Consider the following 72,089-nt stretch of genomic DNA (forward strand, 5'->3'; position numbering starts at 1 on the left):
GCGTGGAATTCACGTCGAAATTTCTTACTTTCAAGTGCTCTTACTCTAAATACTAACTCCACTTCTATTATGATATTTTACAGCCGGAAGAGTATTCATGGCGTGGCTTCTGGACCAAGTTCAAGTCAGCAATGAAAAAGGCAGCAACGAAGGCCAAGACCGCTTTTAAATTCGTCGGAAAGCATGCTAAGGAGTCGGTCAAGATCGTCGCCAAAGCCGCTGCCACCGTGGCCATTCAGAAAGCACAAGAAAAACTGAAAGAGAAGGCCGTGTCACTTGTTGCAAAAATTTTCGACAAAGCGATTGCTAGCTACGCAGTTGAAGATGGTGCAAGTGAGGCAGACTTCGTCCAATACTTCTGTGCGCGCTTGGACCAAGCCGGACAGCGACTTATCCGTCAAGGAGAAACGCTGAAAACGCTGTAAAATATGCTCCGTCCATAAATTAGGACACATTTTTTTCCCAATGCAGAATGTTACGAATACTACGGGCCTTTGGTCTTTCTTAGCTTTCTTGTGTATTTCCCTCGCCTCCTTGCATATCATTTTTAGTGACCCAAATGAGCGTTCATTTTGTTGGGCGAAATACCTATTATAGGTGGTCGTCTAACTGATCGTAAATTTATTATTACACTCGAAAACTGTATGGCACAGTTCAATGTCAATACTTTGCCATACATTTGCCCATTTAATTTTGCAGTTCCTATCCGTCTGGTAAAGTCATATCTTGCTTGCGCTTTAGAGCAGTAATGTTAACGAATGCGTTTTCCCCGGGCGATAACTGTTTAGGCTGCTCTCAAATCCCTGCGTATAATTTTCGCACACGCAACACAATAATAACGTTATCGCAGTGACTTTCATATAGTTTCATATTTATTATATGCGTCATCAGCTTCGGGTATTTGTCGCCAACCATGAACTGCACTCTCGTGTAAAAAGCAACGATAAGCGGCTCTAGTACGAAGCGGTGTGTGAGCGCCTGCTGCTCACGCAGGAGAAGCCCACACACATGCTGTTTCGTTGGCATTTTGTAAAGGGTCAGTTGATTTGGATAGCCCAGCCATGTTCTGGAAGGCGGCTGACGTTTCTGAATGGCTATTTTGGGCTTTCGTGATAAGCATCAGAATGCTGAACTTTCCTTCATCGTTTTGCGTCTCTCGTGCATGTCATCATCATCCTTCATTCAGCTATTGGGTCACTGTGCAGAGAAGCAGGCTACGGCACTACGGCTCAGGCAGAGCTCTATGCCTTCCTTCGAATAAACTATCTCTCCTGCCACTCTCTTGAGCCTCGTACATTACTTCTTAGTGTCCATTACAAATATTTTAGGTTGAGATCAATTGACAATTCACAGTTTTTATCAGCTATTCACGTCATGAATAATGCACCTTCCGGTACACAACATGGATGCTAATACGATCGTTCCATACGCTATAAAAAGTTAGCTTCCTTAGGATTGCTTCTACGCTGTCTGCTGGCGCAGCACTTGGACTTTCTACGCTCTTCAATTGCGATAAAATGGAGACCCGTTATTGATGCACTGTGTGAGCAGCAGAATGCCACGCCGCGATCCTTGATGTTCATGTTATTCTGAACAGGACTTGCCTACGCTCCGTGCAAGGTTTCTGAGCCCTGCCACCGAGGCATGGAAAAAAAGCTTCACGTTTATTGTGCTTTTTTTAGCAGCAACAATTCGCTAAGTCAGTCATGACATTCGTACCTGACACAACAACATGCCAACATGCGTTTAGAGGTTAGCTATATATAGCTAACCTCTAAACGCATGTTGTCATTGCAGCAGCTGTAGTCCTTACCTGTAACATACCCACTTCTTGCGCTGGACTCCGCAGCTGTTGCTAAGCATGTCGTGCATGTAGCAGAGGCGCAGATTTACAACCACACTGTAGTTTTTTTTTTTTATTTTTTTCGCGTCGTCACGATCTGAATTGGTGAAGATAGACCTATGTCGCGGATGCTGCGTGCATCCGCAACAGCGCGTGTGTAACGTTTAAAGGTTTTCTCGTCAAGGCCTGACTTCCGCTTGCTCGAACAGTTGTAGTTTGCGGATGGCAAACCCGCTATTTGATATATTTGTTTCATAAAGAAAAGAACGAAACGAATAGCATGCAGAGAGAACTGAAGGGCTCCCTGGTATAGAACGATCAGCTTGACTTGGGGTGGCTTCTAGCCGAGGTTTTTAAAGAAGGTGGGTGCGTTGGTTTTCGCACGCTTCACGTAATAAAATATTAACATTTCGTACGTTATCATATGCATTTATGGCTATGCTTTTTATTAACTGTGGAAGTTCAGTCTCTGTTATACGCTAAATAACGAAAGGCACATTTCAGAGCCATGTCGGAGCATTAAAAAAAGGATAAGCAATGAAAAACATCTTTTCTTTGAGCTCCGCGATAAATAAAATTTGATCGCACGCTAATCAAGGAAGTCTCATTTCGAACTAGAATGGTTTGCTGGCCTCTGGTCATCGTTCCCCTGTTCACAGAATATTTGCGAGCAGCTTGTCGAGCTCGTAAAACCTAGTTATTTTGAAAATGTTTTGACAAAGACAGGAAAGTTATTATGACGCTTTCGCAAATTAAAGTGTCACAAATTCTTATTATCGAAGTAGAAAAAGCCATTTGAAGTGAAAATAGGATATTTTAGAAATATTTTGCCGCAAAAAGTACTTCAATGAATTCAGCAGAAGCGGAGTTATTGGCAATCAAACACGGCATCCGCTGTGCTCCTGTTCCTTCTTCAATGCCTTGCACTGCGAAGGCTACGGCGGAGTGGGGCGTGGCCCCAACGCTCCGCCTTCGAAATGTCACCATGGCGTGCAGTTGAAATTTTATTTTGTGTAGTAACGTAGACGCCACGACTGATTCTGGTCAACGACAAGGTAACTTAAGCCAAAATCGAGCCGCAGTGCCGCAAAAGCGAGCCGCAGTGCGCTTAGCCAGTGAACTCGTGGGGGCACACCGTGGCAGCTGCGGTGGAGCCGACCGCAGCAACAAATACCAGCCGCGTATATGAGTCCACTTAATTACAAAATAAAGCGTCCAGAAAAGAGTGAGGAGAGCTAGTTTCCCTCATATCGAGCAGGTTCTTGAAATGAGACGACTGCGGTCTGTGCTTCGGGGTGTCGGATCAGTAGTGCTAACCGCTTTGGTGCTCGAAGAGGCGGGGACAGAGACAACTGGGACAGTGCTCGACGAAGACGGAGACAGTGAAAATATTCCGCACGTATCTGCCGCAACCAGAATCTTGCAGTTGTGATCGTCAGCATTGTGCTCACCACGGTAGTGCAGGAAACCGAGGCGACAGTAGTGGTCCTGATGCAGATTAGGCAAGCGTCGTGGCCTATAGACACGACGTTGGATTCTTCCGGCTTTGGAAACAATCGTCCGCGCGCTGGCCGATGCACAAGAGCTCGCTCATAATTGTTGTCAGTGCTTGTAGGGCAGTCAAAGGAGAATAATCCCGCGATAATCGACTCACCGTGGCATTTGAGAGCCGCTAAGGTGATGAGAGCCATTGTGGTACCTCCCATCATATGGGTGGCCAGAATGCCACTTTCGCAATCCCAGATGCTTGCCATCAAACTTTGAGACGCTGTGTGCGGTGTGATTTTCTGTATGCTGCCCCGACATGTGGTTGCTCAGGTAGCTTCATACGCGTAAGCTGGAAGAATGCCTACCGTGACGAAAAAAGTTCCTAGTTGAAGAAGCTTGTAAATGACAGAGGCGGCGTTGCTCGTGTAGAAGGCGGCGCGAAGAGGTAGCCGCCGCGATTATGGTTTATTTATGCCGGCCAGCCATGGTTTCCATGCTTCTCGGGAGCAGCAGTCTGACGCGGCCGCTCAAGCCGAGCACGCTAGCTTGTTGTGCCTTAAGGACCTGGCGCAATCAACCCTGGTGGATCGGTCATGAATTGGGCAGTGCATGGGTGAAAAATAAACATGACTTCATCGAAAACTGGTAATTTGAACATGTGTTATTTAAGTTTTATGTGATGATATGTATATATATATATATACATATATACATATATAAGCCCTATTCTATCTACATATTACACGAGAGAAATTTTTAGTTACCAAAGAAAAATGATACAGAAATCTGTAGCATTGCATTATTTTCATTTCACGCAGAAAATTTCAGAGGGCATGATAGATGTTCTTGAGGCTAAAACCCAACTCAGTAGCACCAAAGGAGTGGACCACCAGGAGAGTCAACGCCAAGTGTAGTTAACGAAGTGGTTCTTCCAATGGATGGATGGATGGATGGATGGATACAACTTTATTGAACGTACGGCAAGGTTTAACACGACCCGGGCATAGGTCTACCACGGGGGGACGTCAAGGCCCTGCCTACGCCGCCTCACGGGCTTGCTGGACTGTCCACGTCTGGATGCCGATGTCTGAGGTGCGCAGAGCGGCGGCCCACCTCGATGACAGGGTCTCCGGAGTAACTGCCATCCTTCTAATAATTACATTGCACTCCCATAATATGTGTTTGAGTGTTGCTGGCCCTTCCTGGCACAATTTGCAAGTCTCGTCCTGATGCTTATCTGGGAAAATGCGTTTCAGATGGAATGGGCTAGGGAAGCTGTTCGTCTGTATAGCTGTCTCCAGGGGACAGCGTGCCTCCTGTCTAATTTGGGACTTCTCTGTGGGTAAATCCTTCTGGGCGTTTAGATAGGCTTTTGTTATTGCAGTGTATCTAGTGAACCTGTCCCGTTCTGCGCGAGAAGTGTTCGCGATCGTGCGAGAGGCATTGCCCTGTGCGGCGGGTAACAGAGAGGTTTAGCTCGTCCGGTAATGGGGTAAACGCAGGCGGACTGGCCGTTGCGGCGGAGGTGACAACGTGAGTGGTTGTATTGTGTTGCCACCTGGTGGCACAGACATCCGACAAAAACAGCTAATATTTCAGTAACCAAGTGTATTCTACTTCGCTGCTGGTGTAAATTTTTGGCAGCAACAGGATTACGCCACTGCCGAAAATTTACATCAGCAGCGAAGGCGAAGTAAAATACACTTGGGAACTGTAATATTACCTATTTTTGTCTGCTTGATCTCTGCGCCACCAGGTGGCCGCATCATACAGGCCGCTCACGTTTACGCCTCCACCCCAATGCCAAGTCCGTCTGCGTTTACCGATTACTGGGCATGCTAAACCTCTCTATTGTCTCGCGCCGACCAGTGTGCCGTCTTGTTCAGATTCGGAAGCGCGTCGCCTTCCGTGGTGACGTGCGCGGGGAACCATACGATCGGCGAACTTGCGGTTTCGGGTCTGCCCGCTTTGGTCAGAATGTCCAGGGCTTCCTTGGAAAATCTACATTTGGCATAGTTCATTACTGCCGTTTCTGAGTCGCTTAGAACGACTTCCCATTCCTCACCTGTGAGGTCTAGCGCGATCACTACTTCCTCCGCTATTTCCGAGTGTTTGGCGTATAGCTGCATTGAATTGTGATTTTGGAGTCTGTGTCTATGATTACGGCGATGTATTTATGGCCGTCGGGATATTCGGCTGCATCGACAACGCGCGCGTTTCTCTCCCTGCCGACTGAACGGAGCAGAGCCTCGGCTGTAGCCTTTCTTCTGCCGCGGTTGTAATCGGGTTGCACGTTTTTTGGGATGTTTGCCACCGTAACATTGTCTGAGTTCATTGGGGATTTGCATTTCCTGGCCGTTCTGGTTGTGGTACGTTACGCCGAGTTTCTTCATAATGTGTCTTTACCTCGTGGTGGTCAACAGGCGTTCGAGCTACGAGATGCGTTGCGCTTGGGCTATTTCTTCCAGGGATTTGTATATACAAAGCGAAGGGCGCTTTGCGTTGGTGCCCTTGCAGATTCATGCTGCGTTGCTGTTTTCGGCAGGCCAGGCATCTATGGGAGCTACAAGCACAGCGCGTTGCAAGGCGTCCTGCTGCTTACAGTAAAATCTCGTATGACAGGAACATTATGGCTGTGGTGATGGCTGTAGCCATCGCAGACGTTGTGCCTGTGGCGTTGCTGTTTCTGCGACAATGGAAGTGGCGCCTAGTGGAGCCGGTAGGTGAGCCTATTATTCACTTATGGGTCAGGTACCACAGAACAGAAGGCGGAGCTTGCGGTAACGTACAAGGAAGGAGAGCTACGGACCGTACAGGTACGACGAGTGCTCGTGTTTGGTCCAGCGACTTAATTGGTGAGAGTTGAGCTGCCTTTGAGATGGGTGAACATTCACGGACCGAGTAGAGGTTCGATTGTGGGGCCGGCGCGTGCGCTGACAACTATACAGGCTGACGCAGGCGATGGGCGACGAGAAGTCTTACAATGAGGCAACAGTTTATATGCATGGCGAGAGCTTTTGTACCGGTCAGCCATGTTGCCGACGATTCTCGGGACTAGTAGGAAGATGCGGCTGGTATGGCCGAGCGGGCTACCGCGTTCTCTCGCGCTACATGTACGTGAGCCGTCATCTTCACTGGCTCTGGACGAGAAACTCACACTACCACGCGCGTAATGTACAGTCGACCGATTCGTTAACAGCAACGCGCGAGCGTTCACTGGCTGGTCAGTGAGCGCCTTCTAACGGTGCGAAGTCACGAGATCCGCAAGAGCTAGAGAAATCAGGAAGAGATCAGCAAGATCTTCCTGATATGGTCGCCTGGAGCTGTTAGAAAGCAGTGACCAACCGGCCAGTCGACGCTCGCGCAGTACTGGTAAAGAATAGCCCCCCTGTAGTGAGGTGACTCTTTGTGAGAATAGTTATGCTAATGATGTGCAAATCGGCAGAGGTCTGGATGGAGGTAAGCCCGAGTTCAGCATGGAGCTGCTCTGGCGGTGTGTCGGCGAGACGAAGTGATGCCGCAAGGCAATAGAAGAGCACCCGGCTTCAGAGTACGAAACGTTCTCGGTAGGGTGGCCGCTTGGCGTGCGTCTGTTCATCGCTCTTCATCTATGGTATACTTGGGAGCCATAAGTGGGATGAAACGGCGGCCTAGGACGTTCATGCGCGCAGCTTTGCAGCTAAACCTAGGCGTGGTTAGGCTTAGCACGGCACTAGCACTGGAGTGGCAAGAAGTGGTGACTGGTTACCCTGAATTTTACTGATAGTGGCAGAAACGGGCACGTACTAAGTTGAAATGATGAGGAAAACAGCTGGCAATCCATTAATGGTGCCGCAGAGCCTATAAATAGGCATTGGACAGAATCCTGAGCGGAGGGGTGCGAAAGTGCATCCGATCCTGGCGGTGACTGAAGCACCAGCTTAAAAACTTGGAGGACGCTTAAGCTTCTCTTTTACTAGTGGAACACGACAGCATTCAAAGTTCCCTGACTGCTTCTCACGCTTCCCGACACTTGCAGCTTAAGCAACCGTAATGGTTACTGGAGGCGAACACTATGTACGAAGGCGAGCTTTCTGGTACAAACGCGGCCTCTTGCGTGGGGTGATCCCTGAGATATTGCACAGCGGCACCAAAAAATTGCACAATTTTCAGGTTTTCCTTTTCGTTTCGTACTTTTAATATTTCAGTCTGAGAAGATTTAACATAAAAGGCATGCGCTTTGGGTGTTTTGTTTCATGATTCTGAGGAATAGCTTTGCCAAGAATGCAAGACAAGGTATGAGAAACATTAATGTTAGATTGGTGTGGCAATATAGCCCGCATATAGTGGACGTCATATAAGAAGGCGTGGAATGTACATGTACCTAAATAAATTAGGAGGGCCTGCGTGGTTGGGGATGATTTTCTCCGCCACCCGACGACATCGCACGCCCACGCCGGTTTCCGACGCCTGATGTTCTGCGGCACATCTGAGCGAGCACCTTTTGGCTGACGATGAAGATGGAAGTTACGGGCCGCGTTCGTCGTCTAAACTCGTTGTGCGTCTGTCATCGTATACTATGATGTTAAAGCGTCTCGTATCTTCTGAATCAGCACAATTTAAGGTACATTGAAGGTTTCGCGTTTGTCGCTGAAATCTGCGGCGCGGCTCTTGTCACAAAGTTCCGTTTGGCCTTTCAGGCTCATGAAAACTTCACGTACACAGATTTCCACAGTGCATGGGATCTGCATAAACTTTTCAATGAAATATTCCGAGTCGTTGCTCTTTGGTATCAGATATACGCCACTCAATTTTGCAAAGCCCTTTTTAACGAAGGAGAAATGTAAATGAGCGCGTCGTATATGAAGCGCGATTACAGAAACTTTCCGAAAAAAAGTTTAAAAGTTAGACAGAGCCCATGCGCTGCAGGAATCGATATTCTGCGAAGGCATTTCAGTCAGTTGGCTATCTAGCATCGCTCCGAGTTCTGCAAAGCATTATCATTTATAACTTTTTTCTGTAGGTGAGCAATTGCGTGTGCAACGCGACTGTTTATGTCACGGCAGGAGCAATGCGACGACGATAATAATATTAGAGCGACGGCCTTAAGACCCATTTTATTAGCTGTCGCAACAGATTTCGAACCTGCTTCGTTATGACCTGGACCGGTTTAGTCTAACACAGTATCTGTAAGCACCAGCTGCCGCGAGGGAATATTAGAAAAAATAGACACTGACTCTCTATTTTAAGCAACTTGTTGTTATTTGACGTGTCCCAAAAGGCAAAGGCGAGTCAGTGGCCGAGTGGCAACTGCAGCACGTGCCGTCGTTCGCGCTGTGATAAGTGACGCAGACATCGGTCACAACAGCTATTTACTGTTGTGAACGAGTCCTCAGTCTTTGTGAGCGTGTCATCGTCATGCTGTCGTCGCCGCGCTGGCCTTGGACCATCGTCATCCATTCAGAAGCGTCGACCAATTTTCATCATAACGTCGTCAGTATACTGCTAAGTCGTCCTACTGAAGTCATTCCGTCTTCGAAATTCTATCGCAATCAAGTTGTCCTTAATTTATCAAGATTAGGGCGCCGTTGTCATGACATGCTCGTCGTTGCGTCGTCGTCAGATAGTTGCTCTCACGATCCCGTTGTCGTACCGTCCTCATCACTCCGTCGTCGTTTTGCAAGGCGTCGCCGTTACACATGTGTCATCCGGTTGTCATCACATTGTCTTCATGCCGGCGTCGTCACGTTCACCTCGTTGTACCACCGTCATCATTTCAGAAGCGTCAACCTGTTATCGCGACGCGGTGGTCGTCATACCGCCTTTGCCATTCCATCGACATCATTCTCTCTTCGTCATTCCTCGTAGGCACTGCGTTATCGACGTTCAATAGTGGTCACGCCCCCATTCTCAGTGGCGACTTTGGCAAGTGAGTGCCAAAGTATTGTGGCCTGATATACCGGAGACAGTGTATATCGTATATAGTCGAGCAAGGAAACAGATATTGAATAAGCGTGACTTTAGCAATACGGTGTACATCTACATTGCCTGAATGCTAATCGCATTACCGACGGAAGTCATGGTGCGATGGGTTCTGTCATAATTTTTTGTTTTTAGCCTGAGCTGTTCGGCATAGCATCAGCAGCATCCGTCAGCCACGATCAAGACAGTCGGGGAGGGCCCATAGCAAAAGCTTCGCGTTAAAAAGATTGTATCTTAGCCTAGTAATGAGAGCATTAGTTAGTTGTGCTGGCGAACCGAGATCCGATCCCGCCATGGGAAAATGAGGTTAGTTATTTACTGAAGATAGTTCGTAACACTGTGAGAGAGCAACTGGCCTACCTACCACAAAGTGCCTGTTATGGGCCAAGGATTGTTTCGCATTAAAACGAGAAGTATAGTGCCATCCGTGTGCATGGTGGTTACATTGCGCTCTGTATGCTTGTCACAGATCTTTCAACCACACTCTTCTCCTATTGCATTAATTAGTTATTATTAATACTTCAACGGTCTCTAGAAATGGGACATCACAAAGCTCCGCAAAGGTTGCACCCTTGTGCGCTCTTGCGCTCACTACAAAGTACCTTGCGTCGTTCGTCGGCATCAGGATTTCTACTGAAAATGTTCATGTTAAACGCTAACATACCGTGTACCATGATATCTAAGAAGCCAAAGGGGATAAATGCCTAGACATTTCGTAGCCTGCCTCCTGGCCCAAATCTTGAGGCAAGTGAAAAACAACAACGGTGTATTCCTTTAACTGTAGTTACAAAACTTCTCATGTAGATGGTATCGTTATGGTATAAAGATTTTAAGATTGAGCTTTTTTATTAAACTTATTGGACACATTGGTATCTCACTGACCCAAGGATATAATTTGTTATTTGCGTGTTCACCAATGCATGGCGTTTTCAAGAAAATTTGCTGATCTCACGCATTGTGGGAATCGACGTCAGCGAAATGTTCCGCGCTGTTTGCGTTGATGACGATATTCGGCGCTTGTCTACGTAGTGCAGAGAACACAGAGCGAGAAGCGTTTGTTCGATGCGTTGTGCGCTATTTTTCATAGCCCGCGAGAAGGTTGGCAGTATTATTGCCTCACAGGGCACATTGAATCGTGACTGAAGTGTTGGAGTTGCTTGCGTATTATTGTCCTGATGCGGCGGTATTATAATGCGACTTAGCGTCTGCACGCCCTTTGTCAGTTGTCCGGAAACGCATACTTGCAAGGTGTTTTTTTTTCAGATATAGCAGAAACGCGCCTTACCGTACTTTGGACTATCATTTTTGGAGTTTCACCACAACTATAGATATGTCTAGTAGTACCGTTTAATTTATTATTGGGCCCCAAACTTGCCAGGCGTTCTAAAACCGCCTCCTTCACTGTCGATATCATCCTCTGTATACAATCTGCCACAAGCGATGAATGGCAACATTGTTATTCATCCGTTTCAAGAAGGCGTTGGCTTTACCTATTCTCTCAATCTCTCTCCTCTTTACGATTCTATCTTTTCTATGGAATGTTGTGCGTGAGTACAAAGATAAGCGCTGCAGTTTCTGCAAAGCTTTAGGGAGAAGCTCCGGGGTAACTACAGCGGTCCAGAGGGTATTTTGGCAACAGTTAGGACGCTCTTGTTGGACAGGTCTCATACACCCCTATCCCCCGCTCTTTCCGTGTACAGTATACGCGTTCGCAGCCACCACCTTCTCGAGGCGGCGTGCCAGACACCAGCAGCAGCAGTGTAAAAGTCGAAACAAGGGGCAAAGAAAGCTTCACTTTAAAAGATTCACTTTAAAAGCTTCACTTCAGAATCACACCAACAATGCGCCTTATACTCTGCCTGCCCTAGTTCCTGGTCAATAATTGTTGCTTTAGAAGAACTTCTTGCTGGGCGAGTTGGTGCATAGCTGTATCTGGAAGCGTTGCGCGTACAAACGGACAAACACAGGAAAAAGACGTGAACGGATAGAGCGCAAACTTTCAACTGGTTTTTTATTTGTGTAGAAGCCACATTATCTAGACTGCTTGGACACGTGCCCGAAAAAGGAAGGGGGGGGGAAGGAGGGGGAGGGTTGCAAATCACGCCCACCTCAATTCAACAGCAGCTGCGCAGAACGCCCGCCTCTAGTGGTAGAACTAGTGGTAGAACGCCCCCCTCGGCTGCGGGAGGCTGTGGGTTCGATTCCCACCGCCGCCGGGCACCCACTGGTTCAAACGTGTACAAGCGTACTCCGGCCTGGCGTTCGGCTTCCTTCAGGGGTGATACGCTTGGGAAAGGAGCCTGCGCCCTGAATTCCCGTCGAAACCAACGTGAGCACGGAAAAAAAAAGTGGTGTCTGGGCCGCTCCCACGGCGGTCATTTCCCATGTGGCGCCCCAAGCACCTATTGAGGTGGGGGCGCCTTCGGGTTGAGGTCAAACACCCCTTTCCAAGCGTTGAGGTCTCATAATGGCCGAGTACCAGGCCGGGAGCGCGCTTGTACCTATTGTGCCGGTAGGTACCCGGCGGCAGCACTTGCCTCCCACAGCCGCGGCGGATGCTCGTCTACAAGGCCGTCTGTGGTTGGACAAGAGGCGCCCAGAGACAACAGCTGAAATCTCTATTGGGCCCTCTTTCGAGATGTCGACCCCCACGACAGCCGAGCACCACGCCAGGGGACATCTCTACCCATTAGAAAAACCGGTGGGTTCCCGGCGGCACCGGGATTTGAACTCGGTACCTCCCGCATACGAGGCGGATGCTCTACCGCTAGGCCATCGCTGCGCTTGGCCATCTCTGCGCTTGGCCATCGCTGCGGTCTTCTTTCTGAGCACGTGCTCAGAAAGAAGACCACGGTCGTGCCATATATGCACAAAGTCGCCCACAACATAAAAAAGGTGGCCAACAGACATGGCGTCCTGGTGGTTTTTTCCGCTCCAAAAAAGCTATCTGGGTTATGCCCGAGGATCAATGGAGGACTTCGGGGAAGCGGTTGTGGAGTGAAGCATGCCGAACCGTACGTGAAGTGTGCCACGGGCGTTGTTTACCAAATCCCGCTCAAATGTGGACGGGTATATGTGGGCCAAACAGGGCGCTGCGTGAATGAACGCGCGGGGGAGCATGCCTTGTCAATCAAAAAAAGAGAAGGAGCGCACTTGCCCGCTCATTGCATTGCATGCAAAGGTTGTGTGCCTATGTTTCATAGCATTAAGGTTTTAGGCAGGAGTAACGACAAAACTTCCCGAGAACTTTTAGAAGTCTTCTATATCAAGAAAAAAGGCGATACTTGCATAAGTGACACTTCTGTTACCCTGTATCGAGCGGAAAATAATTTTCTGCGCAGCTGCTGTTGAATTGAGGTGGGCGTGATTTGCAACCCTCCCCCTCCTTCTCCCTTCCCCCCCTTCCTTTTTCGGGCACGTGTCCAAGCAGTCTACATAATGTGGCTTCTACACAAATAAAAAACCAGTTGAAAGTTTGCGCTCTATCCGTTCACGTCTTTTTCCTGTGTTTGTCCGTTTGTACGCGCAACGCTTCCCGATACAATTGTTGGTTTCCATATGTGCAACCACTAGTCACTTCTTCATATAGCTTTTCATAGCAAAGCGGAACTTACAAATAAGGAATTTCATGCTTATTTGTGACACCAAAAACGCCAATGTTATTGCTGTAACACGCACTACAATCGCCGTTTCCTGACATTTGGCAGATAAGTTATAGAGCAGTTGACTTCGTAAAGTTTTGCATTGCGTTGACAGCTTGAGATAAAGTCTACACCCCAGCTGTATGGTAAGCCTCTCGGCTAGATATTATCGCCGTCTACGTAGGCGGCGTGCAGCTGTTTTTATAGACAAAGGACAACATCGCATGACGGTTGATCCTTCCACTACAGGCGATATGAAGGCATTGGTCGCTGCTTTCTGCACACTTCTGGTGGTCGCAGTAGCAGGTAAGTAGAACGGCTGTTGATGTGCCTGCTTGATAAAAGCTGGAAAGTAGAAATGTGGCTATCTTTGTATGTCATATTCATACTTTGTAGCAACGTTGTCTTTCAGGATTTTTAGGACACTTAAGACGACCCTAAGTGAGCCTGAAAGGATAGATAAATGTTCGAGTATGTCCAAGCGTAGTACTAGCCTTCAAATTATTGTCGCAAGTTCAAAACATTGTCCACATTAGGCAAGATTGACGCAGTCACAAAATATACGCTAACAGACTAAGAGAACGTCTCTCCAGCTAAGGAAGCTTAACATATCGACTTACTGTAAAACGAAACTCATGAACACATCGTATAAAACAAATTATCATTCCGGGGGAAAAGAAGTATGGACAATGACTGCAAGAAATATAAAAATAGTGCTGCTTCACTCTTGTCATTTCTGAATTCGTAGTCCTTTTTCTTCAGCTGCTTCAAAATAATACTAAACTCATCAAATAGTTCATGCCAATGTTGTTGCATAAATATAAAATAAGAAGTATAGAAGGTCTCCTCCTCCCACTGCCATCGTGTTCGCGAAGGGAGACAGGTGGGACATTGTGAGCCCAAGGGAAACAAGTTTCAAATATATTCTTGTTAGGGTGACTGCTCCCTTACTAAACCAGCAATAAGGCATAACACTAACACATACAAAATAGGAGTGTTTTATTTTTATTTATTTGGCACGGTTCCCGATACCTATACAAAATACATTGCTATAAGAAGTCCTGCAGGAAGCCGAATTAGGCTTTAGCTATCACTTAGTTATAGCGGTTGTCGGACCTCATACGGAAATTGTAAGCCAGTAGTGGGGAGACGGGAAGTAGTTTGTAGCCGGAATAATATTGCACTGTGCCGCCACGTTCACAACAGGCTGATAGGTGGGGGGATAGCCGAGTACAATTGGATGGCCCATATTTCGTAATGTTGGAATTTATTGACGGCGATGTCTTGCTTAGCGAGGTCGCAAGCCATTCTACGCAAGCTTACGAAATGCCGATTGTAGGTTTCTACATCGGCACTGGAAGAGAATAAGCGTCAGAAGCACGGTCTTGGACGTATTCGTTGACTTCTTGTTATACAGTTTTACGTATCTGTGACTAGGTCCTAAGGTGTATGCTTAAACGGCAATGGCATTTGCACTCCGGCGATGAAACGTTTGACCTACGCAGCTCACGAGGGCGGTATACAGCGTCGCACATTTTCTATGTAGCGTTAGCTGCTACCAGGAAAGTGATAGATAATGTGAGATAATCCCGGAGATAGTACAGTAACAGATTAACAGTATGAATGTCCAACGGGACAGAATATCCAACGGGTACATAGCCAGCGAGACGAAATATCTAACGAGAGTGAATGCCCACGAGAAGGGAATGTATAGCTAACAAAGTATTCGAGGATATTGAATGGTTGGACGTTTTGAGCAGTACACATTGTCAACATTTGTTCGCACGCCAATGGAGATGTCAGTACAAGCAACAGTGTTATATCTATGCCGCTAGGAAAGCGAGAACTGGCTCCATTACCAACTAGGAAAAAACGTATATTATTTCGTATTATTCACTGCGCCTCCAGGACACCAAAATGTCAACAAAGGGGCACTAAAGGGGCGTGCCACGGGTTTAAAAGATCGCGGGCAGTCAATTTTGCGTACGAACACCCCCTGGCACGATCCGGCCTCGGCCACTCCATCCCACGGACCTGGCTGCTTCCATCTTTGATCCCTGCGCTGCCTCTTGGGTAGCCCAGAGATCCTGCGTCGCCTGTTTTATTATAACCTCATGTGCTTTCCTGGGGCACGCGTTTGCCAGTTACATGTGCAGTCCCCTAGAGCAGTACATGTAAAAACAATCTCTCTGGGCCCAGTGACAGCGGCGCCAAATGTTAATCGGGTTATGGTGAGGTGAAATGTACAACGAAACGGTATGTCCAACGAGATTGAATGTCCAACCAGTCTAAATATCCACTGATGGATATTGTCCCTCATTGGTCGTTCAAGTGTGTTGGAAATCAAGGCCCCACGGTATATCAAAGCGCGAGCAGCACCCGCCATGCTGTCCTAGTCGCTATGACATTGCGCTGCTAAACACGCGGTAGCGGGTATAACGGCACGTATTTATTGCACCTTTCCGGCAGCATCGGCTGCCAACTACTTCCCGTAAAAAATAGAGACGTCAGTAATTGCATTCCGCAGCACAGTAATAAAGAGTCGTTATATTTACGGCAATTTTCCGTAAAAATAAAGAAGTATGTAATTTCATTCACGCCGCGCCGCAAACGTTCGCGCTTATATTTATATAAATTTCGCGTAAAAAACACAGACATCTGTAATTTTATTTCACTGAACCTCAACAACATGCCGTGCTATTATCGTCAATCTTTGAAGTTTTTGTGTGGTTACTCCGTACTGCGTGTTTTGATAAAAAGGAACCTGCAATTCTTGCTGGAACTGCGAAGTGAACTTTAAATAACGTAATTGTTTTGGAACACTATATTATGAACAACCATGAAGTAAATAATTTGCTAGACGTTCCGTGTTTATCCAAACAATCCCAATCAAGTAATGATTGGGATAGTTTCCACGTTCTGTCGGCGTTTGCACCCGTTGTTATTTCCCTGAGCAGCAAACAAATATAAGCGAACAATTCTATTTGAATAGGTTCGATGTTTACGCTGGTAATGTTATTAATAGACATTAAAATAACAAAGACCCTAAAACGTTACCCTGAGGGACGCCTGAAGCAACTGGGAGTTCGAATGGCAAGTGTCGATACTGACAACCTCTTTTTGGTTAGTAAAGTACGCTGAAACCAGACCAACATTGAAACATGGAAGGCAAATAATTGAAGACTGCGAGACGAAGAAATAATTGCAGGGAGGTTAAATAACAAAATTTTTCCGAACGTGCTTGGCTTCATCTTGCTAACATGGCGATGTACTTTACCTGAACTTTGTACAGGTCAAATACTACGCTTCCGCCCTTGGTCTAACTGAAAGTCGCCGTGTCGAATTGCTTGGTCTGAAAGCGGTGATAACCAAAAACGATTTGTTCAGATTCGCGTGAACGAGCTGAGCTGCTCCGATATCTACGCCTTTTTTGGTAGTTGATCTGTCTTATTCACCAGTTGTGTTCTAAATCTGACAGACAGTTTATTCCAAATGGTGTTAAAAATTAAGTTTGCTGCTACGCTTGTGGACGTTCATGAATCGAAGGTATTTTAAAACCCATTACATCAGTTTTGTAAACACTGAAAAAAGGTAAACTCTGTGAGCACAATGTGGGGTCTGTGATGACCACATTTCTGTTAACACAATGCCAGTAAAGACTACCAATGTGAAGCGTAGTACAGCGGGCCTTGTACAGGGAGCTTCAGTCTTCCTAATGTAGCTTTTGATTAACAAGCTGCGTCCTAGAAGGCCATTTTTGAAGCAACTTTCACCAACTTCGAAATCGCCAAAATGTACTTTCTCTTTGAAATCGCTAAAAAAATGTTGCTTGTCGCTAAATATCGTGACTAGATTGCCATAATGGCAACACAGATTACAGAGCGGTAGATTATACTCACCAATGCCGATTTTCTGTTTTTTAACGTACCTTGGTTAGACGGCCCTAACAAACACGGGATGATGCGAGCGGCGGTAGGTGAAACTTGTTTTTAAATTACCTACTCCCTCCGCCCCCTTCCCCACACACTTTTGAAAGTAAGGGGGGTGGGTGGAAAATCCTCCCCTAGGTGCCTCCCGTAGATACGCGAATATATATATATATATATATATATATATATATATATGTGTGTGTGTGTGTACTTAGTTGTAGAATTCATCCAAAGCAAGACAGCCTGACAAAAATGGTTCTCAATAAACCCAAAGAAACAGCTGATATCCACATAGAAATATATTAGCCCTTATTTGAAGCACATTAGAAGTAAGTGTAGCACAAGAAACAAATCAGGATAGGTCCAAGCATATGAACTATGTAAATCGATAGCAAAATGTATGAACAAATGTGCTTCGCAAGTGTTAGGATAATATATATATATATATATATATATATATATATATATATATATATATATACATATATATATAAAAAGAAGTGCACCTTAGGTACTACTGCTATCAAACAAGAACAAGCATATTTTTCTGGCAGACAGGTGAGCAAAGGCGCTCATCAGTCTTGTCGTAATTAAGGGACTTTTTTTTGCACAAACATGTTTGCATTCACAGCTGAAGAATTACTTAAGCCATTTGATGCTATATTATTATTTCTAAAATCCGCGCTTAACAATGACAGGTTGCTGGTTACTGGTCACTGCAAAAGAGCTGTGGGGCAAAGAATAAAGAAAGAGTCTAACTTCTTCAGCATAAAAAAAACCATTTGTGCAGAGCCCTATCACTACGCCACAGTTCTCTCTACTTTTGGCACTCCAGGATAGTTGGCGCAAGATGGAAAAGTATATCATACCAAAGTGTACCAGCCTGCTTCAAGGTGTTTTATGATCCGATATTCAAGGTTTACCGCATCTTCGTTACCCGGAGAACTTGCCGATTACTTTGTGCCGTAACCTGCTTCAATCGAACAAAATCTTCAAGTAGGGAGAAAACCAAATGGAAAAAAATTTAAGGGCACCTATGTACTTCCTAAGAGTTTTGAATGCGAAAGGATTAATGCCCAATCGAACGCCGCTGAGTGGTCCTTCGAGATATGAACTCCTTGCGGGCAAGCGAGCACGTTGAAACGCTTGTCGCGTTTTGATTGGTCGTTACCGAGGCACAGTTAGAATACAGGCGAGAGCTTGCACGGACAAGAAACGCGCAGCACAGGCTTCCGAGATCGACAGCGTGTGACAACGTGGCGTTGCGGCAATGCACTCTCCTGGCACGCTAATGCACAGCAGGTGTTCCCTTTCTACCACTCAGCTCCGGCGAGGTGCGCTCGTGTCGTGGCGTCGCAGCAATGGGAACGCCGTCGAGGCGCGCTCGTTACTAGCCAATGGAAATTAGAGAATAGGTGTTGTTTCGCTGTTACACAGTTTTTAACTGCGAAGCATTTTAAATGCGCAGCATTTCTTGGTGAACATGACTACTTTTACAGTTCTATCTATCTAGCCGCCTACGTCTTTGTGCTCTCACGGTTGTTTCGTTAACTTGGTATGTACGAAAATTGGAATACAATGACAAGAGTATATGACGAACATAAATGATATCTCATGACATGACTGTCATGACATGCGGTCATGAAACAGTCGCCTACGTCTTCGTGCTCTCATGGTCGTTTCGAAAACTTGGTAGGTACCAAAATTGTCATAGTATGACAGTAGCGTATCAAGAACATAAGTGCAAGGTCATGACATAAATGTCCTGACATGCGTGTCGTGTAGCTCATGAGAATGATCCAGCGAAAAAGATTAACGCTCAAAAACCATTGAAATGGGTTCGGACGTGCGTACTAAGTGAAGGAAACACTAAAGGATGCTGGTAGAAGTCATGGTCATGAGCATGACGCAGCAAAAATAACAATGACTCAGCGAAAAAATATTAAAAACTAGGGGAATAGGTTCGGACATGGGCAGTAAGTGATGGAAACAGTAAAAGATGATGGTAGAAATCATAGTCACGAGCATGACTCAGCAAAAGTGCCAATGACTCAGCGAAAAAATATTAACACTCAAAAACCACTTAAGTGGGTTGGGACGCGGGTGCTAAGTGAAAGAAACACTAAAGAATGATGGTAGAAGTCAGTCATCAGCATGACTCATCAAAAATGGCAATGACTCAGCGAACAAAGATGAACACTCAAAACCACTGGAATGGGTTCAGACGTAGGCACTAAGTGAAGAAAATAGTAAAGGATGATGGTAGAAGTCATAATCATCGGCATGACCCAGCAAAAATGACTGACTCAGCGAAAAAGGCCACTTGGCCGAGCGGCCGCCGCGGAAGGCGGCGGTATTTTTTCTACCCTGGTCACGTTGCGGCCGAAAGCCGAGCTTCTTTTCGAATTTATTTACATTCTATTTTGTAGTAGCAGTTACAGTATCGAAACTTGAACATCTGAGAGTGTTTTCTAACCGAAATCAAGGCACGTACAAAAACCTTGCACTCGGCCGCGCAACGCTTGAAACAGCGAAGCTGGGCGATCGTAGCCCAGCATTTTGCGGAAGTACCGCGCGAACTTTTCATCTTATTACTCATGATGATGATAATTTCTTTTCGTTCGTCTCGCACTTACGGCCGTCCCTGCGCGTAGAATAGCGCAGCTTGCAACACCTAAAGTCGCTAGATAAAGAAAGCAAAAACATTCTAGGGACTTTAGCAACACCGACACCGCGTCCCAATGCCGACACCGCGTTTCAGGAGACCCGCTCCGCGAATGCGTCTCTCTCTCGCTCTGATAGTGCGCAAAACCTCTTTACCTCGCAGAGCACGAGCGTACGAGCGCGCCAGCTGCGCACGAAGACGAAGGCGCTTGAACGCGATCATAATCATGGTTTGCATTAAAGTCCCTAGATATTTTTTTGCTTTTGACTTTAGTTCGTATAAATGCATGCTCTGCAAGCGTGGCTGTATAGCCTAGTGGTTATTAAAGTCCCCAGATTTTGTGCTCTTCTTTAAAGAAAGCAAGAAAAAATATCTAGCGACTTTAGTGGTTACGACGCTCGCTTTGGGACCGGGGGTACGCGGGTTCCAATCCCTCATCGGCAAGAAAGTTTATGTTCTTTTCTTTCTTGGTAGTGTCTTGTTACGCACCACAAATTACGGCTGGCTTGAACAGCTTCAGTGTTAAAAATAATAATACTCAAAAACCCCTGAAATGAGTTTGGACGTGGGCACTAAGTGAAGGAAACAGGAAATCATTGTGGCAGAAGCCATAGTCATGACCATGACTCAGCAAAATTGAGAATGACTCAGCGTAAAAAGATTAAAACTCAAAAACCACTGAAATGTGTTCGGATGTAGGTACTACGTGAAGGAAACGCTAGAGCATGCTGGTAGAAGCCATAGTCGTGAGCATGACTCAGAAAAAACGACAATGATTCAGAAAAAATTAATTAGCACTCAAAAACCACTAACATGGCTTGGGACGCGGGTGCTAAGTGAAATAAACACTAAATGATGATGGTAGAAGTCATGGTCATGACCATGACTGAGCAAAAATGAAACTGACGCTGTGAAAAAAGATTACCACTCAAAAACCAATGGAATGGGTTTGGATGTGGTACTAAGTGAAGGAAAAGGCTAAAGGTTGATGGTCGAAGTCATAGTCATGAGCTTGACTAAGGCATTCGCCTTAAGGTCTTTTAGCTGTAGCTAAAGGAACTCCCGAGGACTCATGGCATGAATGTCATGACATGCGTGTCATGTACGTCATGAAAGAGCCGCCAACCTCTTGGTGATCTCATGGTCGCTTCGTGCTCTCATGGTCGCTTCGCATAACATCGATTCCCACAAGGCGTAAGATCTGCCGGCTTTTTTTAAAACTAATTTTACTCTCTCTCTCTTTAAATTGAGAGAAATCCTATATCTCACTAATCTATGGTCACTGCACTTTACCCTACCTAACACTTCTACATCTGGCATCGGCAGAAATTATGAAATCTATTTCAATTATAGTTTCTATATTGGGTTTTTGCAGGTCCACTCCCTGTTGCTGCGCTTCCTGAAGAAGGTATTGATTATTTGGAGCCTATTGCTTTCCGCGAATACTACCAACATCTCTCCTCTAGTGTTCCTAGAATGGATGCCGTAGTTGCCAATTGTTTGCTCACCAGCCTGCCTTTTCCCCACTTTTGCATTGATATCGCCCATGACTACAGTATACTGAGTTTGCACCTTCCTGATTGTTAATTCAACATCTTCATAAAATTATTTTATTTCTTCATCATCTTGACTGTAGGTTGAGGTATAGGCTTGTATTACCTTCATTTATACGTCCTATTCAGCTTTATTACGACGACTGATACGCTCTCATTAATGCTGTAGAACTCATCAATGTTGCCCGCTAAGTTCTTATGGACTAGAAATCCTAATCCAGAGTCTCTCTTATCTGGAAGACCTGTGTAGCAAAGGACGTGGCCGTTTAGTCAGCACTGCATAAGCCTCACCATGTCTTCTAATCTCACTAAGGCCTATAATATCCCAGGCAATACCTGATAAGTCTTCAAATAGCCCCGCAAGCTAGCCGCACTCGATGGGGCGCGCGCGTTGAACGTTGCCAAATTCAGTTTCTAGTGGTGGCCTGTCCAGACGTGGAGATTGTTAGCATCCTCTGCCGCGTCGCAGGTCTGACCACCGCCTTGGTCAGATGCGCCGCAGACACTGGGGACTGAGGGCCATGTGTTAATTGTCGGAGTCATGAGGGAGGTAGTGGCCGAATACAGCACCAGGGAGGCCAATTTCTGTTTTGGTAAGGGAGTGACTTTGTTGAAGCTTAGCGGGCCTTCTTATTCGGTTCAACCTCGAATAGTAAAGCCCCACTAGCTCTCGGCGATATATTTTTTTGCCGATGACAGGCGCCACTCCATGCCTAAAGTAGAGAGCTTTATTCCGTATAGTTCTGTACTAATTTGCTATCGCAATTGATGCTCGCCTTTCGGGTGCAACTGCGACACTCTTTTACAGTATCTACGGAGAAACGTACACTCGGCCAGTCGTTAGCTTGCATTCAAACAGCCAAAGTAGAAATGACGCCTTTGGCGTCATATGGTCGTCGTCACCGTCGTCTTGCCGCTGTGTTCATCCACACGCTCGCGTTACACACATAGCTGTATGTTCGTCGTACAAAAACACGTTTGTCCACCTGGTAATACATTCCGCGATCTGAAATGATTTTCGGTAGCCAGCGACAAGAAAGTACATCGATTAATTTTTTTTCCATTTGAAGTGAAAGAAGTTTGTAATATTCCTTTCAAACAGATCATTGTTCGGGCAAAACGAGACTTTAAATGCATAGGGCTTCATAGGAATTTCCATGAGTATTATGATCACATTCTTTAACCCACAATGTAGTTTGTTATAAACCGTTTTGTTATAACGAGTTTTCACTGTAATTTGATTCGCAAATGGGCGAGTCTATTTCAGAGAACTAAGCATTTGTGAAAATCATGCCGCAACTAAAACCTACGAACATCTGGTTCCCAGAACTTACACGAGAAATTTCTTTTGTTTTATTTCGTAGGTGTTTCTAATGTGCTCGATGGTGAAGCGAAGGCACTGTCGAGCAATTTGCTCGATGCAGAAGCCAAGCACGCCACCAATCAATCTGTAACGACGGGCTTCTTTCTTCGTGAATTCCCTGATGCCGTTTCAGAAGACGAAGACCGAAGAAGCAAGGTAATTAACGAAGCAGTTGGCTGCGGGACTAATTGCGGTAGCTTGGGTACTCTGCAAAAAAATGATGTTTTATTTCTAGATGCGTTCTTCTTAAAAGAAAATGTCGCATTATTTTACAATAAGGAGCAAACCTTATTTTCGGAAGCTTAGTAGCATGCCTTAAACAATTGTAGAAACGTCAGGTCTTTACGAAGATATACGAATACAGCAAGAGAAACGACACGCCGAAAAAGATTAAAACGCGATGCAGCAAAAAACAAAACACAAAAACGGTCTTTTATTGCTCGATAAATGACATCCCCGCTGCGCGCACGGTCGCATACAGTTAAATGAATAAAGTAGGAAACTGCAATAAAATTAAATGACAAACAGAAGCGATGACGTGACGTGGGGGAACTCATGGGTAGCACTTCGGACATGCGAGATGCTGGCGAAGTAGTCATGTTCATTTGCTTAACATCCATTTAAATATGCATGTTACGAGGATATATATATATATATATATATATATATATATATATATACGTACCGCTTTCCTTGAGAGGCAAGGTATCCTGCAAACAACGCCATGTTTTTTCAGTCCTCAGAGAAGGCTCGCGCAAATGGTAAAGTGACGTGCCAAGTTCCACAAACTGTAATATGGTAAATGGTTGTCGCCCTTTTCACTTATTCATTGTGCCTTATTTTTCTACAGGCTGGCCGAAACTTCATTGACACGATCTGGTCCAAGGTCATGGAATTCTTCCAAAAAGCAGAGAATAAGCTCAAAAAAGTCGAGAAAGCTGTAAACGACGCTATGAAAAAAGCTGGAGAGAAAGTATGTGATTTTTTTGAGAAGATCCTCGGCATATAATTAGCTGCCCGCGTGACTACGGAATGGTATGCACGGGACAAATCTTCAGAGAACATCTACATACTGAGTAATGAGCACTTGCGCGTTACACAGCCTGGATGTTACCAAGAGCTTCATTTGGTGAAATAAACTGTAAAAATCCAAGGCAACCCCGAGCAATCTTGGAATAAAAAGAAAAGTATTTTCACTGCGAAAGTCTACTGGGAATTTCTCCTACACTGGGCCGTCAAAAACTCAAATTTTGAAGGTTTGGGTGCATCAACTATCAAAAATATCGAATTAATCATTTAATTTATCCTAAACAGGCAAATACGCAAACATTCCGAATTTCGACATACCGTAACTTAGTCAAAGCAACATAGTCAATAAACAGCAGCGATTCCAATATTACCTTAACTTCAGGACCTGTAAAAGAGGTCACTTCTGAACTACGGATCATGTGTACTCTAAAGCCATAGGTGAAGTCGGAAGCTTGGGAGACGCACAGAGAGTTTTATTAAAAGGAACATTTCGTTGCTGCCCCCCCCTCACCCTGTGGCATTGTAACCGCCTGTAGCATTATATATATATACATACATATATATATAAATAAATAAATAAATATATATATATATATATATATATCTATGACTTCAATTACGTTGAAAAGGGGTGACCACTTCATTATTGTTGGCTGAAGCGAGGGGAAAACTTGGTTTCATCATAGATTTACTCACATACCGACACAGCTACCACGAGGGCTTGTTTTTCAAATATATACAGGGTGTGCCAGCTATCATGCATCGCATTTTTATTATTGGCGGGCAATTCTACGGGGAGATAACCAAGTGCATAGTGTTCGCAGTCGAGTAGAGTAGCCGCGAGCTATTTTTTTGCCAGTGCGATTCAATTTATTAATTTATAGTAATGAGCGATTTTTATTACTCTCTGAAAGGCACGGTGCCATTGAAGAATTTGTAGCAAATAGAAACAAACCTAAAAATAGGAAGTTTGCAGCTAGGTACATCTTGCCCATTTATCTTTTCCGGTTGATGAAGAAAACCCGCGAGAAATTAAAAAAAAATCGGGGTAGCTAGCACTAGTGGCGCAAGGCTAAAGACACAGCGGAGCTGATCGGTTCCGAGCTGGTCCTGGCTATACGAAGTAATTGTAAGGTATACGAAGTAATGCCAAGTGGTGCTAAGTTATACGAAGTGTATAAGCATTTCCTCGTGGTCCGTGGCAGCGGGGACGCCTCGCGAAGCCCTTGCAGTCCGAGCACACGTATGGGAAGTGGGGCGAAAGCTATAGATGCACCGTGCACGGGCGGCGCACAACACACGACACGCCGGGATGACGTCACGGCGCATGCGCAGTCACGCGCAGATGGTGCAGTTTGCGAATGCCTACGACCTGCATATACTCAACCACTCCTCCTCCATTCCAACATTTGAGACACCCTACGCCTGGTTACGGATAGATGTCCCGCTTGCATCCGTCTCGCTCGTTGGTGGTGGGATACAGATATGGCTGGTATCCGAGGAGGAAACTCTCTCTGATCACCGCTTCACTGAATTCGCCCTCGTTGCTGCCATGCGGATTCCGGAGCGACGGCTCACTAACTTCGCCCGCGCGCGGACTTTGCAGACCCTGTCGCTGGTGCGACAGCATTTGCTGCTGTAGGTTTTCCTCGGCGCTTATGTTTGATGTAGCTAGCATTGGGGCGCTTTAATTCCATATACGATCCTCTCTGCCAGAAAATCCTTGCGCAAAGTTAACTCTCGCAGCGGGGGGGGGGGGGGGGGGGGGGGGATTCCTGGTGGACTCCCCAGCTTGCTCAGCAGCGCCCGCACGTGTGTGCAATGCGCAGTTGGTATCAGCGTGTGCGAGACCCCGCTATGCGCACACTGTTTCGCGGCCAATGTGCAAGTGCCCCTGCCGCTTACAAACTCAACATTTCATCGTGCTAAAGACGCTGCCGATCGGGCTCTCTGCCAGGACCTCACGGCACGGAATCTATTTGGAAAACCTTTTAAACTTGCCTTAGCGAAGCTCCATTCCGCGACTCACCTTCCTCCGCATGTGGCTCCGCCTGTATACCACTTTCACCAACTCTGTATTGGAATCCGCCTCGCTCTTATTGCGTGAACACGTTGCCGTGGATGACCCCACTGCGGACAGCGGGTACCATAAACGGATTCGGGCTCTCGCACGATGACCCTACCCGTCAACAACCGACGACAGCCCTTTCACGCACCCGCAATAGAACACGCGCTATTTCTGGGCAACTTGCGTGCGGCGCCAGGGTTAGACGGGCTCACCTGTATGTTCGTTCGTAATTATATGGACACTTCAACCGGATTTCTGCCGTCGGCGTCGCCGTCGTCGTCGCCGTCGCCGTGAGGTTACCTATACATAAAATCTTCGCCGCGCGCCGTATGCCCGAGCGGAAGCGTGCGGGGACGCGCGCTATCACGGAGAGCGAGCGCACTCAATCTCCCACGCGCAAGCAAGGAAGCGGGAAGCCAGCGCCGAAGGGAGCGGGGGCGTACTTCTACTCTGCCAAGAACTGCGCTCGTCGCTCGCTCGCACCGTCGCTTATCTCCACACGGCTCTGACCTTTATGCGCCGTGCATTCGCCGATCAGTTTCCGCTGAAGCGATAGACCGCACGTACCTTCGCCCGCTGCTGCGGCGTATGCGCTTGCTGCCAGCGTTTTGACAGTCGTTGTCTGCAGTCATTCAGTGTGATCTATTCATGTTTGTTTGTGCGCGCTCACACCACGCTTGTTCATTCAGTTAGTAATAGTCGGGCCACATTTTCCAACGCACTCTACACATGCAATGCTGCCCGGGTCGGCAGTGCAGCGCTACAGGTGTGTCCCTTCGCACGCGCTGCCCACGGGAAGCGCTTCTCATCAACACCACCGTTTCACACGCGCCTTCTCGGGGTCATCGAGTCTCTCTTCATGTCGGTCTACTTACGCCGCAGCACACCTGCTTACTTAATCAGCTCATGTTTACTACAATTCATATTGCTACCAAAGCCACTCACCTTACTTCGTATGACATTGCTGTGTTGCTATCGCATTCATTGCTTCGCCCTTAGGGCGAAACTGTGACATTTTTTGTTTCGTTTACGCCCTTCATTTTTTCCAACCATATTTAATGCAGCCCTCCGTTTCGGTCATTTTTCCCTCCGCTTGGAAGGAAGGTCGCATTATTTTTATCCCGAAACCGGCCCGCCCTCCTCAGCTGCCTTCTGCCTATATATATTATCACGGGTATAAACTATTTACAAGGTGTATTTACAGGAGATAGATAAACAGCAGCTGAGAATACACAGAGGCTGTTTCCACGAACAGCACTTCGTCCTCCTCTCCGTCGTCGACATTGTCTGCTTGCCTACCGTAACACAACCCCCGGCGGAAAAAGCACCGTCCCGGTCCTTCAGATGGGGCCATCGGTAAGGGCATAATAGGGCTTAAGCCGAGAGACGTGTACGACGTCAGGTGATGTGGAACCGGGTGGCCCGACGGATGTCACTGGGATGATCTCATAGGTGACATTGGTCACTTGACGTAGAACGCGGTAAGGACCTTTGTAGCATGGAAGGAGTTTTTCGGAGAGCCCCACTCGTCGGCAAGGGGACCAAAGTAGTACCAGAGAGCCTGGTGAAAAGTATGTCTCACGATGGCGGCAATTGTAAGCGTGTTTTTGAGTTTCCTGCGATGACAACAAACGAGTACGGGCAAACTGGCGCGCATGGTCAGCGTGGGCGATGGCGTCGTGGGCATACTCGGTCCGGGAATTCCGTACCAAGGGGAGAGAAGCGTCCAATGGTAATACAGGGTCACGACCGAAGAGCAAGTAAAAGGGGGAATACCCAGCAGTATCGTGGCGTGACGAATTATAGGCGAACGTGACATAGTGTAGTGCAATATCCCAGTCCTTGTGGTCGGGTGAAACGTATTTCGATAGCATGTCAGTGATGGTCCGATTAAGCCGCTCAGTAAGGCCGTTGGTCTGGGGATGATAGGAGGTAGTGAGTTTGTGCTTGGTAGAACAGGAGTGTAGGATATCGGCGATGACTTGGGAGAGAAAAGTGCGGCCACGGTCGGTAAGGAGCTGTCGCGGGGCGCCATGGACTAAAATGATATCTCGGAGTAGGAAATCGGCGACGTCAGTCGCGCAGCTCGTGGGAAGCGCCCGAGTGATGGCGTAGCGCGTCGCGTAATCAGTAGCCACAGCAATGCACCTGTTGCCAGAGCTGGACTCGGGGAAAGGGCCAAGGAGATCCAAACCCACGCGGAAGAATGGCTCAGTTGGAATGGCAATCAGCTGTAAGTGCCCGGCAGGAAGCATTGCTGGTTTTTTTCGATGTTGGCAGGGCTTGCAAGCAGCTACGTATCGTCGTACGGAGCGTGCGAGGCCGGGCCAATAGAAGCGGCGGCGCACGCGGTCGTAAGTGCGAGCAACCCCTAGGTGTCCGGCAGTAGGTGCATCATGATAGAAGGGGAGGACCGTCAGGGTGAAAATTGCGGCGGTACAATATCCAGTCGTTGAGGACGAACCACCGTAACGATGGATCAGTGGGAGCAGATTCCATTCGGTCAATGAGGGTCCTCAAGGTAGCGTCAAGGCGTTGCTCGTGGGCCTTGTCCAAAAGCTCGGAAATGGAAAGAACACTTGCGGAAGCATCCGTGACGGCGTTGGCAGGCGTGTTGACAGGGTAACGGGACAAGCAGTCAGCGTCATTGTGTAGGCGAACAGACCTATACACTACAGAATAGGAATACTCCTGTAGCCGCACAGCCCATCGTCCGAGCCTCCCTGTGGGAGCTTTTAAGGACGAAAGCCAACAGAGGGCATGGTGGTCCGTTACAATAGAAAAGGGCCTGCCGTATAAATAGGGGCGGAATTTCGCTACTGCCCACACAAGTGCCAAACATTCGCGCTCGGTAATAAAGTAATTCCGCTCCGCAGGTGACAAAAGACGGCTAGCGTACGCGATAACACGTTCACGGCCGTGCTGAGCTTGTGCCAAGACGGCACCGATGCCGTGGCCACTCGCATCGGTGCGCACCTCTGTAGGGGCTGACGTGTCGAAGTGTCCTAGAATCGGCGGGGTGGTGAGTATGGTGGTAAGGCGTGAAAAGGCGGTGGCCTCAGAGTCTCCCCATGAAAACGGCACACTTTTCTTCAGAAGATCTGTCAGAGGGCGTGCTATGGTGGCAAAACCTTTGACAAAGCGGCGGAAGTAAGAGCAAAGGCCCACGAAACTTTGGACATCTTTTGCGGACTGTGGGACAGGAAACTCTTTCACGGAAACTCTCCGGGTCCGGTCGGATGCCAGACGCATTGACGACATGTCCAAGGACTGTAATTTCATGGTGGCCGAAGTTACATTTCTTCGAGTTGAGCTGCAGACCGGCCTTGCGAAAAACAGCAAGTACAGCTGAAAGGCGCTCAAGGTGTGTGCTGAATGTCGGCGAGAACACAATAACATCATCTAGGTAGCAGAGACAAGTCGACCACTTAAATCCTTGGAGTAATGAGTCCATCATGCGCTCAAAGGTAGCCGGAGCGTTGCATAGCCCAAAAGGCATAACCTTGAAGTGGTAAAGACCATCAGGCGTTATAAAGGCGGTCTTTTCACGATCAGGATCATCCACAGCGATTTGCCAATATCCGGACCGTAGGTCGATGGATGAAAAATACTGTGCCCCGTATAGGCAATCAGGGGCGTCATCTATACGAGGTAGTGGGTAGACGTCCTTCTTCGTGATGCGGTTGAGGTGCCGGTAGTCGACGCAGAATCGCCATGTGCCGTCCTTCTTTTTGACCAGCACAACAGGTGACACCCAGGGACTTGACGACGGCTCAAGGATGTCTTTCGCGAGCATCTTGTCTACTCCCGTTTTGATGACTTGGCGCTCCGAAGCTGAAACTCGGTAGGGGCGCCGATGGATGGGAGGATTATCGCCTCTATGTATACGATGTTTGACAAGTGACGTCTGGCCTAAGGGACGGTTGCTCAGGTCGAATATGTCCTTGTACGAAACCAATAAACTGCCGAGCTGGTCAGCCTCCACAGGTGTGAGATTCGGGGCCATCATTTTCTTAATTTCGTGGTCAGTACAAGTGGCAGACCGGAAAGATTCACAGGATGCGTCGACGGCAAAAGTCTCAGCGCAGTGAACTGCTAAAGTAGTGATCGTAGCCAGGGTGATATCTTCAGGCAGAATTTGATTTGTGAGCCCGAAATTCACCCCAGGGAGATACGTGCGATTGTATGTGACTCTCAGTATTGTATGCGGGACAGTAACGTTGTGGCTGAGAACGATGGCAGTTATAGGAGCGGAGATGTAATCACCATCGGGAACTGGCGTAGATGGCGCCATTTCAATGTATGTCAAGGCCTGTGGTGGAACGGGAACAAAATCAGTTGGTCTTAGGCGAATTTCTCGAGGTGTCGGAGGATCGTCCAGCAGAGGCAGGTCAAGAGGCACAGTACTAGAGGAACAATCGATGAGCGCTGAATGGGCAGAGAGGAAGTCGATGCCTAGTATGAGGTCATGGGGGCATTGGTCATGCACAGTGAAAAGGACGACAGTTTGGCGGCCGGAAATGCTCACACGTGCAGTACACAGTCCGATCACGGCTACCGTGCTGCCGTCGGCGATTCGTACGACCCGAGTAACGGCAGGCGTAACAACCTTCCTTAAATGGCGGCAAAGACGGCTGGTCATAATCGTTATGTGCGCTCCGGTATCTGTGAGTGCTGTGACGGGTGTACCATCAACGTGGACGTCAAGAAGGCTATGTCTCGTAAACAGCGTCACAGGAGTATTTTGCGGCGAATTCGAGATTGCAGCACTACCCCAAGGTGCCGCATTGCCTAGTTTTCCGGCTGGGATGGTCCTGGGTAGGTCGGCGAGGGCGAGCGGTGAAGCTGGGGCGCACGTGGGTGGCGACGTTGAGGCGAGGGCGAGCGAGTACAGCGGCGAGGAGAGAGCGGCGTCGGAAGCGTCGTAGAAGCGACGGGGTGAAGAACTGCGGGGCGAACTTGAATTCCAGAATGTGTTTCGAGGCGGGGACGGCCAACGGCTACGGCAGTGACGGGAAACGTGACCGATTCGGCCACAGCAGAAACAGATCGGCCTGTCATCAGGTGTACGCCAGTCCGATGGATTCCGCGCACTGCAGGGATAACGGGCACTGTAGGGTGGACTGTGATATGACCGAGGCATAGGAGCAGGGCCGGTGTCAGGACGACTCAAGGAGCAGGCGCTGGGGAGACCCATATTAGCGACCTCCTGGCGAACCACGGACTGGATCAGCGAAATTGTCTCAGCAGTATTGGTCAAAGACGTCTGTTGAGGCGAGACAGGAAACGCTGCTTCGAGTTCGCGGCGCACAATGCGGGTCACATTTTCACTTGGTGGTGGCACGCTAGATTGGTCGGTTGGGTCGGTGCCAGAAGAGGTCGCTGCAGTATTTGGAAGCCGTGTAAACTGATTATGTATACGGCGGCTCTTCGCCTGCTCGAAACGGCGGCATTCCTTCATGATGGCGTCGACAGTCGATTAGTTTCTAAAGACCAGAAGGTTGAATGCGTCGTCCGCGATGCCCTTCATAATGTGCCCAACCTTGTCCGCCTCTGGCATTGACGTGTCGATCTTATGACAGAGGGCGAGGACGTCCTGAATGTAGGAGACACGACTCGGTGGCAGTTTGTGCACGCGTGGCGAGTTGTTGCTTGGCGGCTAGCTGTCGACCGGTTGGATTGCCAAAAACGTCGGACAGCTTCTCTTTAAACAACTCCCAGCTGGTGAGCTCTTCCTCGTGTGTGTAATACCACGTTCGCGGTGTTCCGTCGAGGTAGAACACGACATTGGCCAGCATTATGGTCGGATCTCATCTACTCACCTTGCTGACGCGCTCCTACATCTTCAACCATTCTTCTACGTCAACACCATTGAGGCCGTTGAACTTGCCGGGGTCTTGCGGCTGAGGTAGAGCAACGTACTGGGTCTGCGTAGTTGGCGATGCAGCTGCAGACGCGATGCCTGCCGCTTGATGCATATTCCCAGGCTGGGCGAGACGTCCGCTGCGGAGCTCCGTGGCGAAGACGCCTACCCAGCACCTCTCACCAAAAATGTCACGGGTATAAACTATTTACAAGGTGTATTTACAGGAGATAGATAAACAGCAGCTGAGAATACAGAGAGGCTGTTTCCACGAACAGCACTTCGTCCTCCTCTCCGTCGTCGACATTGTCTGCTTGCCTACCGTAACAATATGACCAATTGTCATGAACTCCCTATTCGGCAAAATGTTAGAACGTTTACTAAATTCCCGGCTTTACTTTTTTCCCAATTTCAATAACCTTCTCCACGCTCACCAGTTTTGCTTCACGCATGCACGTAGTGCCCCTCTAGCTCTGTATGCCCTGAAGCAACGACTGAGTACGTTTAAAGCTTCAAAGACGCCGGCAGTGTTGATTATTTTAGATTTCACAGGAGCTTTTGAGAGCGTGTGGCATGATACGGTGCCCTTTTTCCTAGGAAGATGCCGATGACCCGCAAACTTGTTTAATCTTTTACGCTCCTTTCTCACGGGCCGCCGGGTAGTGCTTCTTGCGAACGCGGGTGATGTTTCTTCACACCCGACGATAGGCAGTCCTCAGGGATCTCCTGTTAGCCCCCTACTGTTGAATCTATTCACTCTTTACTCAGCCTTCACCTACCTGAAGGAGTTCAGATCCAAGCGTATGCGGACGATGCCTTCTTTCTAGCTCATCGTGACTGCAACTGCAAAGTTTAGCGGAATCGGTCCTATCCTTGATTTGCAATTTGGCCCAGCAAAGCAAGGTCAAAATCAGCCACCAAAACTTTTTTTCGTCTTTTTCAATAATAGGCTCAATGGCACCTCCAAGCGGCGTCCGTCCATTCGATTGGACGGCGCATTTCCAAAACATCAGGACCATATAAAATTGTTGGCGTGGTCTTTGATGATAAACTACACTTCCACGCCCATGTTGACTATCTGAAGGCTAAAGCTGAGGTATTGGTTACTCGATTACTCAATTTTATTCGTATTCAATTCACGATGCGCCTCGTACTTTTGGGGGATGTTATGCGATTTTGTTAGGCTGTTATAACATCTTCTCCAGCGGCTTTTCCCCTGGTTATGTCTTTCAAGGCCCTTCTGACTTCTTCGCTGGTTATAAAAGTAGCCTCTGTATCCTGTCCATCACTACTTCGAATGAAAGTAGCTTGGCTGCTCTGGGAACTGTACAGGTCCGTACAAAATTCTTCCGCTGCTTTTACTATATCATCGAAATTTCTTATGATATTGCCCAGATTATCTTTCACAGAAAACATCTTGGCTTGCCCTATGTGAACTTTTATTCTCACTGATTTCATGCTGCGTTCATATTTTACGGCTTCCTCATTTTTTCCCACGTTATAATTTCGAATATCCCTCACTTTCTTCTTGTTCATCAGCTTTGAGAGTTCAGCAAACTCTCCCTCGTCTCTAGAGTTTGACACTTTCATGTATTTTCATTTCTTTATTAAATTCCTTTGTTCAGTACCTATCTAATAGGTTAGGTCCACTACCTCCCTCATGACACCTTCAATTAAGCCATGGCCTTCAGTCCCCAGAGGCTGCGGAGCACCTGACCAAGGCGGTGGTCAGACCTGCAACGCGGCGGTGTGCGCTAAGAATCTCCGGGTTCGAACAGGCCATCATTGGAAACTGAACCTGGCGACGTTCAACACGCGAACGCTCTGAAGTGAGGCTAGCTTAGCAGGGCTCTTCGAGGAATTATTCGACTTTGCTGGGGAAATATTAGCCTTAGTGTTAGAAGACCTGGTGAGGCTTATACATTGCTCACTAAAGGCCACGTCCTCTGCTACAGAGAGACCTAGTCGCATGTGGCGGGCGGCGCGAAACTGGGAAGGGGGAAAGACAGCGAGATTTCGGAACTACGTATACACGCCTCGGAAAGCCGCACGTATATCCGCGATCCTCCTTTTTTGTGCGTGTGTGTACGTGAAAGTACAAGCGTGGCCCTCTGTGATGGCACAAATAGTTTTTGCGGGGTTCAGGCCTATTAAAGGAATAGACGATTACTTACACGGTGCAGCGTTAACCAGCGCAGACAAGCTCTACGCTGCTTCGCATGTTGCTTGTGTGAAAGAAGTGGACGGCGTGGACGTTCACGCGAAGTGCCGTTCGCAACAGGGAAAGCAAGTATACGACGTCATCCTTCACATGAGTAAAGCTTACTGTTATACTAAAATTGAAGTCACTAAACTGGCACCATGAAAACGTTGTAGTTGACCGATTTTTAATCGACGCCTCACTGTTGGCAATGCATGCCTCATTTCGCTCCGGCGCGTTGTACGCCGCGGCCTATCATTTGATGCCCCTGTCACACTGTTACTTTAGATTGTCATACAGCTCGATCTGGACCGCGTGCAGCTACACGCTCACTCGTAGGCTGTCGGCAACACAATCATGTCGAGCGAGCTAAACGATTCGGATTGTTGGATCGTGTGGCAGTGACCATGCTATCCTCGTTGACTCGTTTGGGACCCAGTCGGAGCCACCTGCTGCGCTGATAAACGAGATTTATTAACTAGGCGATCTTAATTTACATGACGCGAATGTTCGTTTTTCATCATGTACAATGATCGAGGCTCATTAGGCCCCTTTCACAAGATACGATTTCGCTTGCGAATTCCTTTCCTTGCATACGCGCTTTGCTTTTACAATGATACACCGCAAATGTATATCACAAGAAAAATCGCATCATGTGAAACCGCGCCTCTCAAGCGCCAGCGGCCGAAACGAGGATCGTCGAATTCGTGCTCGCCAGCACAAAATAAGCTTCCTTGGCATAAAATATTGCTCATCGCACATGCCAGTGCTGTGCTGATCATACCGAATGCTAAGACAACGGCAAGCAGTCGTCAAATCAGCAAAGTCGTGACAAATTTCTTCTAAATGTTCAGCAGCTGGCCATGGCCGCTGGCTTCGCACAACGAGCTGTGAAACGCGCATGTGTAGCACGCTTTACAGAACAAAACCTTCTCACAAATATCGAAAAAAGCTGACTTACTTTACTCTCATCACAGCTGTGATCCATTTCTTTCGCCGTTCGATCTCATAAGACTTGCCAGGAAACCTGTACAACTTTATCCCGGGCTGGCCTTCGTGGTTGTGACAGCCCTTTACGCAGCAGTATCGCCGGTTCCACTTGCCTTTTTTTTTTTTTTTCACCTCCGACGCTTGCCGATGAAGCGCATGCCATTGCACTGTCGCAAGACGTATAAAAAAAATAAGGAGGCTGGTGAACAAAGCAAAACGGCTTCAACCGTGGCCGAGATGAAATGTAGCGCGCGGGAAAGAATACTCATCGAGCCGGCCGAGCTGCGGCGCATATACAGTGCTGGCTAACGGCCAAGTCATCTGCTACAGATGTCTTCAGTAAGAGAGAATAGGGGGTATGATTGCTAATACATAAGGACATAGCGGTCAGCATTGATGAATTCTGGGGCATTAATGAGAAGGTAGCAGTCATCGTAATAAAGCTGAATAGAAGGTATAAAATGAAGGTAGTATAAGCCTACTCTCGAACCTCCTGTCACGATGATAAATAAATAGAACAGTTTTATGAAGACGTTCAATTAACAATGAGAAAGGTGAAAACTCAATATCCTGTAGTCATGGGCGACATCAATGTAAAAGTGGCGAAAAAGCAGGCTGGTGAGCTAGCAATTTGCAACTACGGCACCGATCGTTGGAATACCAAAGGAGAGATATTGGTAGAATTCGCGGACAGGAATAGGCTCCAAATAATCAATACCTTCTTCAGGAAGCGCAGCAACAGGAAGTTGAGCTGCAAAAACCCTAATAGAGAAACTATAAACGAAATCGATTTCATAATCTCTGCCGATACCTGATGTGGAAGTGTCAGGTAGGGCAAGGTGCAGTGACCATAGGTTAGTGAGGTCTAGGATTTCTCTCAATTTGAAGAGAGAAAGAATAAAATTACTGAAGAAGGTTCAGGCCAACCTAGACACAGTAAGGGTAAAAGCAGACCAATTCAGGCTGGTTTTCGCAAACAAATACACAGCTTTAGAGCAGAAAGGTGAAGATAACATACAGTTAATGAATGAAACCGTAACTAAGGAGATCTCAGAAGTAGCAATTGCAGTGGCAGGTAAGGCACCACGGCCACCACTAGGTTAGCTCTCCCAAGTAACAAAGGACCTAATAAGGAAACAACGATGATCAATGGCCCTTTAAATTTTGCGAGGAGTTTTTGACCTTTGTGTTTTGTCCCTTTCTGCACCCAGACCTCGTCTCCAGCATGACACCATGGCGCTGCAGGATGTCGGCCATTGAAATAAAATTATTGCAAGTCTGATGGTTCCTGAAAAAGCTTGCAAGCTAATACCTAATCTTCTGCTAGGCCATTCGTCATTGCAAGAAATAGCCGACTTTGACGGGCGTGACCGTCAAAGTCATCTTGACTGCGTGACACTAATCATGGTAAAGGAGACAAATAAAAATGTCACAAATTTCTCCCGAAAGGCGAATCATCAATTGAGATAGCAAATTAGTAGAGAGCTATCCGGAGTAGGGATAGTAGTTTTATCGGTTGCAAAAACTTGGGCACATTCGCTTACTAACTGAATTAACAAGCTTGGTGTCAGCGCGCACAATCAAACATGAATAGATCACACTCGATGACCACAGACAACCACTGTCAAAACGCTGGCGTGCGCTCGCGCGACCGCCGCAGCAAGCGAAGGTTCCTGCGGTCTATCGCTTCAACGGAAAGTGAATGGCGAAAGCACAGCGCCTACAAAGGTGACAGCTGTGTGGAGAACGCTTTCAAGATACGGTGCGCGCGACAGCCCCGCACCTACGCAAAGTACAAGTGCGCAGTTGTTGGCAGAGTAGAAGCTGCCCCCCCTCCCTCCGGCGCTGCCTTCCCGCTTTACTCCTTTCGCGTGGGATATTGAGTCGACAGTTCCCCTTGCGCCGGGTTGCAATATACGCATTTGCTGTTGCAGCACAGCGTCGCCCCTCACCCCCCCTTCCTCCCTCCCATACCCCCACGGCTTTCGCGCGACGGAAGATCGCGTTTGCTCTCCGCCGTGCGTTTGCTCTCTGTGACGCGTGCTTTCACTCCCACATACGGCGCGCGGCGACGATTTTATCGCCCTTGGACTGTATACGGAACCTCATGGCGGCGACAACGACGACGACCCCGACGGCAACGCCGACAGCAGAAATTCGCTTGCAGTGTCCATATAATTGCTATCGCAATAATGGAGAGCCCAAATTATGATTGCGCTCTCTCATTCTTTGTGGTGTGTCGGTTTGAGTCATTTACCTTGCTTATAGTGTCACACAGCACAGTTTAAAATAGAGCTTGCATAGTGTGCTGTCCCCGGGGAACTCCGGAGGCAAGTTTTGACTGCATTAGTGGCCACCCGAATATGTTTTTTTTTTTTTTTTTCAGTTCGCATGCGCCGCTGTAACTTATCTGCATTATGGGGTCAGCCGGGCTTGGATTGTTTCGTTAGTTCTTCCCGCTAAGCCATTATCTAGCGGATGGTATGCGTACGTGTCGCGACATTATACCCTTATGTGATGAAGATTTGCTCAATTGCCCGCTACAAAAAAATCTAGCGGATGGTATGCGTACGTGTCGCGACATTATACCCCTATGTGACGGAGATTTGCTCAATTGAGCGCTACAAAAAGATCTAGCGGATGGTATGCGTACGTGTCGCGACATTATACCCTATGTGACGGAGATTTGCTCCATTGCCCGCTACAAAAAAATCTAGCGGATGGTATGCGTACGTGTCGCGACATTATACCCCTATGTGATGGAGATTTGCTCAATTGCCCGCTACAAAAAAATCGAGCGGATGGTATGCGTACGTGTCGCGACATTATACCCCTATGTGACGGAGATTTGCTCAATTGCCCGCTACAAAAAAATCTAGCGGATGGTATGCGTACGTGTCGCGACATTATACCCCTATGTGACGGAGATTTGCTCAATTGCCCGCTACAAAAAATCTAGCGGATGGTATGCGTACGTGTCGCGACATTATACCCCTATGTGACGGAGATTTGCTCAATTGCCCGCTACAAAAAAATCTAGCGGATGGTATGCGTACGTGTCGCGACATTATACCCCTATGTGACGGAGATTTGCTCAATTGCCCGCAAAAAAAAAAAAAAAACTAGCGGATGGTATGCGTACGTGTCGCGACAGTATACCCCTATGTGACGGAGATTTGCTCAATTGCCCGCTACAAAAAAATCTAGCGGATGGTATGCGTACGTGTCGCGACATTATACGCCTATGTGACGGAGATTTGCTCAATTGCCCGCTACAAAAAAATCTAGCGGATGGTATGCGTACGTGTCGCGACATTATACCCCTATGTGACGGAGGTTTGCTCAATTGCCCGCTACAAAAAAATCTAGCGGATGGTATGCGTACGTGTCGCGACATTATACCCCTATGTGACGGAGATTTGCTCAATTGCGCGCTACAAAAAAATCTAGCGGATGGTATGCGTACGTGTCGCGACATTATACCCCTATGTGACGGAGATTTGCTCAATTTCCCGCTACAAAAAAATCTAGTGCAAGGTCTTTTCCTTCTTGTAATATTATGTCGCCATTCAAACCTATCCTGCAAGAATACTATCACATAACTGGTGGCAACACTCAGTACGGCAGCTTCTACTATGTATTTGGGCAAATAGTCAAAGGTCGACGATGATATCGCGATTACCAGCTACCGTAGTTGGTAAATGACCAAGAGGATCTGTTCCGACAGCTTTGAAAAAGTAAAACAAAATACGCTAAGCAAGGGGTTGATGTTTCTGAGTCAGTTTTCTCGCCTGTCCTTCCAGAACGGGGACCACATGGCAATAGTGGCACAATTTAGGCAAGTAATCAGCTCTGAAGGATGGACACGATATTTAGATGTTATTCGGATTTTTGAACAAAGCTACGGGTCGATCACTCAGTCATTGTCGATGATAACATCGAAAAAAGTCTGCTAAATGCACCGCTCCACTGTCCGGTCATGCGCCGACGTACATCGTAAATAAAGGTCGAGGATTCGGGCTGAGGAAAGCAGTGAAAGCGTCTACACGTGATGAAGCTTGTCGTTGCCCTCAAGAAGCCTGTAAAGTACGTCTTCAACCGTCCTCACTATATGAATGAAAAAGAAACACCTGCACGTTGATGGAAGTGCGCTTCCTACCATAGCTATACATTCACTACACGCGGATTCAATGTAACGAGTTTCTGCTGCACTTTCTTGATAAACAACACTCTGAAGCCAGTACTGGTCGTAAGAGCAGCTAGCTGCAAATAGTTTTAATTCACTTACTGATCGCGAAGGTGAAACGCATACGTTTTAGAACGCTTACAACCTGACAATTACGTTTTCAAACTTAGAGCTCTTTAAATGCAGTCCAATGACTATATCACTTATTACCACTGTAGCAGTTATTTATTAAACACTACAAGAATACTTACTCAAATACCGTTTTAAGGATTAAAATATTGCGCAATCGTAAACGCGCAAGGGAAACTTTATATAGACCAGGTGTTTGCCGACCTTCGATATTTTGCAGCGTTCCTAGAAAATGCAATCGCGACTTGCAGAGCACACACACACACACACACACACACACACACACACACACACACACACACACACACGCACACGCACACGCACACGCACACGCACACACACACACACACACACACACACACACACACACACACACACACACACACACACACAAAAGGGATAACAATGCAAGGCTTGATCTGAACACTGATTTCATTAGGGAAATTTCAGGCGAGATGGCGAGGAGTTTCTGTTTATCACTAATATTAAAGCAAATATCTTTCTTAATTCTTTTGCTCGTTTTGTGGTTGATGGTGGAGGAGGGAAGTGACTGTGAAATGAGAAATGTGCTATCTTCTGCAGCCTAAAAAGGGAGCACGGCTCAGTGCCGGCGGGTGATGATAGGCTATCGGAAAGAGAAGAGAGGTAAGTGCAGGGTCGAAGGACGCAATATCACACTTGACCTTTCGCACGACAAAGTTGTGGAAAGAAGGGAGGGCGCGGAGCGGGAAGGAATTATTGCGCGTAAGCTTTGAGGAGCGCTCGGCTGAGAAAACGTTTGTTCGCTCGCGCACTGGTTTCTTTCATTCACTCGCTAGCTCGCTCGTTGATTCGTTCGTTCGATCGGTATTCGCTTGCACTGACAATAATCGAGCATGGTTACTGCACAATTTTATTTCATTAATATGTGGTGCACCATTATCATCACAGAAACTTTAGATATACGAGATGGTGCAGACATCATGCACCAAAGTTTAGTAAGGGAAACGCTTCGTTGCAGATTATTATCATCATCATCATCATCATCCTATAGTTATGTCCACTGCAGGACGAAAGCCTCTTCCTGCGATCTTTCCAGATATTGCCGGCTTAATGATGCAGGCGCTGCTCAGTCCCTTAAACAGCAATCATGGGTTTACCGGCTTCTATAGTTAACTAGTTTGCAAGATTCAACAAATGTTTACTGTTACGCCAGTGTTTCACTTGCCAAAAAACAAAAACAAAAAAACACGCGGTAGTTGCAGGTATTTGTACATGACCGCACCGGATCCAAAGTTAGTTATGCCACCATTCGCTACTAAACGTTTAAATGGTGGGCTTAGGAAAAATATATGCCACTGTTTAACCCGAAGTAATGCTTTATATGCGCAAGTGTAGTTCCTGTAGGCGCCTCGAATCAAAAGTTGAATCATGTCGATTTGGCTAGGAGAATTTAGTCTTGCTAAAACACTTCGCACAAAGAAGGGATTCTTTTCTTTCACATGGTGACTCACCGACATTGCCGACAACCATAGTGCTCGAGCATTTGTATACACACGCGAATTGCATCTGAATAACGCTTTCTTTCATAGAAGTGTGCGCTTCTGATAGAGGAATTCACAATCGGCATGTCGCGAAATGGCGAGAACCGGCTATCAGAAGCAGAATTTTGCATTTATTGCAAACACGTTAATGTTACATTGGAGAGCATATTCGGAAATTTCAGATTTTATAGTTTGTGGCACTTAAATATTCGCACTATTTTTTTATGTTTTTGACTTGAAGTGAGTGTCCATGAAAGTCGATAAAAAAGAGCGGTCGCCTTGGTTTCGAGCAAAAGAGTACTAATCTCGAAAACGTGACAAGTGAACGTGACATCTGAACTAATGGTGTCGTATGCCTAACCGTGCGGTTGAAGACATATTGCCGGGCATCTTTCATAACGTAAGCTCAACATAACTCCTAGCAACGGGCCTCGCCTTACGTCAGAGCACACAACAGGGGCTGTGTAGTGTTAAGGATTGTTCTAATTCGATGGTATTCATTTCTTATCACGCGGTGCGCCGAGTGGCCTCTTGTAAAGATAACGGTGGCGTGATGTCGTGCGAACCATCGACAAACGAGGACAGATATTGAAAAAAAAATTATATCTCGGAAATTTGTCGCAAGGTTGTGGCAGCGATAACCAATCAACAAAAAGAAGGACAGTGTAGTAGAAATGACTGGTCGAGATATGGAAGATAGGGTACGCTCTAGTTTGAACTGTAAGCTCTGATGAATGCAAAATAAAAAGAGGAACACTCGCGCCATCGTCGTAACCAGGTCTGGGAAGGTGCCCCAGAAAGGGCTTTGCCTTCGGGTGCTGACAGTTACTTGAGGGAGCATTTCGATAAATTTCTATGGAATTGCGTCGTTCAAAAATAAACAGACATGAATTATCAGCGAAACTGCCATAAAGCTGTCGCAGTTTTGATTATCATTAAAAAAATCGTGAGCCGTTACACTCTGTGAAGGTGGATAACCAGCGAAGATGTTTAGCATGTACGGAGAGCAGAAGCAAAGGAAACCTGATACGCAAGCGCATGGAACGCCGACAAATTAAGAGAGGGTGGTGCGAACGTAGGCATGGCTGACGCGGGTAACACAGCAGCAAATCTTTTAGAAGCCTTTTCTACCTTGGAGTCTATGATCTTGAAAATGATGCCTATTCATAACTAATCTACTCAGAATGCATATTCGAGGGACGCCGACGAGGCAGTTGTGGAAGTAGCTAGACAACGACGAAGGCGTGAGCAGTTGCACAAGCGCGCTCGCGCGGAACCTGAGTATTTGCAGACGTAGGAGAAAAAAATCAGTAGACCCTCCCCTGTCGAGGATATCGGGGTGAGCGAAGTTTGTCATGTGTTTCTTCGGTATTTCTGAGAACGAATTGCATGACGAGTGCCACGTTGTGCTCGAACCACCACCGGCCACACTCACTGCAGCTGGCTCCGAAGTACCGGTTGAGAAACTCGCGTTGAAACCAGGCCGCCATACCGGGGAAGTTGGCGCTAGCGTTGCCGAGGCGTGCACCACCGTCGTCATGTTCCTGGAGGGCTAGACGACGCTGATGTTTGGCCTCAACATCGCCCTCCCGCAACTCGGGGTCGGCGGCTCTTCGCTGACGTTTCGCCTGGGCTTCGGAAGCACTCACGCTCGAATCGGCACGACGACGACGAGCCCTTTCCCGAGCACGTTTATTCTGGATGGATTTCCATGAAATTCCTGCAAAATTAGATCTGGCCGTCACGTAAGACAATGAATGGCTCATACCCCCTTAAGGAATGGCTCATACCACCGTGAACGCGGCCTGCCTACTACCACGACAGAAGAGAGCTGAAATTCTATGCTGGAATGATTAGGGGCAACGCAGCCAGCTACGGAAGCCGATGACGACGATGAACGCAGGTGTTGTGGCACAAGCGCGTGCCGACCACGAGCCACCTGTGCAACTCTTAGAGCAACTGGTTTTTTTAAGAGCGTATCTGTTTAAGCCGGCCGTAATTTGTCCCGCGAGCCGCAAAACCGTGGGCCGATTCTGGCGGTAGTGCACAAAGGGTCCAAGCGCAATGGAACATACCCAGCCTGTGAACTAGCGAAGCTGAGCCTGGCTAAGTCTCGCTAAGCATGGTTGGGACTACTTACGCTCAGTCAGTCATCGATAGCCAATCGATAGCCAATGAATAGCTTATCGATATAATCAATAAATCTCGGAAAATGCTGGGGATGACTTGGTAGTGCTTAGCCTAGTCCAAATACGTGGCCAATACCTTGAAATAGCCAATTGATAGCCAATCAAAAGCTAGTAGATAATTGATCAATAATCCATAAATTCCGCAAAACGATGGAGCTGACATGGTATTGCTTAGCCTAGCCCAAAAGCAGGTGCCCCATGAGCTCCGCTGTCTCTTTAGCATTCCGCCTCCAGTGCAAGCTATGCTTTTTTTACGTTACATCACCTGTGCAGGCTAGCGTAAACAAGATTAATTCTTGCAGCCTCTCAGCGACAATTTTCATGAATATTTTGTAGTCCATGTTTGTGAGTGATATCAGCCGATACGAAGTAACCTGCAAGAGCAAAGCAACTTGCATCTTTAGCTTTAGGTTTAAGGTCAGTGTGCACGTATCAAATAGCGGAAGGACAGACATATCAAAAGCCTCGTTAAAAGATGACACAAAGAAAAATAATCATTATCATCAGCCTATATTTATGTCCACTGCAGGACGTAGGTCTCTCCCTACGTCTCCAGCTATCCCTGTCTTGCGCTAGCTGATTCCAACTTGCCCCTGCAGATTTCCTATCTTCATCACCTCACCTATTTTTTTGCTGTCCTCGACTGCGCTGCCCTTCTCTTGTTATCCATTCTGTAACTCTAATGGCCCACCTGTTATTCATCCTACGCATTACATGACCTGCCCAGCTCCATTTTTCATTCTCTTAATGTAAACTAGAATATAGGCTATCGCCATTTGCTCTCTGATGCACTTGTTCTCGAGCTTCTTTGGTAACCTCCAAGTATCTGCCCCATATGTTAGCACTGGTAATATGCAATGATTGTACACTTTTCTTTTCAACGACAGTGGTGAGCTCCCAGTCAGGATTTGGTAATGCCTACCCTATGCACTCCAACCTAACTTTATTCTTCTGTAAATTCTGAAAATTTTCAAAATATATTTTTCATCTCCCAAGCTCACATCTCTTTGGTGTTCCTTCTGTCACTCCTACATCACCCTATTCAATTCAGCCTTGGTGGTTTTCATTATCGTCATTGTTATTTCATATACCACGTGACAAGAACGTTGTATAAGACACTATGAGTGCAAGTTAATTGTGGCTATCAAGGACCAAAGTTTTTTTGAAGATATTGATGCAAGCGGCAGCTATTGTGGTCATATCACCTACTTAGAATGTCATAGCTTGGTGTTTCTAAAGCCATTCACCCCGTCATTCTACCCCTGTCCCCCACAGCTTTAAAGTACCGTTTCACTTCAGCTATCATGCCAACATTTTTTTCGACGAAATGTGGATCCACCAAATGCAATGACGAACGACACGTGGAGCCCAAGGTGTCCCGTGATTTGCTGCCTCGCATATGTCTCGTGGTAGCCATACCTTAGTCGCACCTATACCAACTGTGTCACATGCGCCGATGCTTATATCGCGTCGGCCGCCGATCGCAATAAAACAATTTCACAAGCACCAGCATAAGCTGGTGCAAGCCCAGAAGACCAACCAACTCGAGAGGCTGAAGCTCACGCCGACGGCCAGATCGGTCCTTGCGCACCTCGGCTACGGAGAATGCTACATCTCCGACGCGGACCGCAAGGTCAAGATACCGCCATGCATAAGAGAATACCTGAACATCGACAAACTACCGCGCAACATGCATCCCGACTATCATCGGGAACGCCGGCTCCCTCGAGTCGACGCCATCCGAAGACGTCACAAGCGCGATCCATATGCTCGCTACGTAGATGCGTCGAAATACCCGGGCAAAACCGCTTACGCCCTGAGTGTGGTTGACTCGAGAGGCAAAGAACTGGCATCCGCCACCGTCAGGGTGCGGAACTCAGAGACCGCGGAAGAAGCGGCGATCGCCCTCGCCACCACCACGAGCACGAACGCCGTCGCAGTCTTCACGGACTCCCAATCCGCAGTACGAAATTACACGAGAGGCCGAATATCGGTGGAGGCAGTTAAAATTCTGAAGAAAAGAAGCACTACGCTCCCTTACAGCTGCGTCACGTGGGTACCAGGGCACGAGGGGCTCGAGGGAAACGAAGCAGCACACGCCGCGGCCCGCGATCACGTCAACCGGACCTCTCTCGCCGCCTCGCGAGACCCCCGACCGCCTGGTGACGAAGCGGAAGCGGAGACAATACCCCCCCACGTATAACGCCATCCTCCAACACTACCGACTGGGACGCAGGGTGTACCCGCCACCTCATCCAAAACTGACGAAAGAGGAAAGCACCGCATTCCGAAGACTGCAGAGCAACGCGTACACCCATGGGATCTCCATGATTCGCATCCACCCGACACTACACACCTACAACTGCCCGATCTGCGTCGTGCCAGACACTCTGGCTCATTTACTACTCGAGTGCCCGTGGCGCCCCGAAGACCCTGTTACCAAGCCTACAACGACCGAAGACGTGAACCTCCTCGCCGAGACGTGGGAGGCCAAGATCTCCACCCCGGCCCTGGACGACCAACGACGTCTTGTCGCCAGAGCCCGGGATGCTATCACGGCCAGAGGATTCATGGAATGAGGGACCCTCCCACCTAGAGTGATCAACAGCTCAAACGCTCGCGAACGCTGTCTCGAAAATTAAAGTTTATTTCATCATCGTCATCATCATGATAAGCAGGGCACACAGAGAATCTGCAGGGTTTGTGGTTCGCCTCCCTGCGTCGTGACAGCCAACGCACCTTCAAGGAATAATCATTGCTTGAGGTCCCAGTTCATCAAATGAAAGTTGCTCTTTTTGGGGAACAGGTAGGATTCCAGGTGCTGCCGTTGTTTGCCAAATACAATTTGTTCCTTTTTACGCCGCATAAAAAGGACTTCTTCTCGTGGGAGTCGTGGCCGCGGCATGAAATGTGGAGTTCATTGAAGTGCACATTTCTCAGGCCTCGTTGTGAGGCCAACCGAATATGTGAGGCCAACCGCACGAGAAAGAAAACTACACATTTTCTGAGTTGAATCAATGCCTCGTGGTTCTGTTTGTTTCGGAACACATTTAACCATGTATTTTATTTTTCATGCGTGGGTAAAAGTGCAGAAATGTGCCCATAACAGAGGCATAATATCGCAACCTCTACAACACTGCCCCTAGAGGGTGCCGTAGGTGCATGTATAAATATATAAATAAAAATATGTTTACAGAAATTACACTTTTGCTCTTGCTTAGGCAGAAAAGGACGTAAAATGTACCAATGTAAAGGGTTTACCAGTGGCATTCAATAAATACCTTTAATATTTGAACCCATCTGCAATGCATTCGATGGACCTTCAAGAACCCTGGGTGCTCAATGTAATCCAGGGCTCCCCACTACAGTGTCCCTCATATTTATATTGTGGTTTGGTACGTCAAACCCTATATTATATTCTTCTATTCACTGAAAAATTTTGGACAACAATGAAGAATTCCTGGAGCAAGAATTATAGTAGCTAAGGCGTATGTGCCGATTGCGTGCTGGGCTATTTCAAATGTATTTTGTATTTATTTCACTTCACTTCAGGAAGTAGAGGGCATGGGAAGAAAAAGCTCTTGTGAGCTTGACTAGGCTTCCCAGCCGATTACAGTTCAGCATGCAGTGACGGTATACAAAAAAAAAACTGGCGTACATAAGTATAAACACACAAAAAGCGTACATTATTCTCGCACATAGTTGCAAAAAAAAGAACACAACAGCTACACGCAATAAAAAACATCAAAGATAAGTTCAAAGCTGACATTTTAGACATCACCTCACCAAAAAAGCATGAAGTGCAGACTTGCAACAATAAATATCAAAATCATTTTGCGATAACAGATTTAACACAGAGGGCAAAGTTGTTCTCAGCATCTGGGCCCCGTAATTTGTGCGCGGTGTTCTTGTTTCGTACTTTCTCATGAGCCGTAAGGGATACGAAGAAGAATATTCAGCTAATTCTGCCAAATCTGCAAGCATTGGAATATTGTTCTTTATTTCATATTTATATCTAAGAACAAGGCGTAAGTTATACGTGTTGAAAACCGTAGGGATATCGGCCGCTTGGAAGAGCTGTGCAGAAGGGTGATCTCTGGCTAAGTTATAAATGATGCGTAAAGCTTTCTTTTGTAGGACGTAGAGCTTCTTTAAGGATGTGTGCGTGCCAGTGCCCCATACAAGTTGGCAATAATTCACTTGAGACATAAACAATGATTTGAAAAGCAACAATTTGATATTAGTTGGAAGAACACAGTTATTGCGGTATAGGAGGCCAACAAAACGCGAGACAGCTAAACACACGTGGTTGACATGCACATTCCACAGCAACTTTTCCGTAAACCAAACACCAAGGGTTTTAAATGCTGCTACGATTTCTATGTTTTTGGAGCTATAAGTCAAAGATTCACAAAACGATACAGTTTTACCCTTAGGGCGGAAAATGATCGCTTTCGTTTTGGCTGCATTAATTTCTAGTGCATTTAGTTTCGACCTGCCTTCCAGTGCGGCAAGCATTTCGTTAGCTTTTCTTATCAGTTCGTCGGGATTTTCACCGCTGAAAAATACACTGGTGTCATCCGCATATATAACATAAAATGAGTTATGAATATTGACAATGTCGTTAATATATAAATTAAACAGAAAAGGCCCCAGTATACTTCCCTGCGGCACACCTGACGTAAGGCCTAGCGTTTCTGATGAGTGCCCATTAACATTAACGTATTGACGTCGATGCGACAAATAAGAGTTCACGAGTTCAGCGGCACGTCCTCGAATCCCATAGCTTTCAAGTTTGGCAAGAAGTATTTTATGATTTAAACTATCGAAGGCTTTCTTAAAGTCAATAAAAAGGGCTAGTACTAGGCGTCTTTCTTCAAAGTTTCCAAGAATGAATTCTTTCTGCGCCAGCAACGCAGTTTCAGTCGACCTATTTTTCCTGAAACCGTGTTGGAATGGCGTCATAACGTTATGTCGTTCAATGAAACTGGATAGACGTGTTAAAATAGCTTTTTCCAAGCCCTTGGAAAAAACAGGAAGTAACGATATCGGCCTATAGTTAGCAACGTTATTCTTATCACCTTTCTTGAAAACCGCGATGACCTTAGCGACTTGCATTTGAACAAGGAAAGTGGACGTCGTAAGGCAAAGGTTAAAAATGTGAGTCAGCGGGGCTGCAATGAGGTCGATAACATGTTTAACAGGCAATATCTGTAAGTCGTCCCCATCCAACGAAGTGCTGTTTTTAAGGCTACGAAATATGGTGGCAACTTCTTGGCTGTCAACAGGAGAAAGAAAAACGCTTCCATGGCCACTCGGCGAAATAAATTTCAATGCATCTATGCTACCAATGGACTGGGAATGCGCAGCACAACACTCCAGCGGTATAGATAAACGTGGTCTACGGGCCGAATTTCCACGAAATCACATCATCGCTACGCTACTTCTTTGGAATCGTGGAAGCTTTCGTTACCTGGCGTGCTGGCTCAGTGGCTATGGTGTTGCGCTATTAAGCACGAGGTCGCGGGATGTAACCCCGCTGCGCCGGCCGTATTCGATGGGGAGGAAATGCGAAAATCCTTTTGTCCCGAAAACGCCTGTGTCCCGTTAACGACCCCCAGGTGGTCAAAATTAATCGGGAGATGCCCACTATAGGGCATGCTTCATAATCAAATCGTGGTTTTGGCACGTCAGACATTATGTCATTGGCAGAGTAAGATCTTCATACGACCTCAAGGAGGACTTAATTTGAACAAGGGGAGCACCACTACGGTTGGCACCGCAGTCATTGAGGCGTCAGGCCTCACGGAACAACAGGCCCGTCAAGATGTTGTCTGCCCTAACTTCACTCAAAACATCATTGTCGTCAGCACACCTAAGGCCGAACACGCGCCGAAGTACGTTAGAATCAAATCTTTCAAGATTATGGAAGTGGAATATGAGGTGAATGCATACGAAGCGGCACCAAATGCCACGTGTAAGGTTGTCATCCGAAGAGTGGACATTAGAGACTCGCAAGATAGGATAGCAAGAAACATCGTGCATGACTTGAACCCACTTGCGCTGGATGCAAAACGCATCAATACGTTGGGATCGGTCATAGTACTTTTAGACGGACTCAAAGGACCCAATTTTGTCAGACGCGGATCCACATTAGTGAGATGCTACCTTTATAGGAATCAATTCTATATTTGCTACACTTGCGGAAGGGTACGACACCGCTCTGATGTGTGTCCAACACCTGACTTTGTTCACTGCAGACGATGTGAAACTCGCAACCCAGCTGATGAACATGTGTGTGCACGTAAGTGTAAATTTTGCGAAGGTGACCACCCTACTGGTGACAAACTTTGCAAGCTAAGATTCGAAATCCCTGACGTCGTTCGACTCCGTCGAAAAGAGCGCAACAGGACTCGGTCGTCAACAAGGGCGCTTTCGGAGGCGCAACAGCTGGCGCCCAACCATCGCTCCAACGATAGGGAGCGCTCACACTCCAGGAGTCGTACCAGATCCAGGCGCAGTTCACTCTCCAGGGAGAAGAGCCACTCCAAGTCAAGGGAAGTGCAGGTGCAATTTGTGGAAAGGACCACCTGGGCTGCCAAAGTGAAAGGTGCGGTGAGGGTTGGTGACAATGATAAAGCAAATAATCAAACATGTAAGTTCTTAAAGAAAAGCAAATGAGGAATTGACCAGGCAGGTAGGATAACTCCGTAAAAGAGCAGTCGAGCCCTGTTGGAGTAGAGATAGATGAATCGTTAAGCAAAAGCAGTGATCCAGTTAAAGACAGCTCCCCTGCCCCTAAAAAAGGGCGGTAAACTCCAACGATGACTCATTTTTGTCAGCCCTCAGTGAAATAAAAGACGCAATAAAAGAAATAGGAGAGACAGTGGAAATCAATAACTTTAAAGTGGTTAACGACGGTGAAAAGTGCAAAATCGCTTTCTGGACTGTCCGGGGGCAACTAAAAAGGGTAAATAGCGGGTAACAGGCAGGCGGACTCAACCAATAACAATGGACAGTAATCATGGATTTAACGTATGGCAATGGAATTGTCGCGGGTTTCAACACAAGAAAGCAGCTCTATGACAGGTGATCAGGTCATCCGGGGCCAGGCCAAAAGTAATTACGCTGTACAAAGCCTGGCCGACAAAATCACGATTACTGGGTACAAAGCGATATGTAGAGACAAAGAAATGGGGAGAGGGTTGGCGACTCTGATCGACAAAAAGTTGTCATACGTCGAACACGATATTCATCTTAGATATTCCAGGCTCGAATTTATTCTAGTTGAGATAATACTCAAAAGGAACAGTGGCAAGGCGCAAGGCATTTTTTGGTTAAATATTTACAGCAGCCCTAGAGATATGAGACAGAGCTTTAGAGCCCTCTTCATCAAAGTGTCTTCCATTGCTAAAATCTCCCCACTCATTATTGGAGAGGACTAAAGGCTCTCTATCACACATGGGGATATACATGGAACACAAAGAAGGGAGATGATCTATGGAGTCTCGCTATGAATCAGGGGTTATGCTTGATTGCCGATCCGGCATACCCCAACCGTTTTGGCTCGTCCACAAGAAGGGACTCCACACCAGATCTCACTTTTGTTAATAAGTTGGGAGGAGTTAATTGGGCAAACTCGAACATTGATCTCGGTAGCGATCATGATATCATTCACATAACCATAGACGGACCGAGACAGGAAACTAGAACCTTCAAATTCACGGACTGCGACTAGTTTAGGAAAGCAAGGGCGAAAAGAGGGAAAGTGGGGCCTTTAGATACCGAGAAGGGGTCCTGTCAGACACGCGATAACCAGCTCAGAGAGGACGTCAAAGGGGCCTTTAAGGAAATCAAGATAGAGGAAAATATTAAGACTATGGACAGCAAGCTGGCGCATTTGATTGATGCCAAACAGGCTATAGTACAGAGATAGAAAACGCAAGGACTTAACCGAAGGCTAAATGAAAAATTGCGAAATTAAAGAGAGAAATTGATGAACACTCGAAGACACTCGTGAAACAACAGTGGGATGAGATGAGACTCCGCGGATGGTAGAATCAAACATGGAGGTAGTTGCAACCTCCTTAATCACTTGCTAAACGAGTATGAAACAAGTGTAGTGGAGAAGGGGGTTTATTAACGTTGAGCGGCAAGTGGAAGGATTGCACGACGGCCACAAAGACAGTCTCAGTCGGCGTCAACAGCTCGCGATCTCCGCTCGAACCTCTAGCCAAGACAGTGTACCACTGCCGCATACGTTGCTTCATCCACACTACACAAGGACAAACAAGAGAACAGCTACAGCCAGGTTGGTTCATCAGGATAGCCAGGATAAAACATCGGAAGAAATCATGGATAGACTCGCCGCCAAATATCTCCCACTTAAGCAACGAAACAAAGGAGACGATAGCATCGAATATTCGGGGGGCATATGTGAATAAATTGACCTGGATTTCACTGAGCGTGAAGTCATGGCGGCTGTTCACAGTGTTAGTGGTAGATCAGCTGCACCTGATAGAATAACTAATAAGATTTTAAGAAATCTGGATGATGAATCAATTTATTACCTAACTGAACATTTAATTAATGTTGGAGTAAGTGAATATACCCAGAAGAATGAAGGTTGGCCAATACTGTCCTCATGGCAAAGTCAGGCCAACAGTCAACTTTAGACAACCTCCGTCCTATTTTTTTGACGTCATGTCAAGGCAAAGCCATGGCTCACGAAATATGTTGAGCAGAAGATGCTCCCGTACAACCTCATTTGCTTTCGACCCAGGCTGTCAACCCAGGATTCTATGCTCTTAAATAAGCACCAACTCGTACACGAAAGCTCTTCTAGGAATGTTGGGGGAAAAGCTTTTGATCGTTTAAAACACAATGCAATACTTGACGTTCTCTCGGAAATGAGGTTAGGTAAGAAGCTTTTTAACATGATTAAGGACTTTCTTAGAAACAGAACTGCACACCTCATCATTGGAGAACTTAAGTCAGAAGTTAAGAATTTGGGAAACAAGGGCACTCCACAAGAAGCTGTGCTCTCCCCCATGCTATTCAATTTAATGCTCTCTAAGGTTGCAAGTAATTTAGAGAAAATCGAGGGTATACATTATGTCGTATATGCCGACGACATAACAATTTGGTGTACCAAGGGTAATGTAGGACAGACAAAGACCCGACTACAGTAAAGTGTATATGTTGCAGAAAGCACACTGAAAGACATGGGGCTGAAATGCTCGGCAGCCAAGTCGGAACTCTTGGTCATTAAACATCACAGAAAAGGTCGTAAACCAAGAGGCTACATTCCGGAAGAGGAGCCAAGAGTGTGCCTATACACTCACGAAGGATCCGCAATCAGGCTAGTTGCAAAAATCAAGGTTCTTGATTATCGCATAGAAGAAAACCATGCCAATTATAGTACAATACAACATATCTCGAACAAAAGAGATGAAGTAATTAGGTTACTAAGGTGAATTACCAACAGGCACAGGGGCTTGGAGGAAGGCAGTGCTTTGAGGCTAATACATTATTTTGCTCTCTGGCACTTCACTTACGCGGCCGGATTATTCAAATGGAAACAGGCAGAACTTAAAAAAAATTTAATGCCATGATCAGGAAACTTGTTAAAACAGCCCTAGAGATACCGAGTACCGCTGCAACTGACAAGCTCATGAGTCTAGGGGTCCACAACACCATGGAAGAAATTGCTGAGGCCCAACAGTTAGCGCAACACGAAAGATTGAAAAGAAAACACGAGCTGGCAGAAACATATTGCAGACAATAGGTGCAGAAATGCATAGATCAAGGAGCCCAATAGAGGCTTAAGTGGAATTAAATACAGAAGTTAGGGATACGATCAGAACCAACCCTCTCCCCAAAAACATGAATCCAAAATATGCATCCAGAATGCATCCAATAAAATCCATATATGATCATCATCCCTTTTGCAGGAGATAGAACAACAGAAGCAACCGGCAGCTATAATTGATGCTGCCTAGGTGAAAAGTAAAAAATCTTATACGGCCATTGTATCAAATTCTCAAGGGAAGGTGCAAGACGCTATCGCTATTTTTACCAAGGAACCCATGGTGGCGGAACAAGTGGCAATTGCTCTAGCCATCAGGAGTAATAAGTGGGCTTTCATTTACAGTGAATCAAAAGCCGCTATAAACAGTTTTGATAAACGCTAAGTAGCTGGAGATGCAGCTCATTTCTTTGAAAATATTAGGATTAGGAGAACAGAAATCCGATGGTTTCCTGCGCATATGGGGAAAGTGGACGAGACTCAGGTAAACCTCAACGAGGACTTGCTAACCGTGACAGCCATAACCGAGCCGCTCGTCATCAGGCCAGGGAACATGAAGATCATTAAATAACTTATAATGTGATTACCAAACATTACTGTCCAGGACGCCGGTAATTCCAATTGCCACAATCAAAACTAAACAGGGCTCAGGCAGTCTCAGTGCGCTTGTTGCAAACCGGTATTTACCCCCCACCGTTCCCCATTAACAAAACATATCCAGAGAGGGAGAATACAATGGAATGCAATGATTGTAATGGCATCGTTGAAATCAAACATATGCTCGCGTTGTGCCCCGCAACTCTTCCGAGCCTCCTAGAAGAATGGACACAATGGAAAAAAGATTGGAAACACCATTGCTTCAAGGTAACTAAGGGCTGTCCAGAGGGTCTATGATATCGCTGAAGGGCTTAGCCTCACAGTGCCACCGTGGGAGCGGCCCACCTCAGCTTAAATTGAGCCTCCGGACCTCGTTAAATAATGTTTTCACACACACACACACACGTGAGACTACAGAATTGAATTCAAGCTCTTATTTTTTTTATTTGTCGGCGGCGTATGACAATTTCGATGTTATCGATGTTCGACCCTTGGATTCAGACCCTGCACTAGTGTGCCTAACTGTGCGCATGAAGAATCGCAGATGATCTTGCGCTGTGCTTTTATTCGTCTGGTCTGTACAACGCCAAGCTCAACAAACGTTACCTGTACAAAAAGAGGGCAAAAATTGGACAGCGCGAGAAATTTTTATGCGCCAGGCAGTCCACAATACCAAGAATGTGAGTATAATAAGAGAAACAATGCTTGCCCTGCGCAAGAGATGAAAGTTCAAGATCCTGGAAATACTTTATACCTGCCACGAGAAATCAAGACCATGTTCTGACATGCTTGGCTGAATGATAGAACCATGTCAGGATATAAAACCTGGCGATTGTTTTTGCCGACGGTGCTGACAGCTAAAGCTCCCGCCTTCAGTCAGGGATCCGTCTTGTTTGCAAACAGGAAACAATAAAAAATAAAGAACAGAGAAACTACAAGTGATTGCTATTTGTCTGCACGAATCCTAATTGTCTTGCGTATCTTGACGAGCGCTGAACCTTGGAATTTTTAATGGACAGGCGACGCATTGTCTGCCGAGTACTATTAATCAGTTCACTGCACTGCTGTACAATATTGCTTGAGGCGCTTGACGCTGACACCTTTAGACCAAGCGAGGAATCTATTAAAGCACCCAGATTAGGTACAAAGTGAACGTTCGTGTGGATGATTAAAACTCTCAAATGCTGTTAGCCTGAAGGCCTCTGTGAAGGCCTCTGTGTGCTGAATCATTGAGGCAAATGTCGCAGTTAGAGGCTTGAATGCCACGATATAGACGATCTCTCAGCCTTTCGACGACCACTCACTGTACAGTTGCGGAGGTAAGCAGTGTTGCAACAAAACAGTACATTTGGAATCATCATCATCATCATCAGCCTATATTTTATGTCCACTGCAGGACGAAGGCCTCTTCCTGCGATCTCCAATTACCCCTGTCTTGCGCTAGCGTATTTCAACTTGCGCCTGCAAATTTCCTAACTTCATCATCCCATCTGGTTTTCTGCCGACCTCGACTGCGCTTCCCTTCTCTTGGTATCTATTCTGTAACCCTAATGGTCCAACGGTTATCCATCCTACGCATTACATGGCCTGCCCAGCTCCATTTATTCCGCTTAATGTCAACTAGAATATCGGCTATCCCCGTTTGTTCTCTGATCCACACCGCTCTCTTCCTGTCTCTTAACGTTAGTCCTAAGATTTTTCGTTCCATCGCTCTTTGTGCGGTCCTTAACTTGTTCTCGAGCTTCTTCGTTAACCTCCAAGTTTCTGCCCCATATGTTAGCACCGGTATTATGGAGAAGATGGAATAACAGTCGATTTAGTCAAAGAGAGAGGAGACATCATGCTCGAAAAGCTTGCGGCCCTATACGCAATGTCTCACGACTTTAAGTGTACCGGAGAGCTGGAAGAATTCCAACGTTACACTCATGCATAAGAAGGGAGACGTTAAAGAATTGAAGAATTATAGACCCATTAGCTTGCTTTCAGTATTGTATAAAATATTCACCAAGATAATTTCCAATAGAATCAGGGCAACACTTGACTTCAGCCAACCAAGAGAACAGGCTGGCTTCAGGAAGGGATATTCTACGATGGATCATATCCATGTCATAAATCAGGTAATCGAGAAAACTGCGGAGTACAATCAACCTCTCTACATGGCTTTCATAGATTATGAAAAGGCATTTGATTCAGTAGAGATACCAGCAGTCATAGAGGCATTGCATAATCAAGGATTAAAGAAGCCATACGTGCATCTCTTGGCAAATATCTACAAGGATTCCACAGCTACCTTGGTTCTCCACAAGAAAAGAAGAAAGTTACCTATCAAGAAAAGAGTGAGGCAAGGAGACACAATTTCTCCAATGCCATTCACTGCATGCTTAGATGAAGTATTCAAGCTCTTAGACTGGGAAGGCTTAGGAGTGAGGATGAACGGCGAATATCGCAGCAACCTTCGGTTTGAAGATGACATTGCCCTATTCAGCAACAATGGGGACCAATTACAACAAATGATTGAATACCTTAACCGAGAAAGTGTAAGAGTCGTGCTGAAGATTAAAATGCAGAAGACAAAGATAATGTGCAATAGCCTGGCAAGGGAACAAGAATTCAGGATCGCCAGTCAGCCTCTAGAGCTAGTCTGTAAAGGAGTACGTTTATGTAGGTCAATTACTCACAGGGTACCCTGATCACGAGAAAGAAATTTACAGAAGAATAAAATTGGGTTGGAGTGCATACGGCAGGCATTACCAAATCCTGACTGGGAGCTTACCACTGTCCTTGAAAAGCAAAGTGTACATTTGGAATATTCCCTGATAACCTCACCTTCTTACCCCCCCCCCCCCCCCCCCAATGAATGAAATGGAAGAACCATATCTGAGCTGAGAGCATAATAAATGGCGGGAAAGTGTTTAAGTGTGCAAAGACGAGGATAGCGAGTATAGATGAATGTGCACTTGGAGCGCCATTGTTTCGGGAATAATATATAGATATGGCAGTGATATCAGAAAGTGCGAGTACCGATGGCCCGGAAAACAGTGGAGCGAGTATATTGAAGTGCTCAATTATCTAGGAATGCAGTTATAAGGACTTGGTTAGATATGGCGAGGAGAAAAGCGGCAGCACATGATGTAATGGCTGATCTAACAAGTGATGGCTGGGAATATTGGGCCCCAGAATTCTGTAGGCGGCTACATTTGACGCATGGTGAGACGCCCCGGAACAATGAATAAAGCTCATATACTCTGATGTGACTTCACAAACCAAATCCGTAAAATCTTTTTGAATGTGAATTTGGTTTCTTGATGTAAAGTCGCACGAGATACTTGCAAAAATAATGTATAATTCATTAGTCTACCCCTTAATTATCCTGAATTCCTGTGACTGGCTGGTGTTTTAAAAAGTTACTATGCAGTAGTGAACAGGAAACGCAATTTAAGTGTTTAAAATATCAGACACTCAATATTGGACATTCTGATCTCAAAATTTGTTCATACAATCGTTAAGGCAAGCAGTCACATATAAAATACGTAACTGCACCTTAGAGGTCGCGCTCGTTAGCAATTTACAAAAGTATACAGAGGTGTTAGACAGGTATACATCGGTCGTCAATACCAGTGCAAGAAATAATACCCCGAGAGCAACACATAAGGCTGACAGACTAAAATGCCGCGCGCACTGATTTTTTGCGGCGTTTTCTTTCTCTCTCTCTCTCTCTCTCTTTGTAGTAAGAAAGCAGCGATCAAGCCGCCCTGCCATTACTGTAAGGAAAGGCCCGGCTTTTATTAAGGTCCAAAATTCTCCAATTTCACTAAAAATGAAAATATCGAAATAATTACGTAAAGTACGTACAGGGTGTCCCAACTATCATGCACGAAAATTTTAAAGCACGCAAATGCCACGTAGGGACATAAGCAAGGTGATGTTGTTTGCCGTCGCTTGGAGATACTGAGATTACTTTTTGCAATCCGCCTAATTGCATATTTCATGTGTGTGTGTGTGTGTGTGTGTGTGTGTGTGTGTGTGTGTGTTAGAGCACTGCACAGGCCGATTTTCGCGGCCCGGGACATTGGGCGGCCCGCCCGAGCCCGATCAAAACTTTTATGGCGAGACCCGGGCCCGGCCCGGGCCCGGAAATACTCTACGTTACCCGCCCGGCCCGGCCCACCTCCCTTTTACTTTAAGCCCGAGCCCAGCCCGAGCCCGACTCTAAACCGGCCCGAACCCGGCCCGAGACCGAAAAATACATGATTTTCAGAGTTGAGAAGCCCGAGAATAACTCGCAGAAAGCCCGAGCCCGGCCCGGGCCCGCGTCAAAAAAACCAAGCCCGGCCCGGGCCCGGGTCAAAAAGCACACGCCGTGCCCGAGCCCGGCCCGAGCCCATGAAAAAACTCCTCTACCCGACCCGGCCCGGCCCACGGGCCGGGCCGGGCCCGGGCTTTCGGGTAAGCCCGAGCCCGTGCAGTGCTCTAGTGTGTGTGTGTGTGTGTGTGTGTGTGTGTGTGTGTGTGTGTGTGTGTGTGTGTGTGTGTGTGTGTGTGTGTGTGTGTGTGTGTGTGTGTGTGTGTGTGTGTGTGTGTGTGTGTGTGTGTGTGTGTCGGGTTTTTTGGCACAAAAGCAACTGTGGCTATCTTGCGCCAAACACAAGGTGCCGGTTAGCGCAAACTTTGGATGTTATTAAGTATGTTTATGTTATTTGCGGGGGGTATTAAAGCACACGTGTCTTATAGTTTCTGTAGTATTTGTGCAGCTTTTAGAAATGTGATGACATGTTTTAGTTCTACTTCAGGTTCGTCCCCAATTAATAATGCAGGGTGAAAAGGTATGCTTATTTCATATATGTAATGAAAGATCTGCTTCCGTTCTCGTTCTAGTTTCGGACAAGAGATGAGAAAATGATTTACGGATGTAATTTCTCCACAGTTCTCTCAAGTTGGTTGTTGTTCTTTGTGTAGAAGGAAGTTGTGGGTCAGGTGTGTATGTCCGATTCGAAGTCGGCATAAAACTACTTCTATGAAGCGTTCATGGTGTCTAGAAGATTGCCATTCACCAAGCGTTGCTTTGATGATATGGAGTTTGTCATTTATGCTTTCGTCCCAACTTAATTGCCATTTTTGATTCTGTGCTCGCCGAAATTCTGCTATCCAGTCGGTTGACGGTATTTCTAAGTGTTCGATGGGATTATTTTTTGCTATAGCTGCACACTTATCTGCCTTTTCATTTCCGCTTATCTCGACATGGCTTGGTACCCAGCAGAATATTATATGTTTCCCGTGATTGGTTGCTTCTACTATAGCTTTTAGTATGTCTCCTATAATTGGTAAACTGGGCTTTTTGGATGCTAAAGATTGAAATGCGCTCAGAGAATCGCTGTAAATAACTGTGTTATGGTTGTTGTCTTTGATTGTTTTGGTTACAGCTAGGTAGAGTGCGACACGTTCGGCAGTGAAGATTGAGGCATGACTTGGTAGACGTACACTTTTTCCCCACCCTATTCCAATAACTCCGCAGCCAACGTGTTCGTGTGTTTTGGATCCATCCGTGTAAAACTCTGTGAAGTCCCGGTATTTTTCTTGGATGGTGTGGAACTCTTGGATCAGGTGCTCCCATGGTACATCGCCCTTCTTGAAGCTTGTTAACGAAAAATCGCAGGTGGTACGCAGGTTATTCCATGGAGGTAGTGCTTGAGGTCTTTTTAAAGCATGCGAAAATTCCTGTGGGATATTTAATTTTCTGCATATTTCATCAAATCTAAGGCAAAGCGGTGTTATAGTAGAGGGTCTGTTGGTATAAAGGGTTCTTGTTTGGCACTGCGCAATAATGTTAAAACAAGGATGTGAAGGTAATGTGCGGATTTTTAGTGAATATGCAACTAACAGCAAAGAGCATCTGTCATCTAGAGATGGTTCATTAGCTTGTACATATAGGCTAGCAACTGGAGTTGTTCTATGCGCACCTGTTGCAAGTCGGAGAGCAAGGTTATGCACGGGATCTAATTTTCTAAGATATGACGGCCTTGCTGATCCGTACACAACTGAGCCATAGTCAAGAATGCTACGCACTAACGATCGGTATAAGTGTAGGATGCACGTTCTGTTCGAGCCCAAGCGTTTTCGAGATAAAATCTTTAGTATGTTAAATGCCTTATTTGCTTTTGTTTTCAATGAGTTTATATGGGGGATCAAACTTAGTGACTTATCGAACACTAAACCTAGGAATTTGTGTTCCTTTCTCACGGGCAGTATATGTTTATTTAGGTGTAGATTGGGGTCTGGCTGGAATCTTTGTTTGCATGAGAACAACACTGCCAACGTTTTGTCGTTCGAAAATCAGAACCCATTTTTGTCTGCCCATTCATACAGTCTGTTTATAGTTAGCTGTATCTGCCGTTGGCAGGTGTTAATGTTGGAAGAGCGGCAAGCTGTTTGTAGGTCATCCACGTATATAGAATGTACGACGAAGCTGGGTATTATCTTTGCGATTGAGTTCATTTTAACTATAAAGAAGGTTGTACTTAGGATGCAACCCAGTGGTACACCATTTTCTCGTGTAAAAATGCGCGAGAGGGTTGTGCCAATGCGTACCAGAAAGGTGCGATTTGAGAGGAAGTCAGCTAAGATGTTCAACATTCTACATTTTATTCTCATATCCGCCAAGTCGCGTAGAATTCCGAACCTCCAGGTAGTGTCGTAACCCTTTTCTAGATGGAAGAAGACTGCTAGACACTGTTGTTTATGTATAAATGCCTCTCGTATTGTGTTTTCTAGCCTTACTAAGTGGTCTATTGTTGATCGTGTCTTCCGAAAGCCATACTGGTTAGTATCTAGTAGGTTACGGTGCTCTAGGGTGAAATTGAGTTTGACGTTTACTATGTTTTCAAATGATTTGGCCAGACAGCTTGTCTGGGCTATGGGACGGTAGCTAGTAGGTAGAGTATGTAATTTTCCTGTTTTCAAGAAAGGGATGATTACAGCCTTCTTGCATGCTTGCGGTATTGTGCCCGTAACCCACGCTTTGTTAAAGAACTTGAGTAAAGCAGTTGTTTCGTCTTTAGATAAGTGTTGAAGCATTGCGTAATGAATGTTGTCTAGGCTGGTGCTGTTTGCTTGCGCGTAGCAAGTGCGTTACGTAGTTCGTCTGTACTAAATAGACTTTTATACTCTTCCTTCGTAGCACCTCTGGTAGGTAGCTTCTGTTTTTCTGTTGTACTTTTGTAAGACAGGAAAGTAGTATTATGAGCTGGACACTTGGGCAGAATGTTCCCCTAAAATGTTCGCCTGCTCCTGGAGTCTTGTTTGAATACCAGGAGGAGTTAACAGAGGGATTCTGTAGGCTGTGTAATCGCCGTTCATTTTCCGTACACCCTCCCAGACATTTTATGGTTGGTGTCGAGCTATTGATAGAGGATACAAAGTTTTGCCAGGAGGTTTTTCCTGCCCTTCTACGGATGTAACGTGCTTGCGCTCGGGCTTGTTTGAAGTTTATTAGGTTGGAATATGTTGGGTACCTCCTGAAGGTGCCCCAAGCCTTATTTTGCTTCTTATTTGCAGTACGACACTCTTCTGTCCACCACGGCTTTCGGTTTTCTCGTGCCAAACCTGATGTTTGCGGTATTGACACAGATGTCGCTTGAAGAAGGCAGACAGTAAATCTTTCATTTATTTCCTCTACGGTAAAGCTTTCCTCGTATTCTTTTTCTAATGTGGCATGTGTCGTGTAGAGTGTCCAGTTTGCTAGGTGTAGTTTCCACCGCCGTGGTTTAGTAGGCGTTGGAGTTGGTTGTGCGAGGTGTATAAGGCATGGGAGATGATCACTTCCATATGGATTGTCATGTACTTCCCAATTTTGGTGGACGTAAAGATAAGAAGAACACAGAGCAAAATCAAGCCAACTCATTCTTCCTGTGCTTGGTATACAGTACGTTGGGTTATTTGTGTTAAGAATGCAGATGTTATTTGTTAGAATAAAATCTTCTATAGCTTGCCCTCTACCATCTGTTGTCGGACTTCCCCAAAAGGGACTGTGCGCATTAAAATCGCCCACCAATATAAAAGGTTCTGGAAGTTGTTCAACGAGTTCCTCCAGGTCTCTAACTGATAGCTGTGTATGAGGAGGGATGTATATAGAGCAGATAGTTAATGTTTTAAATGATACTACACTAACTGCTACTGCTTCAAGTTACGTATTTAAGTGGATTTCTTGCACAGTAGTGCTACAGTGCATAATAATGGCCACGCCACCTGAAACGCGACCAGTGGTGTTACGCTCTCGGCGGGCCACTTTGTATTGTTTCAAGAAGTTCGTGTTTATCGGGCCTAAATTTGTCTCCTGAACGCACACGGCTAGGCGAGAGAACCGATTTAAAATATCTTTTACGTCACCTAAGTTACGTATTAGTCCACGACAATTCCAGTGAACAATAAACGCCATTTTATCGAGTAGCTGTTAGCATCCTAATACTTTCTGATATGTTAGAAACGTGGGATAGGTGACGGAAAATCTGTGTTTACTGTGGGAAATACTTAGTCACGTGCCCTTCTAAGGGGCAGCGACTGGCTGGCAACCTGCTTTCCCTCTGCCAGTGGGCAATTGAGGGTGTTTCGGGGTAGGCGTCCCCGATGTACTGGGTGTTGTCTCCATTGCTTCCTCAGAAAGCCTGCACACAGAAGGCACTCGTTCAAGCTGGGTGCCTGAAGGCTGCCGCGTTCTTTGGCGGTACATTGTCCCTAGGGGCACGTACCGCAGGGACAGGAGGTGCCGCAGTGGACTCTACAATAGAACCCACTTGGGGCACCTCGGCTTTGGGGCCCTCGCTTCGACAGCTGGGGCCTTTTGAGTGGCCGGTGGCTGCTCGCGGGGGGTGAGGGCAAGGCCAGATCAGTGAAGCTGTATTGACAGCCTGTAGACACCAGACGCCCCTCCGCCCCCGGACGAGCTGCTTCCGCATAGCGCGTGCCTGAAAACAGTGCATGCTTTCGGCGCGCTTCTGGAAAAGTTGGATTTTCTTTTACTTTAAGCTGAATGATTCCCTTTTCTTTTTTGAAGGTTTCGCAGGGTCGCGAGTACGCCGCGTGGGTACCGCTGCAGTTGGGACAATTCATGACTATTTTATCGCAGTTCTCAGATGGATGATCATGTTCAGCACATTTTGCACACGTAACTTTTCCTCGGCATGACTGTGAGCCATGCCCGTACCGCTGACATTTGAAACATCATCTCGATTCGGGACATATGCTCGCACGGGACAACTGATATATGCCACATTTACTCTTTCTGGTAGACTGCTGCGGTTTAACGTGATCACTATGTGCTTAGTTTTGATCTCTTCATTTGCTCTTCGGATGGTGATTCTTCGAACAGCGCTGACACCTTGGCTTCGGAGATTTTCTAGGATGTCTGCGTCTGTTTCGTTCGTCGATTGCTTTTCGGAGATCACCCATCACCCACTGTACGCAATTCAGGTTACGGTGTGGTGTGATTCTCACGCCCTGCTCGGCAATTTTTTTTTGTTTCTGAAGTTCTTCGCTTTGCGCTTTTGTTTGGACTTCGATCAATAGGTCACCAGGCGCAAGATTTTTTGCCTGGTACTCCTTGCCAATTGATCTTTCTAAGTGACTTCGCGATCTTAAAGACCGATTTCGATGTAATGGGTTCTTTGTCATATCTGAGTGAATAACTAGGAACTTTGGAAAGGTTTCAAAAACTTTTTCTTTGCTTAGGACTTCTGTGCGGCCTCTTTTCAGAGACCGATCATGTTTTTTTGGGTTTTAAAATGCCATAAGTCATGTATAGACTGAGGGTTCCCGATATGTCGACTGAGGTTCACCCTCATTATCTCAGCAGGGTCCCGGAGCTTCCAGCCTGATCACCAGGCAAGAGCCCACCGGCCGGGGCTTGACCAAGACCCCGACTGCCACCGTTTGCGGTTTCTAACCCTTTACCTTACAACCTATAGCCACGGTACGGATAACAGCGTCGGTTTGGGGCCTCGGGGTCCGTGGTAACGCCACACACCAACACCTTGATGACTCAAGGGGCCCCTGCGGGGGCATATTTCATCTTAATCCATCAACTTGTAGCATATAATTTAATTAGACGAAAAGTGTAAATGAAAAAATGTAGAACAACATAAAAACTCCCGATACAGCTTTCTGTTGCTCAATACGTGCTACATAAAAGTGTTTTTCCGAGTGTTAAAGAAGTCCGCGATACACGCGAAGTGTCTTGAGCGGCCAGTCACGCGGCAATATTGCGTGTGTTCGCGGGCTTCTTTGACGCTCAGAAAAACACTTTCATGTAACACATATTGAGCACAGAAAGTGGTATCAGGAGTTCTTCATGTTGCTCTACTATTTTCTCATTGACACTTTTCATCTAGATATATTTATTTGAGATTTGATTCATTAAAGACTAAATATGTCATTAGGCGGAAACCAGTAAATAATCTGAGAGACGGCAAACAAGCGACGGCAAACATTACCTTGGTTCTTTCCAGCTACGGGGCATCTGCGTATTTTTAAATCTTGGTGCATGATACCTGGGACACCTTCTATAGATTGACACTGCAAGCTATAAAATTAGAACTGTCGAATCCTAACAGGTCTGGTTCTGCGGTTCTCAGGTGATTCTTCTGAATGCTGTCGTAGCTGCCTCCCGATGGACGACATATCTATAATTCAGGGAAGCTGGGATCTCTCGCAGAATACCTGCGCAGTTGTTCAACGTTCACCACTCTATCCATTTTCTGTGTCGACGGTGATGAGTGCGCGCAATCCTCATCGTGTTGCCGCCAAGGATCTCAATCACTTCGAATGGAGGATACGACAGGAAGCACCGCTAGCAGCTTTCGAGAGCGCAGATGCTTCAACTGTTCAGTGTTCGGATATACATCAAGGGACTATCCAAAGCCAAAATTGACGCAATTCTCAGGGCTGAAGAAACACGAAACAGCAGGCAACTTTCAGCGTTTGACAGATCCAAGGACCGAAATGCCCACTGCTTCTTGCGCATCACAGGAGACTCACTTCCCGTCGTGATTGTCCGCACCCAGGAAGAGACAGAACTGGACAGAACACTAGATCAAATGTAACTAAAGGGGACCGGAAGCCTTTACCCCGCAGCGCTGAGAGAGTGGCCTTCAAAGGCCATGAACTGATAAATATTCTCAACAAGCAGGTCATGCCCCAATGGACAACGTCACTCGCAGTCGTCGTGGGCAAAATGCCAACGACAATTCGCGAAGTGCTTCTCCTCCCGTTACCGCCGACAATGAATCTACTATAAGGTTCGGACTGGAGAAACTGTCCAATGTGGACGTGACATTCCACGTTTCAAATGACGTTACGCTTATCAGCCTACCAACCGATGTCATCACCCAACGGGTTGATAAATAAGCAAGACCTCAGCAACGGCCACGAAAGGTAGAAGCACACATTTCTACCTTGGCAACGCAAAACCTACATCAAACGAAAGCGACCAAAACTATGTTCATCTTGTTAAGGTCGAATATCCCTGGACCTGGTCCGGCGCTTGAGCAGAAGATAGCGATGGCATTCAAGGTGATAACGCGCGAAGCATATCCGGAAGAGCGCAATAAACTCCAAGCAAAACTGGCAGCTAATCATGATGCATTCACATGAAGTGAAAATCAGCTTGGAGTTTGCCCGCTCACCGAACACTCAATCGACCCACGAGACTCAATTTCTGTGGCTTTGCGCCCATACAGGTGCTCCTACGCGGACTGGGTGTTCATCAGGAAACAGGTTGATAATAATTTAAAGAGAGGAATCATCGTACGAAGTCAAAGTGAGTACGCTGCTCCTACTCTTGTAATAGACCAACCGAACCACCCCACTAGCCGAGATGAATAGTTCACGACTACGGAAAGTTGAATGCAAAAACTGTGAATCCTCCCTACCCAATACCGCTAATGGAGGCTGCTCTTGATAACATCATGAGAGATCGTTCACGCTACTTTACAAACATGGATATCAAGACCGTTTTTCTGACTATCCGTGTTAAACCTGAGGACGCTCACAGACAGCATTTGTGATAGCAGATGGAAAGTACGAGTATCTTCGCATGACCTTTGGGTTTTGCAAGGCCCCTCAGACTATGCAAATGGTCATGAGGAGGACATTCAAAGGTCTCCCACGCAATACGACATACATGGACGACATTGCTCAGGGAGCAAGCACCGTTTAAAAGGCACTCCTCCTTTCGGACGAGGCATTACGTCGCGTGATACAGAACGGAGTGAAAATAAGCATTGACAAGTGTCAATTCATTCAAGACCAGGTGTCATTTCTGGGCTACATCATTACTTCCGAAGGCAGAGTGCCTGACCCGAAACGAATACAAGCCATCGACATAATTGGGTCGTCAAGAGCTGCAAAGCATCTATAGTCGTTCCTGCAGTTTCTCAACCCCTTCAGAAGGTTCATAGAGAGCTTATCAGCTAAGACACAGTCACTACGCAAACTCCTTGCTTAGGACACCAGGTTCCTTTGGACATAGAGCATCAAGAGGTTATTGACTCGTTGACACAAGCCTCAAAAGAACCCAAGATACTCGAAAACTTCTGCAGCGACTGTCCGTCAACCGTGCACACGGACGCTCGCCAGACGGCCTCGGTGGTGTGTTCACGCAGACGCAAGACTCTCAGGAACGCGTGATCAAATATGCAAGCCGTGCATTGAATGCTCATGACAGCCAACTTCCTTCGAACATGCTGGAGTGCATGGCCCTCCGTTGGACAATCAGCGAGAAATTTGCCATTTACCTTAAAGGTGGCCCATGTATCACGGTACTCACAGATAATCTGTCCCTCACGTACTTGGCACAAAAGGCCGCAATGAACCGCCGCTTTGCACGCTAGGCCATCGAATTGGCCGAGTTCGACTTCAAGATTTGCCACCGCCCGGGAAAACAGAACGAAGCAAACGCCCTGTCATGACTCGGTGGACAAGGCGGAGCGCCGGAGTCTTTCTCTATCTGCAATAGGCCAAGTGTCGGCATGATCTGCGTTGCAAGAGAGACAGGAACCAGCGGCCTTTGTGAGCAACAATCTGCGGATCAGGACTGCCAACGCCTCCGACAAAAGGCAAAAAGGGGCTGCGGCGAATTCGCTGTGATAAATGACCTTCTAGTGAAGCTTGACTTTGACGGAAGTGGTAGCAAGATAGTAGTATCAAGCACACTCAGGGAATTGGTACTACAGACTTGCCACGACGCTACAGGACACATCGATGCTCAGCACACTCTAAATATGATCCGGAAGAGGTACTGGTGGCCAAGCATGCAAGGACACATCAGGGACTATGTGCAATCCTGCCACTCATGTAGGAGAGTAAACCGTAGGACTACGATGTCGGAAGCATCCTCACAGCCGAGGGAAATTTCATCGGAACCGAACACAGTCGTATCGCTTCATCACTTCGGACCTTTGGAGGAGCGAAATGGCTATCAACACGTACTAGTTTGGAATGACCATGCCACACGCTTCGTAGACGCCGTGGCACTCCCCACTATTGCCGCGATTTACTATTTGGACTACTTAATGAACATATGGATACCTGGATTCTGTAGCTGGTTGCCTAAGGACAAAAACACACCGAAGCAAATATTCGCAACAAGATGAGGCATGTGTATGCTGCAGAAAATTACGGAGACCTCTCCGCACATCCTACATATTGACAGTCTGTGATGTCAGGTTCCTCGGGTGTGAATTGTTAAACTGAGGCAAAGCCTCAGTTCAGGAAAGACGAAGCCGTTTTATTTCAAGAGAAACTTAATATTCAATGCAAGAAAAGGAGAAAAAAAGAACACTAAACAGCACACACAAAGTACCTAAAAACCAAAAGTACAATTCACCCCGTTAGTCCACGCGAGAAGAGTCTCAATCTAAAATAAAGAAACAAAAAAACACGGCATATCCACGGGGTGAATGATGATGAGTGGGCGAAGCTCCGGAGGGAATTATCGGTAAACCGTCAATCTTCCGTGTAATTCGCCCAGTCTCGCCGCACTAAATCGAACGATTGACCTCCACCAATGACACGCGCCATATGTGACGTCATTCCTATTTTATAACAGCGTCCTTCATTATAATTGCACCATCTCCCGCTTAATTGGACGCTAGCACAAACGTGTTAGAAACGTGCAGTACTCTCTAGTAAGGGGGAGAGGCCACAGCGTCTTACGCAGCCGTTTGCACATGCCGGAACGTGCACCGCGTTTGCCGACGCCATCACATGACTGCTGAGAGGGTGTAACCCCCGTAATCATAAACGCTCCTCGACTTGAATTGGCGCTGAGCCGTGCTCCCTCAAGGGCTGCAGAAGATAGCGTCAACCTTTCCCTTTCCCTCAAGAACCACTTATCCTCGACTTGAACTTGACTTGCCACCGCCTTCAACGCGTTTCGAACGCGCTGCCCAAGACGGTGGCAAGTCAAGTTCAAGTCGAGGAGCGTTTATGAATACGGGGGTAAGGCGGAGAGGCCACAGCGTCTTACACCAGCTTCTTACACGGGCCGTAACGCGCTAGCACAAACGCGTTAGAAACGCGCAGTGTTTCGTTAATGTTGGGTATTTATTGTCATCGTGGTGCGTAGGTCCATGTGCGCTTCGTGGCGTAGTGGTTGGTACCGCGCGTTCGGAAGCGAGGGGTCACTGGTTCGATTCCGCGCTACGGACACAACTTTCGGAATTTTTTAGGGGCGAAGGTCCTTAGGGTGTGGGTGTGTCCCTCCTCTGTATTATTCGTCGTAGTAGGTAGCCACGTCTACTTTTATGAAAAAAAATTCCGATAGTTGCGTCCGCAGCGCGGAATCGAACCAGGGACCCCTCGCTTCCGAACGCGCGGCGCTAACCACTACGCCACGAAGCCCACATGGACACACGCACCACGATGACAACAAATACCCAACATTAACGAAAGACTGTGCGTTTCTAACGCGTTTGTGCTAGCGCGTTATGGCCCGTGTAAGAAGCTGGTGTAAGACGCTGTGGCCTCTCCGCCTTACCCCCGTATTCATAAACTCTCCTCGACTTGAACTTGACTTGCCACCGCCTTGGGCAGCGCGTTCGAAACGCGTTGAAGGCGGTGGGAAGTCAAGTTCAAGTCGAGGAGCATTTATGAATACGGGGGTTATACTCTCTCAGCAGTGATGTGATGGCGTCGGCAAACGCGGTGCACGTTCCGGCATATGTAGACGGCTGCGTAAGAAGCTGTGGCCTCTCCCCCTTACTAGAGAGTACTGCACGTTTCTAACGCGTTTGTGCTAGCGTCCCCTTAAGCGGGAGATGGTGCAATTATAATGAAGGGCGCTGTTATAAAATAAGAATGACGTCACATATGGCGCGTGTCATTGGTGGGAGTCAATCGTTCGATTTAGTGCGGCGAGACTGGGCGAATTACACGGAAGATTCACGGTTTACCGATGATTCCCTCCGGAGCTTCGCCCACTCATCATCATTCACCACGTGGATATGCGGTGTTTTTTTTTTCATAAAGGTAGACGTGGCTACCTACCACGACGACGACTACTACTACTACTACATACTACAGAGGAGGGACAGACCCACACCCTAAGGAGCTTCGCCCCTAAAAATCTGTGCCTACATTCTCAAAGCCTTTTATGTGTTCTACTTTAAAAGAGTACTCTTGTAGGACTAGGCTCCACCGCAACACTCTACTATTTAGGTGCTTAGCGTGGGACAAGTACATCAAGGGTTGGTGATCCGTTTGAATTATAAATTGAGTGCCATAAAGAAAAATATGAAATTTCTCGACTCCCCACACTCGTGCCAGGCATTCGCGCTGAATTGCGGAGTACCGAGTTTCACGAGGAACCAGCTGTCTACTTGCATAGCAAATAGGGTGTAGAACCCCGTTGTGCTCTTGCATGAGCACAGCTCCTATGCCTTTGTCGGACGCGTCGGAGCGGAGTAGGAATTCCTTGTTAAGGTCCGGCGCCTTGATGATAGGTTTGGAAGCCAGCACGCTCTTGATAGCTTCAAACGCGGCTTCTCGGTCCGAGGTCCAAATCACGCGGTTACCTTCTCGTTTTCTAGTCATTTCCACCAATGGCTGTGCCTTCTCGGCGTAGTGTGGGATCATATCTCGGTAGTATCCTAAAGTCCTAAAAATGACCGAACTTGTTTCTTGGTCTCGGGTTTAGGAGCTTTCAAAATCTTTTCTACCATACCTTCCACCGGTCGAATCTCTCCACCTCCTAATTTATGTCCTAAGAAGGTGATAGACTGGGTTACAATTTCACACTTTTGGGGCTTAACTGTCAAACCAGCCGCCCCTATTCTGTCAAACAGTTGGTCTGCAGGTGTTCGCTCCAGGTATGGGTGGCTATGAGCACATCGTCTATATAATGTACGACATTGGGATTACCCACTAACAGAGCCCTCATAAGCCGTGTGAAGATGGCAGAAGCCGCTTTAATACCGAACGGCATGTACAGAAAATGGTAATGGCCCGACTTAGTCGAAAACGCGGTCTTGTTACGGGAATTTTTTTCCGGTGGCACTTGCCAATACCCTTTTGTCAAATCAAGCTTGGAAAAGTATCTTTTTATTCCTACTTCGGCGAACATGTCTGTTCTCGGAATGGGCTCGGCGTCAGACACGAGAACGCTGTTTATACGCCGGAAATCGATGCAAAACCGGTTTCTTAACAAGGATCACAGGTGAATTGTAGGGGGACTGTGACCGTTCGATCACTCCCAGTTTGTGCATATCATTCACCTCTTTTTCAACGACGTCTTGCTTGGCGAAAGGCAAGGGATATAGAGGTGTATTGATTGACTCTTTTGTTGTCAGTTCGAGTCGACATTCTAACAAATTTGTTCTCCCAGGAACTTCTGAAAATTAATTCTTATATGATTCCAACAATTCTTCAACCTGAAATTTCTGTGTTTCATTCAACTCTTTTAACTTCTGAATAGCATCAATACCGGGTCCTGCTCTAGTGTTCAGGCTGGGGATAGTATTATCCGTTTCCTCTTCTTCGACCGCAATGAATGTTGACGCTTGGACTTTCTCCAACGGTTGGCATTCTTCGTAACGTGTCAACATATTGATGCGAAACAGCTTCCTGCTGTTGCCAAGGTACAACCAATAGTCAAAATTATTCTTCTTTCCCGTGACGACAAAGGGTTCGTTCCAGTGCATCAACAACTTAATATGTTTTGTTGGGAGCAGTAGCAATGCTCGCTCCCCAACATTCAGCTGTCTGCGACAACTCTTTCTGTCATAATATTTCTTTTGTGATCCTTGTGCTTTGGCAAGGTTTTCATGCGCTAGTTGTAGCGTTTTTTTCCAATCGTTCCCTTAGGTCCAGTACATATCCGTAAGTGGCCTTCGCTTCCTCATCGAGTTCATCTTTAGTCCACAGCTCCTTCAGGACGCTCAATGGCCCTCTTGCCTGATGACCATATATCAGTTCGAAGGGTGAGAACCCGAGACTTGTCTGCGGCACTTCTCTGTATGCGAAGAGAAGAGGTGCAAAGTATCGGTCCCACATCTTTGGTTGCTCTTGAGATAGCTTGCGCAGCATTCCCTTTAGAGTGCCGTTAAACCGTTCAACCAAAGCGTTGCACATTGGATGGTAGGGAGTAGAGCTGAGGTGTTTGATCGCAAGCAGTTCATTCACTTCTTTCATTAAAGACGACGTAAAACAAGAAGCCTTATCGCACAACATTTCTCGTGGAAACGCGATCCTAGAGAACATTTCTAGCAAACCTTCAGCTACTGTAGCTGAATCAATAGCCGCTAGCGGTAAGGCGTCAGGGTACCTCGTGGCAAAGTCTACCAACGTTAAGATATAACGATTGCCTTTACTAGAAGTTGGCGACAAAGGACCTATGATGTCCACTGCCACTCGCTCGAATGGTGTATCGATGAGCGGCAAATGACCGAGTGGAGCTTTGCCGAGTTTCCCTTTGGGAAACGTCCTTTGGCAGGAGTCGCAAGATCGAACATATCTTTTGATATCTGCTTGAACGTCGGCCCAGAAGAATGCACCAAGTACTTTCTCCGTAGTCTTCTTAATTCCTCCATGTCCGGACAATGCATTTTCATGCGCGAGTGCCAAAACTTGGCTACGAAGTTTCTTTGGGACCACCGCTTGTTGTACTGTCTTCCCGGGGCAAAACTGGTAATCGCGATACAAGATCCCTTTGTCCATGTAAAACGACTGTGCCATTGATCCCGCGCCAGGAAACGTTTTGCCAATCTTCTTCCTGCAGACGTCTAAACTCGCATCTTGTTCTTGTTCCTTCTGGAACACCTGCCTGGATACTTGAAGCAAGTCCAAGACGGTCGTGCGCTGCTCAGTCACGACTTTCGCTCCCACCATTCCTGGGTTGTGCTTTTCTCCACAGTCCGTCCTTCTACTTCCAGGGAGGTTGCTGGCACTGCTAGGAGGCTTCCAGGCTGGGTCGCGATCTGTCGGGTCCCGTAATCCTGTAACATTCCCGACTATTACATCGTATAATGGGGTTCTCAAACATTTCACAATGGCAAGGCCTGAAAAATATGGCGAAGAGATGTGAACCTTCGCTTCCGGCACTCTAATGGTACTTCCATCAGCGAGCAGCAGCGTTGCCTTGGTGCCGATCATCCTGTCATCGGGACAAGAGACCGGCGTACGACGAGGCTGTTGCTGCCCGTGTCGCGTAGTATTGATACCGCTTTTCCATACACTTCTCCTGGCAAAACAGGTAAGTTGCAGACTCCCGTCGGTTGATTTGGTGACACTTCTGTTGCGTCATCCTTGTGAAACTTTGATTCTTCTTTCTTGTATTGAACTTCGACAGGGGAAGAAAGACAAGCCGATGCTTCTTTGGCATTGCCACCTTTCCGTTTGCAGGACTGGGCGTCATGTCCCGTTTTTCAGCAGTATCCGCAATAGGGTTGGTTGACCCTTACGCGGCAATCTGATGCTTTGTGTCCTGATTTGCCACAAACAAAGCATTTGATGTTCAAACTCACCATTTGACCACAGTCTTTTTCCTTGCTTTCATCTTGTTTCTCCCGGAAAACAAGCAA

The 72,089-nt window shown here is 46.8% G+C and overlaps 2 protein-coding genes across 2 annotated transcripts in view; both read left to right on the plus strand.

The window, feature by feature from the left end:
- Positions 1-1,302, plus strand: part of LOC119441067 (uncharacterized) — a 23,767-nt gene extending 22,465 nt beyond the window's left edge. Inside the window, exon 4 of the mRNA XM_049661525.1 lies at positions 84-1,302. Coding sequence (XP_049517482.1) covers positions 84-425 — 342 coding nt within the window. The 3' untranslated portion in view covers positions 426-1,302. The remainder of the gene's footprint in view (positions 1-83) is intronic.
- Positions 1,303-13,178: 11,876 nt separating this feature from the next.
- Positions 13,179-23,641, plus strand: LOC119440294 (uncharacterized). The gene is made up of 4 exons (XM_037705218.2): positions 13,179-13,239; positions 20,903-20,935; positions 22,445-22,599; positions 23,294-23,641. Exons 1-4 carry the CDS (start codon positions 13,188-13,190, stop codon positions 23,450-23,452), a joined length of 399 nt encoding a protein of 132 aa, XP_037561146.1. The 5' UTR covers positions 13,179-13,187; the 3' UTR covers positions 23,453-23,641.
- Positions 23,642-72,089: the final 48,448 nt, after the last annotated feature.

Source organism: Dermacentor silvarum, chromosome 2 (genome assembly GCF_013339745.2).
Source record: "Dermacentor silvarum isolate Dsil-2018 chromosome 2, BIME_Dsil_1.4, whole genome shotgun sequence".
NCBI classification, from domain to species: Eukaryota; Metazoa; Arthropoda; class Arachnida; order Ixodida; family Ixodidae; genus Dermacentor; species Dermacentor silvarum.

What these genes read in the sequence shown, in the direction of transcription:
- LOC119440294 (XM_037705218.2), top strand. Translation starts at nt 13,188, where the DNA reads ATGAAGGCATTGGTCGCTGCTTTCTGCACACTTCTGGTGGTCGCAGTA. An exon ending in TCTGGTGGTCGCAGTAGCAG is followed by an intron (nt 13,240 to 20,902) that starts GTAAGTAGAACG and finishes GGGTTTTTGCAG; the next exon opens with GTCCACTCCCTGTTGCTGCG. An exon ending in TGCTGCGCTTCCTGAAGAAG is followed by an intron (nt 20,936 to 22,444) that starts GTATTGATTATT and finishes TTTATTTCGTAG; the next exon opens with GTGTTTCTAATGTGCTCGAT.